The following is a 68,646-nucleotide window of genomic DNA, read 5'->3' as shown; positions in this document are numbered from 1 at the left end:
TATATCTTTGCAAGCGATCTTAGATCAACACAAATGTTGTTTAGTAACCAAAAAAATGTCAATTCAGGTTGAATGTTTAAGTTCCCAACTTAATTCCAGCTTGGTAAGCAACGAAGAAATGCAGACATAAAATTGAGGAGACAATACCTTAAAAACCCTCTAAAAGTATTTCCTGTCCCTGACAAGCTAGATAAGCCAATCTGCTGGTAATTTTAATAAAATCCTCCATGTTTAGTATATATGTTTGGATAGGAAATTGTTATGCATGTATGTGCCAAAAGCTCGGCTCTGGGCTCTGGGATTGGCAAATGCCTGACCCCATGCAGCACAAAATATGCTAATACCCCACCCCCGGGAATGACAAGGCATGCAAACATCCCGTAGTTGTCCAGGGAGTGCATGGGCACATCTCAGATGACGGTCGAATAGTATCCCATGATGCACCTCGTTTCATGTTATATTATCACTGCGTACATGACATATCATGATCAGTAATCTTCAGCACGCGCCAAATGAACATCGCAGTGATCGATGTGGATGGTTCCAAACATGTTTCGGTTCAGCAGCTTCTGCTTTTGAGATTATCGAGTTGGCTTAATATTATATTCCCTATGCTTTAAAGGAGAATTTCAGTATTACTTTGACTAAGAAGGGTTTTACATGTGTTTCACTGATCTGTCGAGGAGTACCGCTTGTGTGCTTGGTCGTACTGTAAACACAAAGTATAACACTTGGCAACTGATAAGCTTCGCTAGGTTCACTAGAAGAACCCAGGCCCGAGGAGAACCAAAACCATGACTGATCTAATTACCAAAGGAGGATTTATTACAGCATCGCGCTCACAGGCGCTCAGTTTACAATGGCAGTTACAAATAAAATTTAACCTATTGATGCGACAAACAATTCTCTGAAGCACAATCTACCCGGTACTGACTCAAGCAATCTTCAAGGAAATTTCCTGGCCAAAATACTGATCTGTTCTTTTGAATAAATAAAGTTTCTGATGTTTCTTTTTCAAATTCTGAGCAGGCTTGTACGTTGTGCTGGCTTGCACACTGCGTGGTACCTTTCTTTGGGTTCCTATCACACTGAAACACACCATTATTCACCGCCAGTCGCCACTCCTTCTTTGAATTATATAATTATAGTCAAATTCCTTTTAACAATAACCACTTTGAAAATACAAAGTGATTGCTTTGGCGTAAAGCACTCTCGAAACCGCTCAACAGATTGTAGCCTTCAGCAGACCCATATATTATCACACATGGTGCTGAAATGTGATAAAGATTAGAAATTTCAGCCATCTTTGGTCGATGGAAAAGTCTTCAAAATGTGGGTACTTCTGGGTACTTCTTAGCCTGTACAATATTCAGGACTTCATTTTTCTGGTGTGAGGTGCACGTTCGGAAGATGTCAATATATATATGTTCCTAAAATTCTTGAATATTCATGACCTAGTTATGGGTCACTGAACACCGAGTGATGAGAAGACTAATTGAAACCATGAAAATAAATGTTTCTATGTGGAAACTTCACTCTTAAGGCATTGCAAATCAGAGAAATCATGTCAAATAACAAATTAATGCAATTTTCTTACTTTTACTGGAAATCGAATGAGAAAAAAGCTGACGAGAAAACAACCTTATTTCACGACAGAATCTGCCACGATTGCGATATTGCGTGATATATCTGGAAAAATGCACCATGGGATACTATTCGATCGTCGTCTGGGCACATCTGGAATAGGCCACTTGCACTAAGAGGTCACATGACCAATGAGTTGGAATCTTGCTGATGCCAAAAATTGACGGAGCGAATAAAAATTATCTTACACCCAAAATTTGAGAGGAAACGCATTTAAGGAGGATAATATTTTATGGCACTTTGATTTTTCAACAAAGTAGTATGATTTGTATTAGCCACCACATTGGTGGGCATACTCTTGCCCTCCAACACGGCGGCAAAAACTACTTTTTCTTGTATCTTAATAAACGTTAGATAGTTACCCTCAGATGTGCTGAAAACGTTACCACATCATCTTTTCAACAATTTCCTTGAAGTTTAAGTGCAAAATTTCCGTTCAGAAAGAGGCAATTCAGAGTTTTACAGGGGTTTCATTAATTAAGCAGAAGAAGAATTCTCCGTCTACTAAACGTAATTATCCAGCTATTAAATTTCAATGAAGTTATAATGGCTATTTTTTATTCAGATGAATCAGACATGGACATGGTGGATATGTTATGTAAAAAGAAATTATTCCCAGAAATGCGTAATTTCAGCTCTTAGCCACTTACTTTACATTCCTAAATGAATAACAAATACATAAAAGACCTTATTTAAATGCTAGCAGTTTTCAGCCCATCAAAACAGGGGACATGTAAAATATTAGACGGTTTGCTGAAGTGTGGAGAGTTGACTGTATGCTCAACGCTTTTTTATTTGCATAATTTTGAAAAATAATTAAATGAATAAATACCAATTATGAAACAAAACATGAAACAAAATAAAGTACATGATGAACAAATCACATAAAAAATAGTCGCAAAGTTACGACAAGAAAATTAGTTTAAGCAATAAGAATCAACCGTACCTTAGCTTTATGAATAAAAAGAAAGATTTGTTTGTGAACTGCTGTGGAAATAAATTTGGTGACGTTTACTGTGTATAAATGACAGAGTATCAAATTACTATGAAACAAAGGCAAATTTTGAGATTTTTCCATTTTAATGATGACTTCTAAAACGTGTAGAGTATGCAGTGTTTTTTGACTTTTTTGTTTGGCAGCTACAAGAAATAAAATTTGCTATCAGACAAAAAATTTCCAGGCTTGTTTTCAAGCTCTTTCTGGGAAAGTTCTTCGCTCTTTCAAAATATTCTCCGGTTACTTTACACTAATCTCCTACAGCAATTCTTAATGAAACCCCTGGTTTTAAAAGTCACATTTTGGTCACGTGACCATGCAGCTACGAACTTACTCATTTTAAGAAAATGGTATTTGAAAAACTAAATCACTATTATTTTGTTTAAGATATGACCCACTAATTATAATCGTTTTTTGAAGGCAAAATCATATAACTTTCATTTTCAAAAAAATGATGTCATTTGACCTCTTAGCTATAGTGCAAATGGTCTATTGACTGATGGATAATGACTGAACCAAGAGACCTTGGCAGACAGTGGAAAATAAAAAATCACTGCCAGAGCTTGTCAGCAAATTCAAAAAAATGTCATTCATTCCTATAACGAATCTCCGGCCGAAAACTAACAAATTTCAAAGTGCAAATAATATTAAAGCTCTAAATGATAAATGTTCCAGCAAAAAGTTTTACTCTGACGTAGAAGACACAGAAATTATGGCAGCTGGATTCAAGGGAAAAACTAATTAATTTTAGCAATACGGAATATTATGAGATTTTTGCATAAGTAAATATTTAATTTCAATGAGCACATACTAGAACCGGATAGAGCGGTTTTCACTTGACTGTCGAAAGTAATTGAGGAATTGGTTTGGTTTTGGTTTTACTACGCCCTTTGGTTGGCTAGTGTATTTACTTTGGTTTTGGTTTTACGACAGTCAAGTGAAAACCGCTCTATAGCAGACATTCCTTAGTGTAAACCAATCTCTCTTGGGAGCCGACTGGCCCGATAAGGGAATTTTGCAGAAAATAACTCGATCACTGCTTAAGGGAGCACAAGAACCCTACCAGAAATCATTTAATTTGCCAGCCTTCACTGGGGTATTTACAAAATGCTTCCAAAGGCTAACATTTATCCGTTATAGCTATGCACTTGGATAAAATGAAATCGAAACTGAGGGCGTTTGTTGCGGCACGATCATCTTTGATAATCGGAATTCTAGATCGAGGTCGGAGTAAAAAAGTTCAATAAAGCAATACTTACATATTTCACTCCTCTCAGAAGTTGCAGGAACAGTTTCACGCTCTTTAAAAGTAGTAATATAGGCTGGAGAGTTATCAAAATTGCGTTGACATCAACCAAGTTTTAGGCGGAAGTGAAAGTGCAATGTGATATGTAAGCTTAATATGTATTGGTATCCACTCCTTTTGTCACGGTGTTTGGGAGCCTGGGTCCAGTTGCATAAATCAAAAAAAAAAACCAGCGTCCCATCAGCTACAAATGCAAGAACCTATTTCCCACCCCTCTGAATCAAGACTCTTAAAGACAGGGTGGATCGAAATTTACTTTGTTTATCAAGTGACTAGCCATTCACACAGACATCCTTTTGATTGCCCTATTTGATCTAAAAAACAGAGAATGAAAAAATTGCAAGTTTTTGACCAAAACCATGGACTAACACTTTAGAAAAAAAGCAAATTTTGCCACTTTTTGCCAACGAGCAAGCCAAGCAAGACGGTCGGCTTGTGACGCGTTGCAGCAGGCAGAAAATTCATTCTCTGTTTTTTACATCAAATAGACCCAAAGAAAGTCTTTCATGACGCTCTAGATAAAAATTAACCTTTCTAGACTATAGAAAATCGAATTAAAAAAGTGGAAAAAAATTGCATTTTTGCTAAGGGATTAGTCCATGGTTTTGGTCAAAAATTCCAAATTTCTATATTCTCTGTTTTTTAGATGAAGTAGGCCGACAAATGCTTTTGATGTAGTTCTAGATAGAAAATTAGCCTTTCTACACTATAAAAACAACGGTTTATGAAAGTCGCAAAATCTGCATTTTTCCAAAGGGTTAGTCCATTAATTTGGTCAAAAATTTGAAGTTTTCTCATTCTTGACTTTTGGGCAATACAGGCCGAGAAAAAGTCTTTGCTGACTTTCTAGATAGAAAATTAGCCTTTCTAGACTTTAAAAACATCAATTTATAAAAATTGGTGAAATTTGCATTTTTCCGAAGGGGTTAATCTATAATTTTCGTAAAAAATACGAAATTTCGCTATTCTTCCTTTTTAGGCCAAATAAGCTGAAAACGTCATTGGAAACGCGTTCTGGAGAGGAAAATAGCCTTTCTATACAATAAAAAAAATCGATTGGTAAAAGTTGCAAATTTGCCTTTTTCGAAAGGGGTTAGTTCACGGTTTTGGTCAAAAATTCAAAGTTCGCATTGTTTTAATCTTGATTTTTGGCAAGAGCCATAATAGTCCTATTATGGCTCTTGCTTTTGGTCAATGTAGGGGGAGAAAAGACATTGTATGACGTTCTAGATAGAAACTAGCTTTTCTAGACTATAAAAACATTGGTTGATAGAAGACGCAGAATCAGCATTTTCCATAGGTGTTAGTCCACGGTTTTGGTCAAAAAATTGAAATTTCTTTGTTCTCTGTTTTATGGATGAAATAGGCCGAGAAATGTCTTTGATGACGCTTTAGGTAGAAAACTAGCCTTCTACTCTATAAAAACAGCTGTTGATAAAAGTCGTAAAATCTGCATGATTTTTGGTCAAACATTTTAAATTTCTTCATTCTTGGTTTTTAGATCAAATAAGCCTATAAAAAAGGCTTCATGACGTTTTAGATGGAAAACTAATTTCAGTGATAACTTTTTCTTTAACGATGGCTATTATCTTCTCTTAATATCCTATCATCAGCTCCTTTTCCCTCTAACATGAAGTCGAGGTCAAATAAAATGGCTATATATACCAGCTTAGCTCTGGAGTTTTTCGTTAAAAAACTGGAACAATTTGAAAGAAACAAGTTTCTTTTGTCTGAAAATGGATCGTTAAACTCGAAAAGCGCTCGGTATAATCCATAAAACAACTTTGAACAAAGATACTGCGACACGCCACAGAACAAGCACGTGCACGGTATTTATCATATCGCCAAGTCTAAGGAAATTTAGTAAAATCCAACTAGTGGTCTATTATCAATGCTGCGTTCTGATTGGTTGAGCTACTACTAGGCTATATGTTATAGCCAAGAGCTCCTATTATGGCTCTTGGTTATAGCCCACTAGAAGCGAAAAGCGCGGGCTTTTTGGCGGCAAAAAAGGATGCACGTCTGGCTTTTACTTAGCTAAAATTTTTTTATTCTCGATATTTTTGACCAACTAGTTGGATTTTACTAAAACAATTATTCCTCTCGCCCTCATGGAACTCTGAGTCAATAGCCCATTCGGCCCTCGGCCTCATGGGCTATTGACTCAGAGGGGCTCGAGGAATAATTGTTGAATATGAGCATGTTGATTTTCTTGTGGAGTGCGTTTCTTAGATTTTTAGTTTCAACGTTTATAGCCTGAAATTCATCCGATTGCTTCGAGTCGTTTTCTCCTCTCAACAAGGACGTTACTGAGGGAGTAATAACGACTCGAAGTAATCGGATGAAATTCAGGCTACAACGTTTAGCCTTGCTTTCAAGTTAAATTCATTTTCACTGTTGTCGGCTTTTAAAAATATAGTTATAACTCAAAAGGCATGCCACAATTTGAAACCACGAACTACCTAGCCAAAAAGAGGGTGCTTTAATCTATCACAGTCCATCGTCAAACCTTTTCTGTCCGCTGGGTTAAGCGAAGCAGCCCTCTATAGCTTCCGGACTATCTAACAACCAATCAGAGCAGAGCTAACCATGGTACGCGGTACCCAGTGTAAGTTAGACTCTAAGTCACATACAGTGTTATGATAAGCGGAAATGATTCACTTCAAAATGAGAATTGTTGCCAAAATACCAAGTTCCATTTTTTATTACTATGTTACAAACAACGGAATATGAGAAAGAATTGACGTAAAGAATACACTATGGATGATGGGCTCTGGGTTATAGGAAATAAATTTCCTTACCTCTTAGATCTTTTGGACTAATCCTGCAAAATCATCTCCTCAAAACTTCGGTTTACTTGCAGGCTTATCCTTGAAAGGCCGCGCTATGGTGATGTTATACGGGACAATTCTCAGCGACGATTTTTAGCGCAATACAGAGTTACAATGCAGGAACAATGTTTTAACGATGTGTTGCGCTAATAATCATCATTTGAAGTCAGTTCTCCCGGGCTAGCATTCCCAGGACTCCTTAGTACGCTCACGCTTTCGCAATCGATTTAGCCGTCTCACTCTTTATATCGGCCCGCCGTCCCGGATAAAATAGAACACCAAAACGTTTTTTTATGGTAACGAACTTACATGTTGACTACAGCATGGAAGACCAAATAGTTTGACCCTTCTTGAATGGTGTCAAAACTCTCTTCCAGATTAAAAAAATTCCAACATTTTCCTCTTCTTTAATTCTATCAACACGAGGGCACGCGGGTTGGAAATATGCTTTATATTCTACACAAATTAATGAGGAACAACACAGGATTCATTTGTTTCTTTTGAGCCAAGGATGGTTAGTGAAACACTTTGTGCCACATGTTTTACTGTAAAAGACAAAACTGACTGGGTAAAGGTCGTTAATTAAGGATAACTTTTCCCTGGCTCCAAATGTCCCTTGTCCGAATAATTAGTTAAAATAAAACGACAAATTAAACCGCGCCTACGGTTTTTAAAGTCCCCTTGGAATTTTTCTTCTACAGGTTGTGCTTTGTTTTAGCAACTTTGCCGCTTATGATCAGTCCAAAAGGTAACATTAATCAAATCCAAAAGGCTCAAACCTCTAATACAAAGCTATATTGAGTTTTCGGCAAAACATCTGACAATTTTGCTCCAGTTGCGGAAGCTGTAACAACTTCTTGCTCATGTTTCTGTTCTGTACTGCCAGCTTCTTATGTAGTTTAAGGGCCGGGTCTTATTGGTTTACCTAGCAAAAAGTGATTTGTTGGCTATCATGTCGACAAAAAAGGAAGGAACAGAATCAACACTTAGTGCACAAGAAAGACCTCATCATCTTTCATTTTTACGGTTTAACTCGCTCCACTGTCTTTTCCCCTGGCTTGTTCCACTGCAGGTTACATGGTCTGTGGCAGCAACTAGCACAGTAACGGGTTGGGAAGTTTCAGTTTGCCATCCAAAATACAGTGCTATGGTTTGAAGTTTCTCAGCAATTTTGTAGTCAATCCTAATGCAAGGAGAAACTGTTTCGACGCCAGTACACTAGCCTTTCAGCGAAATATATCCATCTGTCAACACACAGCCAGCATCATCAATGTTTTCCTCGGCCGCCATGTTGGATTTCTTCGGATTTCTTGGTTCGTCTTCGGTTGAGCCACGATCACCTCTTTTATTCTTTCTGGGAGGCATTTACATTGAAGAAGGTAGATTACATCGTCAGGGAGCCAGATAGTGTATTTTCATAGGAGTAGGTGCCAGAGAGGGGTCATCTTTGGCAATGTTAGGCAGACACGATGAATACACGTCCGACCGCTGCGATTTCCCGCCACCGATTGAAGCGGGCAAGGAACAAGAAGAGCCTAGCCTTCTTGAAATCAAGGCTCTACTGGTCGACATACAAATCCAAATAGCTGCAGTTCTTAGCGAAAATCGAACGCTGAAGAAGGAAATCGAAGAATTAAAAGAATCTGCCAACTTCTACGAGAAGGAGCTTAAAGATTTGAAAGAGTCCTTGCAAAAGACCAAGGACGAATACAAAGAATTAAAACACATGCTAGCCTCAACAAGGAACGAGCTTAAAACAACAAAGGAGAATCTAGGAAAGCAAAAAGAAGAATCCGATCGACTGTGGGAACACCATGATGATTTGGAACAATACACTCGAAAGAACTCGCTGGAAATCCATGGAATTCCAGAAGATGCGTATCCCAGTACGGAGGCCGCGGTCATCAAGGTTGCTGAAGCCCTAAATATCACCATAGAGCCTGAAGAAATAGAGATTTCACACAAGCTGAATCGGGGCAAATCCATTATAGTGAAATTTTGCAATCATAAAGTGAAATCGAAACTTTACAAAGAACGCACCAAACTAAAGGATGTCAAAATCAAAGATCTATTTCCCAGCTACCCTTCAAATGCACAGGAACGACAACGTATTTTTATAAACGAGAACCTCACGGCTTATAGGCGTAGAATCATGAAAGAAGCGAACAAGAGAAGACAAGAGGGTACTCTACTCAGTGTTTGGTCTTTGGATGGTAAGATTTTTGTTAAGACATCACCCTATGGCTCCCCTGTTAGAATTTTTTCCGAAGAGGACTTAGATCAATTATAAACTGAACAGGCAAAATAATCTACGTTAAGTCTGGAGAGGGACGTCTTATCAACCATTCAAATTTCTCGCTGCCAAAGTAATTTAATTTTACTAACTACAAATTTGTCTATGCTCTGTTCTTTGTTTTTGCGCTACTCTTTTTTATTTATTCAAAGTGTCATTTTGTTTAATTTACCTTTTGTGATCATTTGCTTCAGTCTAATATTATATGCACGTTTTAGTCTTCATTATTTGTTTAAAATATCGAGTACCTTTTGCATCAATCATTTTACACCTAATAGAAAGAATGCAAATCCTTTATTGAGGCGCACATGTTTTTTTCCCGTCGAGACAACGTTTATTACAAAAGACTTGAACAAATCGTGACTTTGAAAATAACTTCATTGAATGTCAGGGGACTTAGGGATGACGCTAAAAGAAGAGAAGTATTTAATTGGCTTCGCGCCAAAAGGCCATCAATATGCATGCTCCAAGAAGTACACTGTATAGAAAAAACAAATCACTTGTGGAAAGCAGAATGGGGCTATCAAGCTTACTTCACCTCTTTTGAAAGCAACAAAGCAGGGGTATGTATTCTTTTTAACAATAATTTTAACCTTCAGCTCCAAAGACTTTACACCGACCCTGCAGGGAGATTTATTATCTGTGACTTAAAAGCTAACGAAAAGCTTTTGACCCTCGCTAACATCTATGCTCCCAACGAGGATAAACCTTCATTCTTTCAAAACTTTTACGATCATCTTTTAAATTTTAATTGTGAAGACATAATAATTGGCGGTGACTTCAACCTTGTTCTTAACATCGAAAATGACAAAAAAGGTGGCATTGCCAAAACTCACCAAAATAGCTTGAAGACCGTTCAAGAAATTTCAGAGAACCTAGATCTTCTCGATGTCTGGAGAATTCACAATCCAGATGACAAAAGGTACACTTGGAGACAACGACAACCTAAGGTTTACTGTAGACTTGATTTCTTTTTAATAAGCCAAAGCGTTATTGGGGACGTCACTAACACCGATATAGTGCCAGGATATAAAACAGACCATTCCATGATTACTTTAGATCTGTCTCTTCATGCAAATAGCAGAGGACCCGGCCTTTGGAAATTAAATACCTCTCTTTTAACCGAAACTGCTTATGTTAATCTTATTAAGACAACGATTAAGGAAGTTCAAGACGAATATGAAAATGATGACATGGTAAACTCTGCTCTATTGTGGGACATGATTAAGCTTAAAATACGGGAAAAATCGCTCAAATACGCAATGAATAAAACTAAGAAAACAAAGGGCCGTGAGGCAGAACTAGAGCATGCAATTTCCAAACTAGAATCGAAAATGGAGAACGGAGACTCTAGCGTAACAGAAAATTCTGAACTTGCAGAACAACTGAATGATCTAAAGAGTGAGTTAGAAAGAATTATTGAGACTCGTACGAAAGGTTCCATATTGAGAGCTAAAATTAAATGGCATAATGAAGGAGAAAAAAATACGAAATATTTCCTCAACCTAGAAAAGAGACACTATAAGCAAGGCATTATAAGCCAACTTAAAGTGGACGAAAATAACTTTATTACTTCGGATCAGGAAATATTAGCAGAAGGGGAATCTTTTTTTATGAATCTATATACATCCAACAGAAATATACACAATTTAATTGACACATATGATTTTTTTAAACACGAAAACGACACCGTCCTGAATGACGAACAACGGAACAACTGTGAAGGCCTGCTAACTGAAAGGGAATGCCTTGCAGCCCTGAAAACCATGGAACAGGGAAAAACCCCTGGATCTGATGGGCTACCTTCAGAATTTTATAGAGTATTTTGGACAAACATATCAAACTTATTGATTAATGCTCTTAATTATGCGCACGAAACGAGTCAGCTTTCCATCACACAAAGAAGAGGAGTAATCAAACTCATCCCCAAGAAAGACGCTGAGCCGTATTTCATTAAAAACTGGAGACCGCTTACTCTTCTCAACTGCGACTACAAAATTGCAGCAAAGGCTGTGGCTAACAGGCTGAAAAAGGTTCTTCCCGATCTCATCAGCTGTGATCAAACTGGCTTTATGAAAGGCAGGTTTATTGGCGAGAACATACGATTAATAGACTATGTTATTCGTTTTACCAAAGAAAAAAATATCCCAGGGCTATTATTATTTCTTGATTTCGAAAAGGCGTTCGACACGATTGAATGGCCTTTTATCATAAATTCTCTTCAATACTTCGGTTTCGGCCCAAGTGTTGTAAACTGGGTCAAATGCCTTTACAGCAACATAGAGAGCTGCTTCTTAAACAACGGCTGGACAAGCAATTTCTTTAAAATTGAAAGAGGGGTCAGGCAGGGGTGCCCGTTGTCTCCATATCTATTTGTTCTTTCAGTCGAAGTCTTAGCCAAGGCTTTTAAAAGAAACAGCAATATCAGAGGAATACACGTTAACCAAGAGGAAATTAAAATAAGTCAATACGCAGACGATACAACCTTAATATTGAATGGTTCACAAACGTCGCTCTCAGCTGCTCTCAACACACTTGACGATTTTGGAGAAGCCTCGGGTCTCAAACTCAACAGTAAAAAAACAGAAGCAATTTGGATCGGAACATATAGTGGAAAAACAGAAATTCTTCTTCCAGAAAGAAATTTCAGATGGCAAACAAACAAAGTAAAATCTTTAGGCGTTTGGTTTACGACAGACCCTGAAAACACTGTACTTCTAAATTATAAGGAAAAACTGGAAAAAATTAACAATATTCTAAGCAACTGGAAATACCGTAGATTAACCTTAAGTGGGAAGATCACTGTTCTGAAAAGCTTAGTAGCTTCTCAAATTGTGTACGTCTTGGCACCCTTGTGCACAAACAAAAAAATAATTAGCGAGATTAACAAGCTCTTTTACTTGTTCCTTTGGAACGGAAAGGGCGATAAAATAAAGCGAGATATTATGATTAACAATTACCCAGCAGGTGGCCTCAAAATGATTGACATACTATCTTTCAATAAAGCGCTAAAAACCACTTGGATAAAAAAGTACCTGGATACAGATAATCAGGGTAAATGGAAACTTTTTCTAGATCTTGAACTGAAAAAGTTTGAGTGTACCCTACCGTTCACAAGCAACCTTAATAAGATAGACATAGCTAATATCTTCAAAACGCAAGACAGTTTCTTAAAGGAAATTCTCCTAATCTGGTCAGAAATCAATTTTGAAGAGAGGATAACATCAGAGAGCCAGCTTTCAGAACAAGGCATATGGTACAACTCACTTGTAAGGATTAACGACAGCCCTATTTTCTTTAAAGAATGGTATCGTAAAGGCATCACAAAAGTTAAGCACTTAAGGAACAGAGAAGGAAAATTCCTCACTCCACCAGAACTTTTAAACAAATACGACATCAAGGTCCAACCCTTGGCATACTGTGGAATAATTTCTGCTCTTAAAAAGCTATGCAACACATTCAACCAAGGTGACCACACAAACGAAGGTAATAGTTACGAAAGCTTTTCGACAAAACTAATGAAAGCCCAAAAAGCAAGCAAGTTGGTGTATGACAAATTAATTACAAAGAAAAGTGCCCCCCCTACTACAAGCCAGCAAAAATGGAATCAAGACTGCAACTTAGGTCAAAACGAAATAACGTGGGGTGCGACCTACCAGCTAGCTCATAAAATCACAAAAAGCATAAAACTCAGGGAATTTCAATTTAAATTGCTGCACAGAAGAATACCAACAAACGCTTTCTTAACTAAGATAAGAGTAAAAGAAAACTCCAACTGCTCCTTTTGTAAAAAAGAACCAGAAAAACTCGTACACCTTTTCTGGTCCTGCCCCAAAACGGCGCTCTTCTGGGAGAGCATCATAACGCGATTAAAACTTTGCCAAATTATTCCCGATAGTTACTCTGCAGACATGACTGTTTCACTAGGCCTGAGATCAGACTCTTCTAAACTTCAACGCCAGATCAACTTTTGTTTTCTTATTGCCAGGCACTATATCTGGCTCTGCAAAACAAAAGAAGCTATACCTCTATTGCAAGGATTTCTCAAACACCTAAAGACAATTTACAACATACAAGCACAAGCAGAAGCAAACAATGTTCTGCCCAAACAATGGTCATTCCTACACGACATCACGTAGAAACTATCGTTTCTACCATGGCGCTATTCCCAACGCCCCCTGATATTCTCTATGTCTTTCATCCGTAGCTTATCCTGCCTCAATAACGCCAACTATCCTTAAATAAGTTTCTTCCGATGCAACTGTGTACTTGAAGCATACGAAATGTAATAATGTTTGAAAACAGTAGTATTGTTAGCAATGTAAGCAATAAGTATTGTCAGTATTGTAAGTATGGTATGAATGTTGTAAATAATGTAAGCAGTGTAAGCAGTGTTCAATATTGTAATTATTGGGTTAAGTAAAGCAAATAAAAAAAAAAAAAAAAAAAACACACAGCCAGGCTGAACTGCCCGTCTGTCTTGCTGCATGAAGCTTATGACACTTGACGGTTATTAACTTTACGTTCAACTCTCTTTTCAGTTGCTGTTAGTTCACCTTGCACTCGCTGTTCGCGCTGGAGTTGTCATAGCCTGAGGGTAGGTCCAAAGATATGTCCTCTTCCTGACCAGAGTCATCTCTTGAACTCATAGCCTCATGTGATGTCGGCTCCTCACCACGGCCGCTATGAAGTGCCACATTTTCGACAAAGTGTTCTTTTCTAAACTTAAAAGGTACTCCAGTCTTGCACGAAACAGTTACTTTCCCCAAACCAATAACAACGATTGCTTGTTTCATCTCAACGGTCTTTTCCAATAGGTAATCCCCCTCTTTTAACAGAACAATTTGATTTAATTCCTCACGCTCTGTGATTTCTTGAAGAACAGTGCGCAATTCATCTGAGCTTTTAACAACGTGGATCTGTAGAACTCCATAACGTTGAATGACTGAAGAAATATCCCGACCAGAACTCAAATGATTAAAGACAGCAGCAGCGGCCAAGGCTTCGTGTTTCCTCCCTAACTCTGCTAAACTCGTTGCCTTGGTGTGGTATCCAAGAAACCAAGAAGGATCTGCTCTGATAGAAGACTCTGAATCTTTTAACGCAAGCTCCAATAAGGATTCCCGCTCATTCATGTTCCGGTTTTTCTCTGCTGATTTCAAGTAGGTTGACGCTCTAGCTGTAAGGAGCTGTGGGTCTTCTGAACATATGGCTAATGCCTTGCTGTAGTGAGATAAGGCCTCATCTAGTTGGCCACGATTGAGGCTTTCCTTAGCTTTTTCTTTGAGCATTTTGATTGAATCAACTGAGGATGACAGTTCTATGTTCTCAGTGTAAACAGTTTCATCCAAGCGCAGTGGAACACCTTTAGTGCAGACAATTTGGACTTTTCCCACACCAACCATTACTGCGTTCGCTGGAACTTTCATTGACTCCGTCAACTCATATCTTCCTTCCTTGAGCAAAATCACAAGATTCCTTCTGGCCTCTATCCTGACTGGTTGAAGGAGTTCATCAACTGTAGCAATCACGTTTATACTGTAATGTCCGAAGTGCTCCACGACGGCTGGTATTCCAGAGCATTGGGATGGGAAAAAGTGTCTGGCAACAGCAGCCGCAGCAAGACTTGGACCTCTCTGTCCGAGTTTAGAGAGACAAACAGCTTTCCAGTAGTAGCCTTTCACCCAAGAGGGATCTGCAATTAACGCCACATTCGCGTCTTGACAGGCTAATTGAAGAAATTTCCGTTTTTCCTCTGCAGCAAGGCCATGTTGCTCTGAAAGTTTCACATACGTTGCTGCTCTATTAGTTAGCAGCTTAGCATCATTAGGGCATTCATTAAGTACTTCGTTGTAAAGATTTAGAGCCCTGGAATAACAACCGGATTTGAAGCAATCATTAGCTAAGTTTTTTACGTTTCTGGCTAAAAGTACTTTCCTGTCGCAACGAGCACGTGATGAAAAATGATGGTTGGATGCTTGTTTCGCAAAGTACTGCCACAGTTGTTCTAGGCGTTTGGAAGTCGCTCCCTGATTCCCAAGGAAAAGGTGTACCATTTCCATATAGTAGTTCGCTTCTGCAACATCCGGGTGGTTATCTTCATACATTTTCTTTCGAAGTGATATTAACTTCTCTGCAACACTACGGTAAAAGTGTCCTTCTTGCTTGCTAAGTTTACTTCCTATGTTTAGATGGGCGTTGAAACACGTCATTAAATTCACCAGGACGGTAGTCGCATGTTCATAGCTACTTTCATCGACTTCATGTTTGCTGTCACTTATAACTCTTGCGACAGCTCCGCTTTGGATATCTTTGTACAGGTCAGGCCACCTGTCTACCATAATATTGCAAAGTATATCCTCAGCCCTGTAAGGGTCAAAACATCTTATGACAGTAAGGGCGCTCGTTATTCCCCTGAGGTAATAATCTGACGCTGGGGGTTGTTTCTTTGCAATTTGCAGCATTTCTTCAGCATATATTCGAGCCTCTTGTAGCTTGTCGTCATTATAGAAATGCATAGTTACAAACTGTAAGACACGAAGCAGTTCATGGTGGTCAGAGGGATAGATCTTACGGGCAAGTTCAAGGGCCCTCAGATGACGTTTCAAAACGCATTCGAAGCTACCAGCAGATATGAAATTCTCTGCCCTTCCTATCATGATCTGGAGATTTACAACATTCTCGTCACTCAACGATAAGCCTTCGAGCTCTAACAAAGCTTCATAGTTTTCCTTCCATTTCCCTTCTGATGCGTAGTAGGATGCAATGTGCTCAAGGACATGATACTTAACACCATCCACAATCACAAAACCAGACTTTTCAAACTCAGCCATCTTGTGCACAGTTTCTTGAGCCAATCTCTTTGCTTCATCGTGGCTCTCACGCCCAGGAACATTCCTTTTACTGATAGCTGCGCAGGTCATCATAGTAAGAAGTATATTTGGATCCGGAGAACCTCTCACTTTGCGAACTTTCAAACTGACATCCCATAATTCATGTCGTAGTGTAAAGAAGAATACATCACTATCAATTAAAATGCCAACAAACGTGAACAAATCGATGATACTATCATCGTTGCAAAGAAAAGGAGCAAATTTCTCTTCGTGTGAATCAATTTCATCTTCTATATGATTCTTAAGTTTGCGAAAGTTAAGAAGAAGGGCAATGGCAATTCTTCTCTCTTCATCTTTCAGTTCTGATAGATAACCCGTGGCGGATCTAGATTTTGAAGATTTAGAACAATTTTGCAGCGCAAAATTAAGAAGTCGGGCGGCCGCCACCAATGTCTCTAGCTTCTGCGTTACAGTAAGACTGTCTCTGACCACTTCCTGGATAAGTTTATGGACATGAAATACTCTGTTTTGGCTGCTGACTGAGAAGAGGGAGTAACTTGACAGTACCCTCAGGAGCATTGCAATTTCAATATTGCAACAAGCTTTTTCTTTCAATTCGTCCTGAGCTAATTCAGGCAAACCTGGATTGATGACCGCAAAAGGTACATTCTCTGATTCCAGGAAGGCCGCAATGCGCATCATGCTGGCAGCAGCTGGTGATTGTTCTTTGACATATGCAAAGTTCATCTCCCAAGTGGTATGAACTGATAACCGATGCTGAGCCTCCATACTGAGCGCTGTAGCAGGCTGTTGCTTTAACAGACGCAACTTGACCTCTCGGTACTTTTTTAAGTAATCTGCAAAACTCAACGGAATGGGACTGGCAGTTATGTATGCTGCCGCCTGCTCGAGGGCTAGTGGTAATGCTCCAAGCTCTTTTGTCAGGGCAACCGCCTCTGGTTCAAGGGATTTTCCTTCAAGACCTTTTCTTTTCATTAGAAACAATACGCCTTCCTCCTCACTGAAACATTGCAGTTCTAAATAATCTTCACACGAGTTCTTCAAGAAAGCTTTTGCATCTCTGGCATTTTGTCTGGTTGTGAGTAGTATGTGGCCTCGCTTAGGTGATTTACCATTTCTTTGCCAAGGTCCTTTGCATATCTTTTTAACACCTGTTGGGCACGTTGGGTCTTGTAATTCATCTACATTGTCTACAACAAGAAGCCATGGGAGCTCCTTATTCGACAACCACGTAAGGAAACGGGTCAATGTTTCATCCATATTGGCGCTCTTTGGAGTGAAAATATTCTTAAGAGCAAGAATCTCAGCAACTGATTTATGTATATTATCATCGCTTTCACCGTTGATCCAGAACACGCCTCCCGGGAATCGACTTTTGTTAATCCACGCGAATTCTACAGCCAGTGACGTCTTGCCACAGCCGCCAAGCCCGCATATCGTTTTTGTACAACAGGAAGTTTCTGCACCACTTTGAACACCACTCTCCAGAACAAGATTCTTTTCAAGCCAACTCAGAGCTGTTGTGCGCCCAGTAAACGAAGGTAACCTACTTGGTGCAGTGCAAAATATGTCCTCATCATTGCCCGTCTCTGCTTGAAAACCATTATCTTTCAAGCTATCCACCACTTCCTTTACATCCATGAAATCCTTCTGTAAGCCAGAAATCTTGGTTTCGGTTGTATTCATCTTGATGGTTACCTTTTGCACTGCACTTTTTACACTTGCGAGGTTAGTTTCAAAGTTTAATACTTTGGACTGTATCGTGTTCAGGTTAGAGACAACGTTGTCCATTCTATTTCTTACTACTTCCACGCCATCATGGAGAACATTTAGGTCTTCTTGAAGGTCGTCTCTTTGATTCAGTACAGTGTTGAAATCATCAACACTGCGGAGTACTGTGGATATCTCAGTGGAGAGGTAGGCTTCTGCATCTCTCAACTGAGTTTTCAGCTCCTCCCGTAACTTGCCTAAGTCCTCATTGTTCAGGTCACCTTGTTCTTTCACTTCAGATAAGTCGCTCTGAATATCGACTTTAAGTTTCTCCACTTGTGCTTTTAACGTACCAATGTCGTCTTTGTTCACACTTGCTATTTCTTCTACGTCAGACAAATCTTTGTGGGCTGCCATGTACAATTTCTTAGTCTCAGCATCTACTTGAGCAACTTTCGTCTGAACATCAGTTAAATCATCTTGGCATTTTGTCAGATCTGATGCAAGTGACTGACGTAACAAATGAAGAGCCTCCATTTCAGAATTCCTGACATTGACCAGACCTTGATGGAATAAGTCTTGCAAGTGTTGCGAAGCCTTTTGCGCCTCTTTGTCAGCTTTAAACACTGGGTCACTCAACAAATTATTCAGATGCGAAAATATGGTCGGCACATCGACATCTTGAATCTCTTGCTTTGGAGAATGCGCCCAATGATTCCTACACTCATCTCTCGCTGCACATAGAACTGTTTTATTTACTGGGGGAGTGAGAAAACGACACCATTCCATTAAGTTTAGGAGACCACCAATGTCCGTTGTTTCAGCGTCGACAACATCCATTTTCCTGGTTCCAAGAGTTGGCATGAAGAGTTTAGCGATTTCCCACGCCCCAGCCGGAGATCCCCATTGATTTTTGTCACTGTTGTTCCAGCATATCTTTGGTCGTGGTGCCATGTGATGACGTGACAACTCCACCCTCCATGTAGTACAAAAAGTACATTTGGCAGCAGATGGACAAGTGCATGGTGAAAGTGATTGGAGCGGAGGGCTTGAAATGAGGTTTCGGTACCAGGCTTCCATTTCTTTTTGGATTTTTGGTGAAATTCCATTTTTGGCAATGTTCAGAGCGCATCCAACCAAAACCCAGTTTTTGTGTTCTTTCTTGTCAAGATCTGCCACCCAACCTCCGGTCGCCATTATCTTGTCTTCTAAACAAGGCTGAAAATCTAAGAAGGGCAGTTAACATGTAGAGTTCAGTTGAATCTGAAACTTCTCTCTTTCTGCACTATAAATACACATTTTACGTCTTGCATATAACCAATTTTTAGAAATTCGTGTCCAAATATAAATTTCACACCGTTTCTTCATGTAAAAAATTCAAACAATCCCTCTTAGCATGTACGCTCTTTGTAACTTTGACTACAAAGCTAAGCAGCGGAAGAAAAAGTTCCAGTTTTTTTACAAATTTTCTAAACTGATCTCTATACGATTCCAAAAAGAATAAGTTGAGAGAATTTGATAAAAGATCAAAGCATTTTCCCTTAGGTGATTATTTCATAAATTCTCACAACCTTTTCTCTTGATTGTGTATTGATAATGTAAGGACAAAATTGATGTTTGTCATTTCGAGTCATTTATGGGACTTAAATATTCAACGTTTGTAAACTTCCGTAATATTGATTGTTATTTTAATTTTCCACCTGATAATATTTTGTATCCGTCGCCGTAATTTTTATGCCACCTTCGAATAATTGTAATTGAGGAGGCCTAATTAACATAAGCTTTATAGTTTGCTTTAGGCCTCCTCGGTATTTCTTCCTACATTTTTTTGGGGCATCTTTTTGTGATTGTAATCGTATGGCAAATAAATATTTAATACAAATACCAGGATAAATAGACATTTCTGCAAATAATTTAGTATTTAAACTCAACTTTAAAACTCAATGTTGTACTAGTTAACCAGTATTGAGATTAAATCCAGGTTTATCCTTGGTTAAAACAAAGAAAATAACCTTGGGAAAAGAACAGAGGAAATTTACTAGTTCTCACCCCAAGGTATCAAAATATGCTAAACTCTTAAAAATTCTGAGTAATTTGGTGATTATTAAGCGTGACGCTCTCTAAAGAATTTTGCTTCCAGAGCGTAGTTATTACACCGGATCATGAACAGCACTGTGTGTGCGACATACTTTACAAAGTATGGCCAAAACAGAAAAATGAAAGTCTTGATAACACAACAGCCGGTTATCGAGACCGGAGAATAATGAATGTAAATTTAATATTTCAGCTTTGCCTTCCATTTCCCATCGAATGCTAAATCTTTTGGTTTTGAGGGTAAAACTCTTAGAAATTGAAGTAAACCTTACAATCACTGTTTACTAAACGAGTATGTCTTTTTTTTCTTCACAAAAATCGACGAATTCAGGTGAAAAACATTCATTCGTCTGTGCTATGTCACAGTACGCCCTGGCTCCAAAGAATAAATCAAACGTTTCCGCGAAGCAGTAACACGGCTGCTTTAACTGCTCAGACGGACACACTACCTATTTCGCGACATTTCGATATGTAGTTTAAAGTAGGATTTCTTATCTTAGGTCTTACCTTACTTGATCATAGACTTGTTGCACTTGGTGGAGATAATTCAGACTGAAATGATGGCTTCCCTTGCTGCAAATCTATAACTCTATCGAAATCGAAAGCGGAAATGATAAAGCTGATTTAAGGTACACGCGTTGTTGACCAAGCGTGAGGCCGATATAGATAGCTACTGGCCAAGTTTTATTTGCGTTGTGTTATTGAAATGCAGACAGTACAAAGCGAGCAATACCGAGAGGGAAGATGCAGTCAAAACTCTCTACATAACAACATTGCGTTTCAAAAATCATCTTTCCATAAACAGCAATTAGAGACGAACGATGGACAAACAATGTAATTCCTGTATGTTGCACAGACTACAAGCTTTGTTTTGTAAAACTATTCAGTATATGTGAACTTTGGGTTTCTGTTTTTCTGATATACTGTATTTACTCGATTCAGTGTCAAGTTAACGCCATAGGTAAACACCATAGGTGGAGGCAAAAATAACGCAACCCGGCCTAGATTGAACTCCGCACCCAAACAGAAGAATGCAGCGTTGAAATTTTAAGGTTTTGGAAAGGTGGATGATGGTAAGAGGTAGTAGCACATGGAGGAAGTTTGATATAATTAATGCAGGGGTCAGCTAGTCTTCAAGGGGAAGTCGGCCTTAGTGATTTCAATTTCCGGGCAACAACTTTAGCATGAACAACATTCTTCCATAGAGTAGTTGCATATCTGCAGTCAAATGTCAGGGTAAAAATCTGTCACAGTACAGGAAGGTTTTTAGCGCTTTTTTCTCTTTTCGCAGCTATTTTCTTTGAAAGGAACCTACCCTACGGCTGCTACAAGTTCAAAAGATAACATTCATCAAAATACAAAAACTCAAAAACCTTTAATGTAGCGCTGTACAGTTTTCGGGAAAAAACGACATAGTTCACGGCTAGCTAGGGCCTCCTTGTTCTAGCCAATAATGTTCCTTGTTTTCTGTAACGTAAATGTAAATAATATCTACACATTTCTGAACTGCTTATTCTATTATGAAGGCTCTTCAGTGAGAATCACTTTTATGTTAGCAATGGTCCTTATTATAAGGCATTGCCGCGAGAAACAAGGAAAACGTTTGCGGTGACCTCAACTGGAAAGTTTCCCCAGCCAAATCCTTCTACGTACAAGAGAAAACGTTGCTGCTTCCGATTGTTTGGAAACGATTTTGGAAACCTCGACAACTTTTACCTCCAATTGTCTGGAAACGATTTTGAATCATAACCTCCTGTTAAAATATCTTCAGTGAAATGAGCCACACGTTTCGACTGTCTTTTTTCCCCTCCCCGTTACATCACAGGTCATGTGGTCGGAGGCAACGACTACGTAAGCAGCTTTGATGGAGGTAGGCGATGGGGGAGTTTCAGTTTGTCAAGAAAATTTGCCTCCGATTACAAGGGGAATTATACGTTTCTCTAAGTAATTACATTAGCTAGTTAGCCCAAACACATCTGTGTGGCATTACGTTGACGTACTAAGCACCCCGTTTTTGGCTGTTTACATAGCTAAATTGTTTTTACGACAGGTGACTGTTTTGTGTTCAATTCTCTGTTTTAGTTCAGGAGGTTAGTTCACCTTGCACTCGCTGTCGACTTTGGATGCGTCATACCCTGAGGGCAAGGCCAAAGATATATCTTCTTCCTGACCAAAAGGACTTGTCGAACTCGCAGTCTCTAGTGATTCTGGCTCATCACCACAGTCTCCCTGAAGTTCAACATTCTCGACAAAATGTTCCTTTCTAAAGTGAAAAGGTGCGCCAGTCTTGCACGAAACAATTACTTTCCCTAGACCAACAACAACGATTGCTGGATTGATCTCCACGCTCTTTTCAAATAGGTACTCTCCTTCTTTCATTAAAACAATTTGATTTACTCCTTCAGGCTCCTCTACTTCTTCAAGAAAATTGTGCAATTCATCTGAACTTTCAACAACATGGATCTGCAACGCTCCATAACGTTGAATGACTGATGAAATATCCCGACCAGAGCTCAAGTGGTTAAACACAGCAGCAGAGGCCAAGGCTTCGTGTTTCCTCCCCAACTCTGTCATAATCGTAGCTCTGGTGTAGTAGCCAAGTAACCAAGAAGGGTCAGCTCTGATGGTGGCTTTGGTGTCTTCCACACCAAGCTCTAGCAACGATTCCCGCTCACACGTGTTGCTCTTTTCTTTCGCTGCTTTCAAGTAAGTCGTAGCCCTAGCTGTTAGAAGCTGTTTGTTTTCTGGACACGTGGCCAATACCTTGCTATACAGAGACAAGGCCCGGTAGAACTGTCCAAGATCGAGGCACTTGTTAGCTTTCTCTTTGTTAACTGTGATGAACTCCACGGAGGGCGTTAGTTCAATTTTGTCGATGTAAACAGTTTTATCCAGGAACAGTGGAATGCCTTTGGCGCAGGTGATATCGACTTTACCAAGGCCAACTATCACTGCATTTGATGGAACTTTCAAAGGCTGAGTTAGCACATATTTCCCACTGCGAACGACAATTACGAGACTGTTTTCACATATCTCTACGGCGCGCCCAAGGTCTTCAGAAGTAGCTACTTCTTTTACAATGTAGCATCCGAAATGCTCGACAACAGCAGGTATTTGGGTCCACTGTAGTGGAAACAGGCTTCCAGCTACTGCAGCTGCAGCTAGCGATGGACCTCTTTGCCCAAGTTCAGCAAGGCAAACAGCCTTCCAGTAGTATCCCTTCTTCCAAGAAGGATCTGCAGATATCGCGCTAATAGAGTCTTCGAGAGCATGTTGAAGAATGTTCTGTCGCTCTTTTAAAGGTTGACTCTGTGATTTCCGCTTAGAAAGCTTGACTTGCGCACACGCTTTGTTAGTTAATAACTTGGCATTGTTTGGAGTCAAGTTTAAAGCCTTCTTATAGAACTCGAGTGACCTCAAATAGTCGCCTAAACTGAAAAACGCGTTACCTGCATCTTTGTAATGCTTTGAGCGGTCGCCAATCGAATCCGCGCAAGGTCTGCTTTGACACTGTTCAGTCAATCCCTTGCAGCTTACAAATACTGGTAGCTGGCGACTACTTAGCACATCCTCTTCATCGGTTCCAGAGAGGGTATTTACTGTCATTAAAAAGCAATATGCCTCTTCCATATCTGGGAAGATGGAACCATAATGCTTCATTCGTAGGGAAACAAATATTTCCCCAATTCGTCGGTAAATGGCCAAAGTCTCCGTGGAAACTTTCGCTTTATTATTCTCTTTAAGAGCGACAAAAACGCATTTCATCAAACATTGTAACTGTACATCAATGAAATCTTCGAATCCGTCTTCAAGATAAGGAATACAGTTATTCACATAGCCATCTAATATACAACTGTATATATGGGGACATCTGTACTCTAAAGCCTCTAGCAATGTGTCTTTCATGACTTCGTGGTTTAATTCACATAAATATGACAGAGAGGCGTGCATCCCATATCCCATATCATCTGACCAAGGAGGAAGCGTTGTACAAATGTCTCGCATTTCTTTGGCGTATATTTTACTTTCCTTTACATTGCCGCTGTCGTAAAGTATCATACCGGCATACTGAAGCATCCGCAGCAACTTTGGGTCATCCGAAGAATAAATTTTCTTTGCTAAATCTACGGCTTTCATGGCACGATGGCTGGTGTTTCTTTTCATCCCCTTACTTCCTATAACCGCTATGCGCATTTGTAGCTCTGCAGTATTAGCAGCGCTTATTGGTAAGTTTAAACTCTCAAGCTCTAACAAAGCGTTGTAGCATTTTTCTACCTCTCCTTCAACAAAGAAATAATTAGCCTTACGATAGAGAATTTGAAATTTGACATCGGCTTCTATAACAACACCAGATTTCTCAAACTCAAACAACTTTTGCATAACATTATCCATCAATTTCTTTCCTTCGTTTGCTCCTTCAGTGTTGCATTTCATGATACTTACGTTGGTCATCTCAAAGAGGAGCTCGCTCGGATCACTGTCACCGAAAACCACTCTAAAGAGTTGCAAGAAGAAGTCCGAGAGTTCTGCATTAAACCAATAAAGAGACCCCCATTTCCTAGTTAGATCATGTACAAGTTTGCATAACTCATAGGTGTCGACGTTAAAAAGATCACCGGTGTCATCCTCCTTTGTCTCGTTCATTTCCTCTTTCATATAACTTGTCAACTTGAGAAAGTGAAGCAAAAGAGAGAAAACAATAAGCTGGTCCTCTAAGTCCATTTCGTAGAGGTTGCCTGGCCTTAAATTCTCGAATACAGGAAACTGTAAAAACGCAAAGCGAAGAACGCGAACGCATTCCACCAATGTCTTTACCCTTTCTGATTTCGTAAGGCTATCTCTAACAACTTCTTGGACAAGCTTGTGGACACGGAACAGTTTACATTGGTGGTTTACCGAGAAAAGAGAGTAGCTTGATAGTACTTTCAGGATGTCACCAATATCTGTATAAGAGAATGAACATCCTCTCAGTTCCTCCTGATTGAATTCAGGAGATCCACGGTTGATGACATTGAAAGGAATAAATTCAGATTCAAAAAAAGCAGAAATACGCATAATCTTTGCAGCGGCAGGTGACCTTTCTTTGACATATTCGAAGTTCATCATCCAGGTTGTGTGAGTTGACAACCTATGTTGTGCTTCCAGACTTAGAGCAGTGGCATGTTGCTGTTTTAAAAGACGAAGCTTAACTTCTTCATATGTCTTCAGGTAATCTTTAAAATCAAGTGGAAGAGGGCTGGAAGATATGTACGCTGCGGCTTGTTCGAGGGCTAGTGGCAGGGATCCCAGTTCTTTCGCTAAACAAATAGCATCTGGGTCAAGATCGTTCCCTCCGACACCTGTCCGTTGCATTAGAAATAATGCACCTTCTTCTTCACTGAAGCACTGTAACTTCAAACAATCATCATTTGAAATCTTCAAAAACGTTTTACTCTCTGTTGCATTTGCCCTGGTTGTAACAAGTATGTGACCATGCCTTCTTGGGAGATGCGTTCTTTGCAACATCCCTTTGCATATCTTCTTAACGCCTGCTGGACAGGTTGGATCATTTAAATCATCGGCATTGTCTATCACAAGAAGCCATGGACGTTTCATTTTGGACAACCATGACAGGAATTTGTTCAAGATGTCCTCTATGTTGTCGGTTACTGAGGCGCTGATATTGACAAACGTAAGTATTTCGACCACGGATTTCCCTACATTTTCATTACTTTCACCGTTGACCCAAAACACGCCCCCTGGGAAGTGATGCTTGTAACGCCGAGCAAATTCCATAGCCAGCGACGTTTTTCCGCAGCCTCCAAGGCCGCATATTGTTTTAATACAAGTTGAGGTTCCGGGTTTCTTCTCAGGGTTCAGCAAAACAAGACTTCTTTCAAGCCATTCTAGTTCTGATTTGCGGCCGGTAAACTCTGTTAACCCGATCGGTGCCGTGCAAAGAATGTCATCGTCGTCATCGTCGTTGTCTCCCTTGTGTGGACCAACCTGGACTTTGTGTTTCAATGTTTCAATTTCTTCTTTAACCTCCATGACATCTTCTTGTAACCTTGAGATCGAGCTTTTGTTTGTAGAAACATTCTTGGTTACTTTCTGTACTTCACAATACAAGTTTTTGAGGTTGCTTTCTAACTGGGGCAAGATCAGTCCAACTTCGTTTAGTTCCAGAACAACCTTCTGTATACCATTCGACAATTCATCTAAGTCATCACAAATAACCTCAATTGTGTTTCTAAGATCATCTCTTTGGTCTAGGAACTTGTTGAAGGCAGCAACTTCAATCAATATCGTGGATACATTATCAGACAAGTTTTTTGACTCTTCTGCCATTTGCTGCTTTAGTGTAGTGATCTCAGATTTGTTCGCATTACTTTGTTCTTGGACCTGAGATAAATGTCGAAGTGTATATGCCAGGTCTTCTTGGCACTTTCTCAGACCGGCCTCCAGACATTGCCGCAACAAGTAAAGAGCTTCAACCTCAGACTCTCTGACGTTAATCAGACCTTGACGGGACAAATCTTGCAAATCATTGGACGCTTTTTGGGCTGATAGTTCAGAGTTAAACACTGGGTCACTAAGCAGATTATTGAGATGACTAAATATAGTTGGAACATCGGCATCACAAATTTCTTGTTTAGCAGCATGCGCCCAACGATTTCTGCATTCATCTCTTGCTGAATTCAAAAGAGTTCGACTCACAGGGGGATTGATAAAAGGACACCATTCCAACAAATTCAAAAGACCACCAATGTCGGTTCCATCTGCGTCGATAACATCCTTTGCTCGGCTTCCAAGGGCTGGCATATAAACTTTAGCTATCTCCCATGCCCCAGTCGGAGATCCCCACTGTGTTCGGTCACTGTTGTCCCAGCAAATCTTTGGTCTCCAGGACTTGTGGTGACGTTTCAGTTCCTTTTCCCAGGTGACGCAAGTGGCGCACTTTGGTGCTGAAGGTGCGCATGCGCAAGAGGGAAGTGATTGAAGCGGTGGACTGGAAATAAGGGACTGGTACCAAGTTTCCATCTTGTTTTGAATTGTTGGTACTATTCCTTTTTTGGCAATGTTAAGAGCACAACCAACCATCACCCAGTTTTTGTGTTCTTTCTTATCAAGCTCTGCTACCCAACCGCCAGATGCCATTATGATGCGGATTTCAAGGTAAACTGAGAAACAGTACGTCTTAGAATTCAATGAAAAAGCCGGCGCTACAGTTGAGGCTTTGTGCCTAGTTCTTTGTACCTCGCTAATTACAGATTTCCCCTTTCCAGGCCCCTTGAGGCATTTCCTAACCAAGGATCTGCAACGAAAAGACCAAAAAATCTTAACACATGAATAGTTACCTTAAATGCTATAAGATTCCCTAGAATGACCTAGACTAGCAGCAACGAGAATTTTGTTTAAACGTAAAAACAAGAATTTGCCACTTAAGGGGCAACCGAACGTGACAAGACTATGTTAAGGAAGACACTGTTAAAGATAGAGTGAATAAAAGACTAGCAATTAAAGCGATTAACGGAAGGTGGGGGCACACCGTTTACCAGGTTTGAATTCTTGTACAGTGAAAACCCGCGTATAAGAACCTAGTGGATTAGAAACCTCCGGGCAAACTTTGTTACTGTAATACTAAAAAATACATAGCCAAGCAAGATCAAGCAGGTTCTTAGATGTGGGTTACAGTTAAATTATGAAAAACAATTTAGCCAACTCCAAGGAGATTAACCTTGAGATTGTAAATTTAAGTATAATTACAAGAACATACTGTACCAAACTGCTATTACAAATATGCGCACTAATCCCTACAACAATACCAAGTTTATATAAATTACAGACTGTAATTATTGTCTTAATGGACCTTGGAAAACAAGGCTTGCAAAGTACTGTGGGTACTCTTGCAGTTTAACAGTCTAAAACGTTTGCTGATACTGTATATTTAAGGACCAAACCCAATTTTATTTATTTTTCTGGTAATCAACAATTATCGCCTTTATAGGAATTAAGAACATACTTTGCCTAAATTGCCAATAAGTAACCCAAAATACAAGACCCTATTTTGCGAGACTTCTAAAACAAGTACGTCCTAGGATAAGGAAACCTGGGTCTGTCTTCTTCAGCTTCTGGGTGGGGTAATGGTGGACCATGAGTATGAGGCTGTATTTAGGATAGGCAGACTGAGGTCTCTTCTTTTCACCTCTGGGGTGAAGCGATAAATGACTCTAAGAATGGGGCTGGATTTTGGATAGAGGAGTGCAGGATTTCTCTTCCTCACCTCTAGGGTAGGGTAATAATGGTCCATGAGTATGAGGCTGTATTTAGGATAGGTAGACTAGGGTCGTTCATTTTCTCCTCTGGTAGGGGGGGGGGGGATGCGAATGAATGACTCTAAAAATGAGGCTGGACTAAGGATAGTGGGTGTCCAGGGTCTCTCCTCCTCAGCTCTGGGGTGGGGTAATGAAAGGCCCAGATAATCAGGCTGCATTTAGGATAGGGAGTCCTGAGCCTCTCAGAAGCTGTATGAAGAATAGGGAGTCTGTGGTCTCTCCCCTTTCGCTATGGGGTGGGGTAATGAAAGACCCTGAGAATGAGGCTGTATGAAGAATAGGGAGTCTGTGGTCTCTCCCCTTTCCCTCTGCGGTGGGGTAATGAAAGACCCTGAGAATGAGGCTGTATCAAGAATAGAGAGTCTGGGGTCTCTCCTTTTCCCCTCTGGGGTGGGGTAATGAAAGACCCTGAGAATGAGGCTGTATATAGGATAGGGAGTCTGGGGTCTCTCCCCTTCCCCTCTGCGGTGGGGTAATGAAAGACCCTGAGAATGAGGCTGTATCAAGAATAGAGAGTCTGGGGCCTCTCCTTTTCCCCTCTGGGGTGGGGTAATGAAAGACCCTAAGAATGAGGCTGTATGAAGAATAGAGAGTCTGGGATCTCTCCGCTTCCGCTATGGGGTGGGGTAATGAAAGACCCTGAGAATGAGCCTGTATTTAGGATAGTGATTGTGGGATCTGTCTCCTTCAAATCTGGGATGGAGTACTATAACACCATGAAAATGACGCTGCATTTAGGATAAGGATTCCTGGGTCTGCCTTCTTCCCCTATGGGGAAGGGAAGGGCAATGGTAGACTCTAAGAACGAGGCCAGATTTAGGATAGCGAGTATCCAGTGTCTCTCTTCTTCCCCTCTGGGGTGGGGTAATGAAGGACTCTGACAATCAGGCTGCATTTAGGAGGATAGAGAGTCCTGGGCCTCTCTAATCTTCCCCTGTAAGGTGGGAATGAAAGATTCTGGGAATGAGGCTGAGAAAGGCTACCCCTTTTTTAACCTTTTAAGTCCCAATAGTGACCAACAGCAATTTTCTCCTAACAATGTCCATACATTGTCAAGAGAAGGTTGCGAGAATATAAAAAATGATCACGAAAGAGAAAATGTCTTGAAGTTTTATTAAATTCTCTCAACTAATTCTTAAAGGAAATGTATGGAGATCAGTTTGGAGAATTTGTATGTGAATACTGGGGCTTAAAGGGTTAATGGGCCAGTATTTAATGCTGAAACTTAAATTTTTAATAAATTATAACGAGCAATGAAAGTTGTCAATCAAAGGGATCAGACAGACAGATTAACATAAACAGATAGATTAAGTTCACAAATTCTCAATGTAAATGAAATGAGCCCATTAACATAGTCAACTTGATGACACAATGCTTATTATATACTCAAGCTTTAGGGGAGAACATTAACCACCCCTACTTGACATACTTCACAGTATAAAGAATCAAGGGAAAAGCAGTGTAATATAATTTTTTCTAGCATGCGATTATTCAAATCACAGGAGAAAACGGCATTAACTAATTAACTCATAATGCAGTGGTTAAAACAAAATTATTAATATTGATGGGAACTGGATGCATGGATGCTGACTGGTCAGGTTTTCATTTTTTGATGGAAAGGTATATTGACACTTTTTTCTTTCCTTGCCTCAGTGCTCTTTTTCTGCAGTATTTGAGCATAAAATTTGATCTGATACATAATAAAAAGTTCATGATGTTAAGGTGAGCAAAACCATTTTTAATTTATGTGGTGCCACTTTTACAGAATTATCTTTATTATGTCAATAACAACTTCATTGCTTGTATATTGACTACCTGGATGTAAGACTTTATCATTTTAAGTGAATATTGATGTAACCCAACTAATTACTGTCAGGTATATTTCACCACAATCTATGTACAGCCTGCATCACAGACTGTCTCAATCCCTAAAATAATTATATAGACAGTCTGTGTGATGACTCCAAAAAGCTTTTTCTGATATCCCACAAGTTTCCAGGAATTATTGCATCCATTTTTGATTGCATGCCTAGATTTCTTCTAGGTTTAATTCATGTAATCAGAGCTTTATAGGACCACACAACACTCCACAAATCAGTTTAAAGTCTTTTTGAGAAATGTTTCCCCTGCATGGATGGTAATACAAAGACAATTTGCTTTTTATTTTATAAGGACATAGAAGCAAATTTGCAATCCATCCATCATTGTGCCTTGGCCTTTGTGTTATAGCCGAGCTATAGTGGCTCACGAGCATGATCGGAGCCCCATAGCTAAGAAAATTTGGTAAACTACTGTGTGACACAAAATGTTGGCAGTTTCTAATGTTTGCGATTTTGGCATTTTTTTCAGCAATCCACAAAAATAAGTTTCTGCAAATAAAAAGTACCGCCAAAATTTTTGCCCCAAAAATGTACCCAGAGTAAATATTCTCTAACTTACATTCACCACACAAAAATACAGTACTGAGAAATCATGTCTGTTCAATTAAAACTTCTCTCCTTCATTCAGAAAAAAAGCGGTATACAAGAAATACTGACGCACACCGTAGTATTGTGTATAGTTCCAGAAAATAATGTAATGTTTGGTGAAATCCACACCATTTCAGCGAGAATTCGATCTTGAACATGCCACACCTTCAACCAAAAAATTAAGGGAAAATGAAAAGGAGAATAAAAACTCCACATTCTAAAATGGTTACAATGTATAGTTTGTGCTTCAAGAAGCAAAATTGCCACTCTACTGTTCTTCCATTGATCGACTGACGTAACGTGATGTGCTGCATGCGTTGATGTCTTAAGGGAGACTGGTAATGAGTAATGGCAACTGAATATATGAGCATGCGATAAAATGAGTTGTAGTTGGTTTAATTCCTTTGAAATTACATCCAAAACGCTTTTGGAAGAAAGGAAACCTGGTTAAGGTCAAAAGGAACATTATAAATGATATATTTCAACTTATTTATGTCCTAAAAATGATCTACCAGGTCGGTAAGAAGCAATGTTCGAACTCAGGTCGAAAATGAAATGATATTGACCCCTGGAAAGTGATTTTATTGTCCAACCCCCCTCCTCTCTGGAATTTCCTGGGCCTCTAACTCCCCCCCCCCCCAACCCCCCTGGAATTTCCAATTCCCTCCGCGGTGCATGTAGGGGTCTGGATATTTTCTGGAACCTGCACACATTGTTTGAAAATATATATTCTATTGCACGTACTCAATAAAAACGAAAATATTGTCAATGCTGGTTACTGAGTACTTTCTGAACATCCGAGAAATTTTGGTTGTAACATCAGCGTACGCCATCCATCCATACAGTCTTTAGGGGGAAGGGAAGGTAAGGTGTCCGCTCATTGGGGGGTGGAATATGTTATATTTTCTTGGCAGGAAATCATGCAAGGAATGGCACAGCCATTTTTGTCAAGTTCAAAAACTTGTTTACTTTACAAACTTCTTTTCAAGTATTTCATAGCATAAGGATTTTGTGGCCGTGACGCTCAGTTTCTAGTAAATGGTTTCGAAAAAATTGCAAAATGAAAATATACAGCTGCTATCAAGATTTTTTTGTGTGTACCAAAAGCTCGCAGTGGCCCTGGGGTTGGCACATGCCTGCATGAACTCTGGGCCATGCAAAATTTGCTAATGCTCCACCCCCAGGACTGAAAAGGCATACAAATACCCCACAGTTGCCCAGGGAGTGAATGGGAGCACCTGAAATTGACTGATGCATAGTGACCGAACCAAGAGACCTTGGAAGACAGTGGAAAATAAAAGATTTCACTGCCATAGGTTGTCAGCAAATTCACAAAAAATTATGTAATTTCGTGCATTCCTATTAGGAATATTACAGCTGAAAACTGACAAATTTCAAAGTGCTACATTACAGCTCTAAACAAAAAATTTTCTATCAAAAAAAAATTTCTGACATAGAATTAAGACACGGCATTGATTCAAGGGAAAACAAATTCATTTTAGCACCAGGGAATATTGTGTGATATTTTTGCAACAGTTAATGTTTAATTTCACATAAGAAACGGATACAGATATTCCTCAGAGCAAAACCTGAGAGATTTCAGAACAAGCTTTTGTGGTATCTTGCAAAAAAGACTCCATCAATGCTTAAGGCAGCACAAGAAGAAATATTTTTACTAAATAGTACCTATAAACCATATCAGGGGTCAATAAAACTCTTATATACATTGGTATAATTTTACAGCCGTGTAGCTATTGTTTTTAGATTCTAAAACAATGGCTACACTTGTAAATTACACTTGTAATAGCTTTATTAAACGCTGTGAGTATATGGCCGGTAACCGGTCAAGGTTTTCAAAACACTAACTGGCCGGCAGTCCTGTATTATCAGTAAATTTCACAAAATCGAAAGATTCTAGCTAATATAAACTATCATATGTCGATTAATAAGACAGGTCAAGCGATCCTGAAATGCATTATAGATCTCAAGTCTAGTGTTTGGTTTATGCTGGGCTCAGAAGACGAAACTGTGTTTTGTGACACTTAAAAAACTTTTTTCAGCTCGACTGCCGGTCAAGGTTTTCAAAACACTAAATGGCTGGCAGTCCCATATTCTCGGTAAATTTCACAAATCGAAAAAAGTTCAGCCGTTCCGAACTATCGTAAGTCGTGATCCAGATCAAACCAGCCGGTTTTGTGGGATTTCTATATCATGTTTTTGCTGGTCTCAAGTCTTTGGATGTGTGTTACTATTTTCTGTGCAAAGCATGGCGTGACAGGCGACGTTTGACATCATAACATCTTGACCTTTCATGCGGCCTCTTCGGAAAACCGGCAGGAAAAGTCTTAGCCTGCGTAGCAAGCGTTTCCTGTTGAGTTATAGCGTGAAAGTTAGAGTGGGAGCAGAAAAAAGATGGAAGGGGGAGGGGAGGGGTGAAGAGGAAACGCTTGCCCGCAAACCCCACGATTCTGGGAAATGCCCCTTGATATTTCACGGTTTGGTTCATTTGTAAATTGGCAGCTCGTCAAGATAGATAACGAATAGATTACCAGATTTGAAAAATTTACTTTGTTCCCTAAAACATGCTCCATGCAATTGCAAAACTGTAATAAAAAGAAGCTTTTACTATAAAAGAAGGTTGAAAGTCTAAGCGATTGCTGCGGAATTTCTGGTTCTTCATAGTTGAGTTATATTCTGGTTCTTCATAGTTTTAATGTTATATGGCTTTATCTCATCTGAAACCTTGTAAAACGTCGCAAAGAAATGATTTGTCCGGAACAATTCATTCCGCCAGCTATGAGTTTTGCAGAGCAGCTGCTCTCCATAGGCCAGCCAGTGTCGAAAAGTTCACTGCAATATGTGCCGCTCAATTTCCAATCACTTGTCCATGGGGGCTCTAACTAGTGTTTAGTACTCGATGTTCTGATTTATGTTGATGTTATCTCCAACAAACAGTCCATTTTTTCCAGTCAGATACGCACCCCGTCATTGCCAATAAATTGGCCTTCACTAGTCTCCACTGCTCGATCTCCAATATTATACTTTTGATCGCAGGGACTTAAATCTGATAAACCTTCGCACAAACATGATTCAAATAAATCTCAGACCAAAGGATTTGTAATCTGCGACCACAAATCAGACCAGACCAGATGAGATCTGTGATGCACTTAAACAAAACATACCTGGTTTGATTGATGTATTGATTGCTATTTAATCAACACTACCAGCACCGCACCAATCAAAAGCTGCATTTGCTGGCGAACACAGTTTTTCAAAATCGTGGGGTTTGCGGGCAACCATTTCCTTCGCTCCCCACCCCCTCCCCCCTCATTCCTTTTTTTTTGCTCTCGTCCCAACTTTCTCTACGAACTCGCGCGGAAACGCTTGCTATGCGGGCTAGAAAAGTCTCCACGCGTTAGTTCCCTTCTGGAGCTGAGCTTGTTTCATCATAACGTCGACAAGATAATGTTGAAGTGTATTTCAGCTCCAGAAGGGAACTAACGCGTAGAGACTTTGATCAGGATCACGACTTATGATAGTTCAGAACGGCCGAATTTTTTCGATTTGTGAAATTTACTGAGAATATATATGGGACTGCCGGCCATTTAGTGTTATGAAAACCTTGACCGGCCGTCGAGCTGAAAAAAGTTTCAAGTGTCACAAAACACGGTTTCGTCTCCTGAGCCCAGCGTAAACCAAACACTAGACTTGAGATCTAGAAAGCATTTCAGGATCGCCTGACCTGTCTTAATCGACATATGATAGTTTAGGATTACAGGACTGCCGGCCGTTTAATGTTTTGAAAACCTTGACCGGTTACCGGCCATATAGCCACAGCGTTTATTAAATGGACCCCAGAAATCACTTAATTTTGCCGGCCTTCACTGAGGCATTTAAAAATGCTAAAAAAGGCTAACATTTATGCTTATCACTTGGATTTCCACAAAATGAAACCGAAAGTGCGGGCGTCTGCTACTATGATCATCATCTCACTCGAAATTCTACATGGGTATCGGAGTAGAAATGTTCAATAAAGTAACACTTACTTATTTCACTTCTCTCAGCAGTTGTGGGAACAGTTTGACCCCTTAAAAAGTAGTATTCTTGACTGCAAATTTGTCAAAATTGCTTCCATCACAAGTTTTAGGCGGAAGTGAAAGTGTAACGTGATATGCATATTGGTATCCACTCCTTTTGTCACGGTGTTGGTGAACTGATTATTTTGGGAGCCTGGGGTCCAGTTGCATGAACAAAAACACACCAGCCATTAGAGCAAGAGCCTATTTCCCATTCTATTTCCCATCCCTCTCAATCAAAACTCTTAAAGACAGGATGGATCGAAATTTACTCTGTTTATCAAGTAACTAGCATCAGGTTCCCACACGTAGACGATAAATAGACTGATAGTCTTCATTCTCGACGCATCCTCGGAGACCCAGGGGCAGTCAGTCGGGCCAGGAGAAAAACGCGCGACGAAAGTTTTCAGTCTTTTCAAGAATGGGCGGGAGGGGTCTTCCGCTCGTGCTTGAAAACTTTCGTCGCGCCTTTTCTCCCGGCCCGACTGGGTCTCCGAGGATGGACTCGACGAGACTTAAAGAACGTCTGCGTGGGACGCTTTAGTCTGCTTGCAGTCCGTCTTTTTTCTTAAAATCCGAATAGCTCTTATCTCATCCAGCGCGATTGCAAACCACTAAGTTATTATTACAATAAGGGATGAGACCAGAGGAGAAAAGACAAACTGCTGACTCTTTTTAGTGTCTTTTGTAGTAAACAAACCCTCCGTCAGCCCAGAAACGGAGTAACCGATTGGTCAATTGCACAGCTGTTGGTCCTGTTGACAAAGTATTGACTGGTCTGGGGTGAGATTGCAAGCAATAAAAATAGTCACGCGTCGCAACCAACTGCAAACAATACTGCGAACCAAGCAGTAATCTCAGTAATAAAACTTTTAAGGATATCTTACAGAAGGAAACTGCCGTAAATTTCCTCAAGGGAAACGAATTCAAGGCAATCTTACCGGATTTAAAGAAAGTGTAATTTTTTCAGTTGTTTATGTTCTATTTATAAATCGTTTCAAGTTACTCGGGTTTAATTGATTAATTAAATTACCTTGACAGCTTCGTTGTCCCAAGACAAAAGAAAAGAGTCAGCAGTCTCTTATCAGTTTTCTTCTCGGGCTTACGCCCTCGTTTCTCGCGGCTGCTTAGGTTTCGCGTGCAGTAACTTTGCAAAGAAAAATAAGAGACTGTCGCAGTCTAGGGACGCTTCGAAGTGACTGACAGGAAACGAGATTTAAAAGTAGAGCGGACATTGCTAACAAGTGTTCCTAGAAGCCCATCCGTGCTTCATGCGGGGGAAAGGGGTACTCCCTATAATGGCCTATACCGGGAGGCTCCACCCGAAATGGGTTCCTTTTTCAGCCTTTAATAAAGTGTAAAAGTGTGGGAGTTTACTAGTTTATGTCTAGGCTTAGCCTGCGTAGCGGGCGTCAAAAGCAAGGGTAGGAGGTAGGGAGGAAGGAAAAAAGGGAGGGGGAGTAGGTTAGGGTTAAGGCGGCCTTAACCCTTACCCTTCCCCCTCTTTCTCCCCTTTTTGCGCCTGCCACGCGGGCTAGTAAGGATAAGGAAATGCAACAACTCTGTGTAAGGATCGCTTGGACAAACCGCAGCGAGGGAAAGCCAGATCTTGGTGTGGATCAGTATTAACAATATACAATAACACTTAAAATTGAAAGCACCTTATTGCCTTGCCTTCAATTGTATAAAAACCTGGAATTTTGGTTTGTAAAAAGGCCAAAAAGGGCTTACAGATGCATTTCATGGCTGTGAAATAGTCGAGAAACTTTCTAGTTTTGTGGTTTAATCTCCTTATTTTAAAGACAGTAATTCACAGCAGCTAAAGGGAATTTCTAAATGAGGTATGTGAAAGGGGTACCATTTGTCAACTCAAGCCGGAGCCTCCCCTTATAAAACATCTCAAGTACCCCCCGCCGCGTGCTTTCACAGCTTATACTATAGCAGCATTCCTTTTGGCCCGCGATCAGGCGTTTTTTTTAAAGAGAATAATAATAATAACCAGGAGGCCCTGTAATTACATTATAGAGACATAGGGAAGGCATGATTGTAGAATATACTAACCATTCTAAAGTGAAGCCCACAGGGGCACAAGTAGATACCCTAAAGGCATTCCCGCAACTTTCCGTTTTTAAAGAGAGAGATGGCATAAATATATACTCCGGATAAATATCTTGTTTGAAATTTTCAAAACCAGAAATCCCACCGAAGGTTTAGACTGAGGGTAAAACTCTCCCAGTTGAAGGAAAAAGAAAAAGAAGAGTAACCTTCTTACATATTGAAGTCTTTAAGATAAAAATTACACCCTAAAATGAGTGTAAAAACTCTCCCAGTAGAAGAAAACGTACGAAAAAAAATCTTGGAAAAGATTTTCCCACGGTGAGGTCTTTAGATAATATTTCCACCCAAAAGTGAGGAAAAAAATTTCTCTCAGTACATGTAGAAGAAAAAGAAAAAAATCTTGAACAAGATTTTCCCACGGTGAAGTCTTTAGATAATATTTCCACCCAAAAATGAGGGAAAAATTCTCTTCCGGTTGAAGGCTTGCAGAAAATGTTCGAATGATTCATTTTTGTATTCAGTTTGAGCAGAGCTCTGACCATGGTATGTGTACGCAATGCCGTAAGTCGCCTACAGTACTGTTATTGTTATAACTGTAAATGATTCACTTCAAAATGAGAATTGTTGTCGAAATACTAAGTAGTTTTGTTGATTAACATGCTTAAAACAACGGAACATGAGACTTTTAAGAATACAGCACCGATGATAGCCTCTTGGTCAGTAAAAAATATATTTCCTTACCTTCTACAATGGAGGCCAAAAGAACTTGGGACTGTGTGGAAAACGCTTCTAAGTAATTGTTACATAGTACTCTGCTCCTAATAACAATTTTTTGATCCGCTTTGGTTTCCTCCCGTTCTCCTCCCACTGCCCCCCCTCCCCGCCCCAGCAAATGATTTCACTCATTTTGCTCAAAATTCAACTTTGTTTGGGGTGGGAGGGGAGGGGTCGCTAGTTTTACTAAAATCACTGGAAAGGTCCCAACACTTTTGACATTCATTGTAGATCCAATGGACTAACCCCCGAACCTAATGCTTAACTCTCTACGAATGTAAATAGATAAAACTACAACAATCAAGTCTGGGGTAAACAGGGAAGGGCTCCGAAGTGAACCCTTCCATTTAATAACATTTGCCCAACTGAGACGGTCAAGATACAGCAAATGTACAAAACAGGAATACATGGAAAAACGTGACAACAACAAAAAAAAAAAAAAAAAAGAAAAGAGGGGGGAAGGGAGGGCAGTGAAGTAACGGTCTGTTAAAGCACATGGCGAAAGAACTGCGTAGAGCGCATGACAAAGAAATAAACTAGTGCCAGTCCTCCCCCTCCTTCGGCTAGAGTTAAATACAAATAAATGCAATTATTTTAGACTTAACTCTCTACGAATGTAAATAGATAAAACTACAACAATCAAGTCTGGGGTAAACAGGGAAGGGCTCCGAAGTGAACCCTTCCATTTAATAACATTTGCCCAAGGGAGGCACGACCTAACCCCAGACAAAAGTCTCCATGAGGGAAAAAAAAAAAAAAAAATCTAAACAAACGAAGCGAGACGCTTAACTGCTAGCATTCTGTCTTTAACTGGGATGTGGATATAAGACCTATAAGCATCTGACTGCCAGTCTCCTAAACGCTTAATCAGTTCTGCAGGGATTTGAGCTTGAAAAGCCAGAGTGGCCCCGCCCGAGCGAAAACTATGTCCACTAACTTGAGACGGGTCCAAGTTCGTCTTGGCTGCTACTAGTTTTAGAAGGCAGTCAAACTTTCCATAAGTCAGAGGAGTCAGGCCCCCCTCCGTGGATGCTGGGATGATAAAGGCTGGGCCCGATAAAGGTGCTGGTACCAAGCCAAAGGCATGTCTGAGAGCGGTGTAAGGGCAGAGTGGATGTGGAGCAATGCGAGGTAACGGAACAGTTAAAATGCGCTGACTAAATTGGATGGTCTTCGACCATCGATTGATAATGATGGCCCAGTCATTGAAGAAGAGGATATCTCCTCGACGCAGGTGTTTGGATGGGTCAAACTTTGTTGATCCTTTGCATAGCAAATTCGCCTTACGAAGGAGGCCAAAGAACGCTACGAGGCAAACTGCCCAGAAGGTTGCATGTAAAGGGCTGTCCAAATGTAAATGACTCTTGAAGGCTAATAGGATCTGGGGTGTAATCGGCTTCTTTTGGGACACTGTTAAACCTTTTACATGCTTGATTCCTCGAAGTGTAGATGCCAATTGAAAATTGTTTTTGGTTGGGTCAGACAGACCATGTTCAAGGTGTAGAATGCGAATCGCATTTAAATAGGCTGGGATGGAGGATGCTGAGAGTGACCTTGCTAGAAAAGCTGCATAGCGATTAAGGGTTAATGCTGCTGCTGGGAGAGGTTGGTAGCCGTAGTATACACAAAAGGAGAGGTATGAACGCATTTGACTCATGTAGGTGGACTTGGTAGTAGGTGCATATGATTGACGCCGGAAATTGGTGACTTCACGGTCAAGTTGCTGCTGATCCCTTGGATCTAAGGAGAGCAAGAGACAATGGCGACATGTGAGATTCGAAGTCATTTGATCTAGAGGATTTGGAGAGCCATGCTTGGAACGTTGGCCAGTAGTGCACATCATTAAGGCGTGAAATACTATCTGCTAGAGTGTTGGTTGCTCCTGGAATGTGCTTGACGAACAAACTGAAGTTGTAATACTCCTTAAGCCAAAACAGAGAACGAATCCAGTCCATGATCACCGGGCAACAGGTTGAGCCTTTGTTCAGAAAGGCTGCAGCCACCTGACTGTCTGTTTTGACGACTACTCGATGACCTGACCAGAAAGGTGCCCAACGGTGTGCAGCTAAAACAATGGTAAACGTCTCCTTGTAATTGATATGGAGAGAGCATAGAGATGGGTAGTCCAAGGCCCAGTTGACGTACATCCAGTCTGGTGCCCATAGGCACCCCCCGCCAGACAGGGAGGCATCAGTAAGCACTGCTGTAGGAAGTTCAGGGATGGCTGAGGGGAACAAAGTTTTACAGTTGTGTGCAGGCAGGAGGCGGGTCCACCACATGAGGTCAGCTCTCGCATTTAGGTTAAGATAGACGCGATGGTGCGGACGTTTAACCGAGTTTGCCAAGGTGATAAGCCGTCTGAGAAATGTGCGGCCCCCTCGAACAACACGTGCTGCCCAATTAAGCTTGCCAAGGAGTCGTTGGAGGTGAAGCTTGGTACATTTGCTTTTATAGCTTGTTTCCTTGAGAAGGGATAACAACTCTGACACACGATCGTCTGAGAGGCGGAGTTCACACTGAACAGTGTCGATTTCAACTCCAAGAAAAATCAGGCACTGGGTAGGGTAGACAACTTTGCTCCAGTTGATAGTGAAGCCAAGAGACTCTAGTAAGTTTAACAGGTTGTCAAAAGCTACTTTGCACTGAAGTTGGGTTGGTTCGATGATAAGGAAGTCATCAAGATATGCCAGCACAGTATACCCTCTCCGGGCCATCATACGACAGATCCCTTGTGTGAGGCGGTGAAAAACCATTGGTGAGGCCCTGGCTCCAAATGGTAGACGCTTATCATAGAGGTAGATGGGGTGTTTTGAGTCGTTGAAGCGCCACGACATTCCTGTAACTCGCCAGCTATCGGGGTGTGTTCCAACGCTTCTGTAGGCATGTTTTAAGTCAACTTTTGCCAACCAACAACCAGGTTGACAGAGATTTGCTGCATCATCAACGGTAACATACTTGTAGTGTTCTAAATCCATATATGAGTTAGCATTCATCGTTAAGGGTCGGCTACAATCCATGATCATTCGTAATTCATTGGAGTCCTTTTTTGGTACGGCTCCAAGGGCATTAATGATAATTGGCATGTTGGTCTTGACTGCGATAGCAAAGTGGTCTTCTCGGAGACCTTTGATTAATTGCGCTTCAATTTGATCTTTAGCTCCAGGTCGCAGAGCAGACTTATTGTTTTGTGTAAAAGCATGTGAAACCATTAAATCAGGCGAGAGGAGCTGAAATCCATTTTTAACACCATCCAAGATAAATTCCAAGTCCGGGTCATTGGTTAGCTCTGTTGCCCAGGTCTCAAAAACTAAGTCTGTGGAGACCTGGGCTGCTTGGGGCTGCTGCTTAAATTCTGAAAAGGGCCCTGCATGAATGGGTAAACTTTCCCCACACTCTGCGGGAAGTGGTGTCCTTAAGACGGGATTAGTCCCTGCGTTTAACAATGTGGTCGAGACATCTCCTGCTAGTTCCGTAGTCAAAATACTATTTGGAGGGGGCTCTGCAGTTGAGTGTGGGTTCAGTATTGGGGGTCTTGAGCAGTAGCAGACTGGTGCTGCCATTGGGGGTGGGTTCCCAAGCACTGAGGTTTGATGCAAACATGATCATATTTACATGAAGAGGCAAAGCGGCACCCTTCACGCCGTTGGTAATCATAGCAAACTTGCTTTCCTGTTGCTGGGTTTAGGACTGGGCGGGACGTTTTGCGAGGAGATAGCCGCGGCGGTGTGGGAGTTGGATCTGGTCTGTGGAGTGTTTGGTGGGAGATGAACTGGCTGTCAGTACCCCATTTACAGTTTGTCGAAAACTGCATTCTGCGGTACAAATCATCATATTGCATCACTTTCGGTAAGGGGTAACACTTGGCTAGCTCAGATATCTTTGAACTGTACATAATGTAATGAAGGATGTCTTGGGTGGACGATAGAGACCCATCTGACATGAGAGTATGCATAATACGAAAGTTAGCCGCTGACCATTGTGGGAATGAGATTTTGTCAAGAGGCAGTTTCTTGTCTTGAGCGGTTTTTAATACAATTCTAGCATCACCAGAGGTTCCAAGCACGGTCTCCTTATCCTCCTGTAGTACTAAGGGAAGGCAGCTAATGAAATCAGGGATAAGTAGAGGACGTTTACCTCGCGAAGTAGAGGGCTCTAACAGCGGTTGTGCTGGGTCTTGTTCCTCTGCGGTTAAACCCAGTAAGATGGGGTCTCCTAAGGAATCCATGAGAGATTTAAGCTCGGATTGAACAACTGGGTCTTGCTGGAGACTTTTCAAGGTTGGTTTTGCGACAGAATTACTATCAGGTGTTATTGTTGCGGTCGCCGTGGCCATCTTGGGCGCACTTGGTTGCTTGGACTCTCGCTGTAGCTTCAACAACTCGAGTTTGGTGCGTGTAAGATCCAGTTCAAGCTGTAAATTGCGGTTTCGAAGATCTTCGATCGCTGTTTCGTTTACAGTGGGTTGTTCTGTTTTAAAACTGGTTGGAGTAAGGTCTTTTATCAAAGACTCAACCTGACTCAGTTCGCGTTTGACTGCTTCGCTCATCTGTTGAGGTGTTGCCGATTCTGCCGCCAGGTCATCCGCGACGAAATCTTGTAGTTTTTTCGGAGGTTTTGTGCTCCTGCTGCTCTTTCTAGTCGCCATAGTGTAAACATCGACAACAATGCACCACAAGAAAACGATTCAGGAAAAATAAACGTGAGTTCAGTGAAGTAACGGTCTGTTAAAGCACATGGCGAAAGAACTGCGTAGAGCGCATGACAAAGAAATAAACTAGTGCCAGTCCTCCCCCTCCTTCGGCTAGAGTTAAATACAAATAAATGCAATTATTTTAGACATAAATTATTATAATGTATTTTGTAAGCAGTTTAACCGAAATGAGTATTTTTCGCGTTATGAAGTTAGTTGAGCTGCAATTAAGATCGGCGTCTGAATCAATTCAGCCGGTCTTAATAATCTGGGTCGGCCTCAATTCGAATAAGGTTCGGCTCATGAAAAGTTCGGCGTCTGAACCGGGCCTAAGGAACTACAATTTTAACTACAATTTTACGGCGTTTAAAATAATTCTTCAACCTCGTCTCATGTTTTACTTCAGCACCAATAACCACAAAGTTTTTTTTTTTTTGCAGAATACAAGTTGTATTAGGAAGCCGCAGGTCATCTCGGCGGCCCCTGCACCCTCCCCACTAGATCCGCCTCTGTGACGGTAAGAAGGCTTCATTTTAAATCAGTATTCTCGGGCTAGTATGCTCCGGACTATGCCCACGTCTTCGCGATCGCCCCGCCGTCCCAGCTAGAAATGTAACAACACGACTCTACAGTAACGAACCTAGTGCACATTTATTACAAAATAAAAAACTCAGAAATGTGATCCTTCTTAAATCGTGTCACTCAAAACTCTCTTTTAGATTAAAAAATTCCCAAATATTTCCTCTCTTCTAATTCTAGCAACACGCGGAATAAAAACATATTTTAGCTCCTACACAAATGAAGCACGACACAGAATTGATTTGTTTCTTTTGAGCCAAGGATCGAAATGAACGATTCTCTTCGCCACATGTTTTACTAGAAAGCCCCGTGCAATCTAACGCAGCATTGTTGGCTAACAACTCCCAACATTGTTGGATGTTACTTGTTGCGTCTGTTTCCGCACCCTGTTGCACGTTGTTGCGTGTTCTTGGGAGTTGTTGCTCAAAGTTTGAAACCGCTCAAACGTTTGAGCCAACAACCCCCAACATTTCTTTTGTCCTAACATTGTTGGGAGTTGTTGCATCCGTTTGCACACCACTTGCCAACAAGGATGCAACAACTCCCAACATTGTTAGCTTAGTACGTAGCTTATAAGACAAAACTGACGTTAAGGATGTCTTTACCCTGACTCCAAATGACTCCTGTCCGAATAATTACTCAAAATAAAACCACAAAACCACGCCTATGGTTTTTAAAGTCCCCTAGGTACTTTTTCTTCGACAAGTTGTGCTTTGTTTTCGCATCTTTGCCGCTAAACAGAGCTTTGTCTAGCTTCTTTCTCAGTTCAAAAGTTAACATTAAGCAAATGTCAAAGGCTCAAACCTTTAATACAACGCTGTTCAATTTTCGGCAAAAAAACCTGACAATTTTGTTCTAGTTGCGGAAGCTAACAACTTCTTGCTCTTGCTTCTGTTATATACTTCAAAAATACCGTCGAGAATATTTGGAGGCCTATCGGAATTTTTTTTGTCAGGCGTCAAAATCCTTTGTTTCGTTACAGCTGTCCTTCGTCGGCTCATCTTATTTCGCGAAACCTCACCAATTAAAGTTCCTTTAATTTACGTTTCTGGCTACACGAAAAATTTCACGTGTCTCAGATGCGAACAAGGTTGTAAAAGCGAGAAATTAGGGAACTAAAAGCAATGGCGTTTTTGAGCGACGTACGTCAACCGAAAGTGAGGTCTTTTTCATTTGAAAGCACCTTGACGATACCAAATTTTTAAGTGTCTTTACTACTGTGGAGACGATTTGTCTAAAAAGTTGGGCAAAAACACCGTCCAAAAAATAAAAAAAGACCACCTACGGTTGACGTTCGTCGCTCAAAAACGCTTACGCTCACTAATATATTGGGGCGAACAGGCCCTTAGTGATGATTTATTTTCTCAAAAATAACGATAATCCTCCAACAAATCGCACCCAGAGCTTTCCCCTTAGAAAATGGGAAGGAAAGCCCTGCAGACGAAGTTTGATTATTCTTCTGTGAATTAATCCAGAAAAGAACTTGGGTTGGCCGTAACCCCAGTTGGAAACCAATGCTAGTCAACTTAATCCTCTGACGGTTAAGGGGGCTCAACTTAATCCTCCAACAACATTTTCTCCTACGGAACCAGCCCCTCCTCTCAGTAAACTGAACGTTTCCACTGCTTTTTCTCCCTCCCTGATCCACTGAAGGTTATGTGGTCTGTGGTAGTGACTACAGTAAATTTGATCGGAGGTGGAGGGATAGGGGGGTTTCAGGTTGCTACCCGAATTACACTGGGAAAATATGGTCCGACGGGTGGAAGTGTTTCAGCAATTTCGGTGTAGGGGAAAAGAAACTGTTTCAATGTCTGTAGACTAGCCCGTTAGCGAAATACATCTGTCTGATATCCTACAGCCGTGATGAACTTTCCATCTGCCTCGCGTGCCATGCGTGTTATTATGGCGTGCTATTATGTCGTTGGCGTGCAACTCTCAGTTTTAGTTCCTGTTAGTTCACCTTGCACTCGCTGTTGGCGCTCGAGGTGTCATACCCTAAGGGTAGGTCCAAAGATATAACTTCTTTCTGATCAGAGTCATCTGTTGAACTCGTAATTGTTTGTGATTGTAGCGTCTCACCACAGCCTCTTTGAAGTTCCACATTTTCGACGTAGTGTTCCTTTCTAAAGTGAAAAGGTACTCCAGTCTTGCACGAAACAGTTACTTTCCCTAAACCAACAATAACCATTGCCGGCTTCATCTCCACGGTCGTCTCCAAAAGGTAATCCCCTTCTTTTAACAAAACAATTTGATTTACTTCCTCACGCTTCGTGATTTCTTGAAGAACAGTGCGTAACTCATCGGAGGTTTCAACAACGTGGATCTGTAGCGCTCCATAACGTTGAGTGACTGAGGAAATATCCCGACCAGAGCTCAAGTGGTTAAACACTGCAGCAGAGGCCAAGGCTTCGTGTTTCCTCCCTAATTCTGCCAAACTCATGGCCTTGGTGAAGTAACCTAGTAACCAAGAAGGATCTGCTTTGATAGAAGACTCTGAATCTTTTAAAGCAAGCTCCAATAACGATTCCCTCTCATACAGGTTCTTTTTTCCCTCCGCTGATTTCAAGTAGGTTGAAGCTCTAGCTGTTAGGAGTTGTGCCTCTTCTGGGCATATGGCTAATGCCTTGCTGTACAAAGACAAAGCCTCGTCTAATTGGCCATGGTTAAGACTCTCTTTAGCTTTTTCTTTGAAAACTTTGATTGAATCAGTTGAAGATAACAGTTCTATATTTTCAGTGTAAACGGTTTCATCCAGTTTCAGTGGAACACTTTTGAGGCAGATAATTTGGACTTTTCCGGTGCCAACTATTACTGCGTTCGCTGGAACTTTCAGTGACTTTGGTAACTCGTATCTCCCTTCTTTGAGTAAAATCACAAGATTGTTGCCGTCTGCTCTTTTGGCAGCGTGATAAAGGTCATCGACGGTAGTTATCACATTTGTACTGTAACTTCCAAAGCGCTGCATCACTGCAGGTATATCAGTGCACCGTGATGGAAAGAGATGTTCCGCAACTGCAGCTGTAGCAAGTGATGGCCCTCTTTGTCCAAGCTTCGCAAGACAAACAGGCTTCCAGTAGTAACCCTTAACCCAAGAAGGATCTACAGCTACTGCTTTCTCTGCGTCCCGAAGAGCGTCTTTAATAAGTCTCCTTTGGCTTCCTGTAGCTTCTGTAGCTTCGCATTTACGAGCGTTCTGTTCTGAAAGTTTAACGTACGTCGCCGCTCTGTTAGTTAACAGCTTAGCGTCATTTGGCAATCGCTTTAGCAACTTTTCATAGATATCTAGTGCCTTCGAATAATTTTTTTTCTTAAAAAAATCGTCAGCAATTTCTTTGCCCTTCCTCGCAAGCAAAACATTGACATCAACTTCAGGTCTTGAATAAGATTGGTCGTTTACTGGTCTCTCAAGACATTGTATTAATTGTTCTTGAATGTTAGAGTCTTCTTCCTTAACTCCCAGGATCTTGTGCACCTCGGCAAGCTGGCAACGCGCCTGTATTTCTTCACGGTGGCTCTCTCCATAAACTTTCTTCTTGATTGACACTAACATCCTAGCAATACTACGATAGAAGTTTCCCTTTTGTTTATTATGTCTACTTTTTTTCTGTTTAACACTGGAATTTGAGATGACAAGGAAACAGTTTATCACCCCTTCTAAAACCATGGCTGCGTGGTTATAGCTGCCCTCATTAAATACATGTTCATCGATATTCAAATGGTCGCCAGTCACACCAGATTGAATGCATTTGTACATAACAGGCCATCTGTCCTCCAAGAGACGAAGAAGTGTGTCTTCAGCGCTCTGTGGGTCGAAATAAGATTCGATGTATAAAGCGTCCGTTATTCCCCGGATATAAAAATCAGATGTAGATGGTTGCTTTTTCGCAATTAGCAACATTTCTTTGGCGTATATTCGCGCCTCACGAAGCTTTCCTTCCTGCTGCAAGTGACAACAGATAAACTGTAAAACACGTAACAGCTCATGATGATCAGGACTGTAAATACGTCTGGCAATTTTGAGGGCTTTCTTGTAGCACTCCAAAGCGCACTGAAAGTTGCCTGTCGACATGTAATTTTCTGCCCTTGCTATTAGAGGCAGCAGAATTACCACATTATCGTCACTCAATTGTAAGCCTTCTAGTTCCAACAAAGCTTTATAATTTTCCTCCCACCTACATTCTGATGCGTAAAAAGAAGCCATGTGCCCATGAACTTTAAACTTGGTATCTGGATTTATAACAATCCCACACTTCGCCATTTCGCACAGCTTCTGCACAGTTTCTTGTGCCATCGTCTTCGCCTCTTGGTACTTTTCAAAACACTGACAATTTTTTAAACCAAGACTTGTGGAAACCATTAGCAGAAGAAACTCATTTGGATTAAGATTGCCACTTATTTTCGCGACTTTCAACTGAAAGTCGAGGACCTCAGCTCGCAATCGATTTAAAAAAATATTGGTAGAAATCAAGCCGATTACTAATGAGCACAGGTTACAGCTTTCAGCATTATAGAGCGAGGTCGCTTTTGCTTCTGATGAAGAAAATTCGTCTTCGATGTGATTCTTGAGCTTACGAAAATTCAAGACGAGAACAAAAAGAACATTTCGTTCATCTTCCTTAAAGAGTGACAGATCGGGCCCTATCTTAGTGTATCTTTCTAGTTTGGGGAAGGACGAATATTTGGTCTGTAATGCATGGTGAAGACGTCGCGTGGCTGCAACTAAAGCCTCGACCCTTTGTGATTGCTTAAGACTGTCTCTGACAACTTCTTGAACAAGTTTGTGGACAAAGAAGACATTGTTTTGAGGATCGACTGAGTAAAGGGAATAACTTGACAATACCTTAAGAATGGAAGCAATGTCGATCTTAGAACGCGCACATTCTCTCAATTCGTCTTGATCTAATTCAGGCAGACCAGGATTAATGATGTCAATGGGAACATTCTCAGAATCCAAAAAGGCCGAAATTCGCATCAGCATGGCGGCACCTGGTGACTCTTCCTTTACAAACTCGAAATTCAACTCCCAAGTTGTGTGAACTGACAAGCGATGTTGAGCTTCTATGCTAAGTGCTGTGGCAGGCTGTTGCTTTAAAAGGCGCATCTTCACTGCTTGGTATTTTTCTAGGTATTCAGTAAAGCTCAGTGGGATAGGACTTGTAGTTATGTATGCTGCTGCCTGCTCTAGGGCTAGCGGCAATGCACCTAGCTCTTTTGTCAGACAAATCGCATCTGGGTCAAGGGATTCTCCTTGAAGACCGGTTCTTTTCATGAGGAACAAAGCTCCATCCTCCACGCTAAAGCATGGCAACTTAAAAAAATCATCAGTTGAGTAACTCAGAAAAGCCTTTGCGTCTTTTGCGTTTTGCCTTGTTGTTATCAGTATGTGGCCGTTCTTTAGTGATTTAACAGTTCTTTGCCAAGGTCCCTTGCATATCTTCTTTACACCCGCAGGACACATAGGATCTTGCAATTCGTCCACATTGTCCATCACAAGAAGCCATGGGAGGTCCTTCTTGGACAACCACGTAAGGAATTTGTTCAAGGTGTCATCGACGCTGTCATTTCTTGAGGTTGGAATGTTTCTCAGAGAAAGTATCTCAGCAACTGATTTATTTATATTTTCGTCGCTTTCCCCATTGATCCAGAACAAGCCACCTGGGAAGCGATTTTTGTGGCTCCACGCGAACTCTACAGCCAAAGATGGCTTGCCACAGCCACCAAGACCGCATATTGTTTTAGTACAACAGGAAGTCCCAGGGTTGGCCTCAACGCTCTCCGAAAGGAGGTTCTTTTCCAGCCAATCAAGAGCTGACCTGCGGCCTGTGAACAGTGGTAACCTTCTTGGAGCAGTGCACAACGCGTCATCATCTCTGTCATTCGTTTCTTTTGTGGCTTGCCCTTTTTCCAAGACTACCACTTTCTCTTGCAAAATAGACACCTCTGTAGATGTTTCCATTGCTACTTTCTGCACTTCTGTTACTTTGTCTTTCAAACTTGCTAGGGAGGTTTCAGTGTTGGCAACTTTGGACTGTGTTACATTCAGTTTTGTTTTGACAACTTCTAAGTCATCTTGGATAGCTTCGGAGACTTTTTGCAGGTCATCTCTTTCATTCAGAAATCTGTTGAAATCATCGACAGCTTTCAGAATGGTGGATAAGTCACCAGAATAATGTGCCATCACGTCTTTTAACTCATCCAGCTGGTGTGCCAACTTGATTATCTCTTCTCTGTTTAGATCCCCTTTTTCTTTCACGTGAGATAAATCGCTCTGCATAACCATCTTGATCTTTTTCATCTCTGCATCTACTTTCAAAATGTTACTCTGAACATCAGACACATCATCTTGGCATTTTGTCAGATCAGTTACAAGTGAATGGCGAAGCAAGTGAAGAGCCTCTACTTCAGACTCCCTGACGTTTACCAGACCCTTATGAAACAAATCTTGCAAGTCTTTGGACGATTGCTGGGCGTATTTGTCAGAACTGAACACAGCGTCATTGAGCAGATTATTAAGATGACCAAACATGGTTTTAAGATCTGCATCTTGAATTTCCTGTTTCGGAGCGTGCGCCCAACGATTCCTACACTCATCTCTTGCCAAAGTCAAAACTGTTCGACTAGTAGGAGGATTAATAAAAGGACACCATTCAAGCAAATTAAGAAGACCACCAATGTCCGTAGTTTCGGCATCGACCACATCTTTTTTACGACCTCCAAGAGTTGGCAAAAACACTTTAGCTATTTCCCATGCACCAGTCGGAGATCCCCACTGTGTTCGGTCACTGTTGTCCCAGCAAATCTTCGGTCGCCCGGATGTGTGGTGACGTTTCAGTTCCTTTTCGCAGGTGACACAAGTGGCGCATTTTGGTGCTGAAGGTGCGCAAGCGCACGATGGAAGGGACTGAAGCGGAGGACTGGAAATAAGGGTCTGGTACCAAGTTTCCATTTTGTTTTGAATTTTTGATGTAATTCCCTTTTTGGCAATATTCAGGGAACAACCAACCATCACCCAGTTTTTGTGTTCTTTCTTATCAAGCTGTGCTACCCAACGGCCAGATGCCATTATGATACTGATTTCGAGGTAAACTGAGAAACTGTACGTCTTAGAACTAAATAAAAAAGCCGGCGCTACAGTTGAGGCTATGTGCCTAGTTCTTTGTACCTTGGTAATTACAGATATGTCCCTTTCCAGGCCGTTTGCGACATTCCCTAACCAGGGATCTGCAGCGAAAAGACCAAAAATTCATAAATTTATAATTCTAACAACCTTTTCTCTTGATTGTGTTTTGATAATGTAAGGAGAAAATTGATGTTTGTCATTTCGAGTCATTTTTGGGACTCAAATATTCAACATTTGTAAACTTCCGTAATATTGATTGCTATTTTTAATTTTCCATCTGATATTATTTTGTATCCGTCGCCATAATTTTTATGCCATCTTCGAAAAATTGTAATTGAGGAGGCCTGATTAAAATAAGGTTTATAGTTTCCTTTAGGCTTCCTCGCCATGTTTTCTTACATTTTTTTGGCATTTTTTTTGTGATTGTAATCGTGTAGAAAAAATTAAAAATTGTAAATAAAATTGCTTTTTTACCCACGAAGCACTTAAGAGTTCATATGAACTCGTTTAAACGTGTCCGTGCGTTCCACATCTAATTGGAATTTGGAAGTGTGTAAATACAAATACAAGGGTTAATAGACATTTGTGCAAATAATTTAGTATTAAACTCAACTTTTAAACTCAATGTTGTACTAGTTCACCAGTATTGAGACTAAATCCAGGTTTATCCTTGGTTAAAACAAAGAAAATAACCTTGGAAAAAGAACAGAGGAAATTTACTAATTCTCACCCTAAGGTATCAAAATATGCTAAACTCTTGAAAACTCTGAATAATTTCGTGATTATTAAGCATGACTCTCTCTAATGAATTTTGCTTCCAGAGCGTAGTTATTACACCGGATCATGAACAGCACTGTGTGTGCGACATACTTCACAAAGTATGGCCAAAACAGAAAAATGAAAGTCTTGATAACACAACAGCTGTTTACCGAGACCGGAGAAAAGTGAAATCTTAATAGATTAACAGATGCAAATTCAATATTTCAGCTTTGCCTTCCATTTCCCATCGAATGTTAAATCTTTTGGTTTTCAGGGTAAAACTCTTAGAAATTGTAGTAAACCTTACAATCACTGTTTACTAAATGATTCCGGTTTTTTTTTTCTTCACAAAATTCGACGAATTCAGGTGAAAAACATTCATTCGTCTGTGCTATGTCACATGCAGTGCGCCCTGGATCCCAAGAATAAATCAAACGTTTCCGCGAAGCAGTAATGCGGCTGCTTTAACTGCTCAGACGGACACACTACCTATTTCGCGACATTTCGATATGTAGTTTAAAGTAGGATTTCTTATCTTAAGTCTTACCTTACTTGATCATAGACTTGTTGCACTTGGTGGAGATAATTCAGACTGAAATGATGGCTTCCCTTGCAGAAAATCTATAACTCTATCGAAATCGAAAGCGGAAATGATAAAGCTGATTTAAGGTACACGCGTTGTTGACCAAGCGAGAGGCCGATATGGATAGCTACTGGCCAAGTTTTATTTGCGTTTTGTTATTGAAATGCAGACGGTACAGAGCGAACAATACCGAGAGGGAAGATGCAGTCAAACTCTCTACATAACAACATTGCGCTTCAAAAATCATCTTTCCATAAACAGCAATTAGAGACGAACGATGGACAAACAATGTAATCCCCGTATGTTGCACAGGTTACAAGCTTTGTTTTGTAAAACTATTCAGTATATGTAAACTTCGGGTTTCTTGATCTGTTGTATTGATATACCCGTATTTACTCGGTTCAGTGTCAAGTTAACGCCATAGGTAAACACCATAGGTGGAGGCAAAAATAACGCAACCCGGTCTAGATTGAACTCCCCACCCAAACAGAAGAATGCAGCGTTGAAATTTTAAGGTTTTGGATAGGTGGAGGATGGTAACACATGGAGGAGGTTTGATATAATCATAGTTATTAGAGGAGACTGGTTATGAAAAGCGGCAAACATCAATGATAAAAACAACAGTGCTGCAGTTTATGTTGGAAGCACCCTGGAAGTGCACAATCCTTTGTTTTCTGTTGGCAAATTGTTACGGAATAAATTAATGCAACGTTTTTATTGGTCAATACAATCAAAATGATAGGAATTCTTTTGAACGTTGTGCACTTTCAGGTCCACAAAAACATATAACAAAGGAGTCTGACGGGTTTCATAACCATGCACTCAATTAACTATGATATAATAAATGCATGGGTCAGCTAGTCTTCAAGGGGAAGTCGGCCTGAGTGGTTTCAATTTCCGGGCAACAACTTTAGAACGAAAAACATTCTTCCATGGAGTAGTTGCATGTCTGCAGTCAAATGTCAGGGTAAGAATTTGTCACAGTACAGGAAGGTTTTTAAAAACGAAACTCGGGTCATTATTTCTACACTGACACATTGCGCTTTTTTCTCTTTTCGCAGCTGTTTTCTTTGAAAGGAGGCTACCCTACGGCTTCTACAAGTTCAAAAGATAACATTCATCAAAAGTCAAAAAATCAAAAACGTTTAATATAGCGCTGTGCAGTTTTCGGGAAAAAACGTAATTGTTCACGGCTAGCTAGGGCCTCCTTGTTCTAGCCAATAATGTTCCTTGTTTTCTGTAATGTAAATGTAAATAATATCTACACATTTCTGAACTGCTTACTCTATTATGAAGGCTATTCAGTGAGAATCACTTTTATGTTAGTAATGCTCCTTATTATTAGGCATTGCCGCCAGAATCAAGGAAAACGTTTGGCGGTGACCTCAGCCGGAAAGTGTTCCAAGCCAAATCCTTCTACGTACAAGAAGAGGCGTTGTAAATACAGCCTCAACAACGTTTGTCTCCGATTGTTTGGAAACGATTTTGGAAACACCGACAACTTTTAGCTCGGATTGTTTGGAAACGATTCTTAATCATAACCTCTTGTTAAAATCTTCTCAGTAAAATGAGCCAGATGATTCGGCGACTGTCTTTTTCCCCTCCTCGTTACATCACAGGTCACGTGGGTGGAGGCAACGACTAACTAAGCAGGTTTGATGGAGACAGGGGATGGAGGAGTTTCAGTTTGTCACACAAAAAACATTTCGAAGGATGGAAGCGTCAGAAAAATTAGCCTTCGATTACAAGGGGAATTATACGTTTCTCTTAGTAAATACTTAGCTAGTTAGCCGAAATAGATCTGTGTGGCGTTACGTTGGCCTACTAAGCAGCCCCTTTTTTGGCTGTTTACCTGGCTAAATTGTTTTTACGACACGTAACTGTTTTGCGTTCAATTCTCTGTTTTAGTTCAGGGGGTTAGTTCACCTTGCACTCGCTGTCGACTTTTGAGGCGTCATACCCCGAGGGCAAGGCCAAAGATATATATTCATCCTGACCAAAAAGACTTGTCGAACTCGCAGTCTCTAGTGATTCTGGCTCATCACCACAGTCTCCCTGAAGTTCAACATTCTCGACAAAATGTTCCTTTCTAAAGTGAAAAGGTGCGCCAGTCTTGCACGAAACAATTACTTTCCCTAGACCAACAACAACGATCACTGGATTGATCTCAACGCTCTTTTCAAATAGGTACTCTCCTTCTTTCATTAAAATTATTTGATTTACTCCTTCAGGCTCCTCTATTTCTTCAAGAAAATTGCGCAGTTCATCTGAATTTTCAGCAACATGAATCTGCAACGCTCCATAACGTTGAATGACTGATGAAATATCCCGACCAGAGCTCAAGTGGTTAAACACAGCAGCAGAGGCCAAGGCTTCGTATTTCCTCCCCAACTCTGTCATAATCGTAGCTCTGGTAGAGTAGCCAAGTAACCAAGAAGGGTCAGCTCTGATGGTGGATTTGGTGTCTTCCAGACCAAGCTCTAGCAAAGATTCCCGCTCACACGTGTTGCTCTTTTCTTTCGCTGCTTTCAAGTAAGTCGAAGCCCTTGCTGTAAGAAGCTGTGTGTTTTCTGGACATGAGGCTAATACCTTGCTATACAAAGACAACGCCTGGTGTAACTGTCCACGATCGAGGCACTTTTTAGCATCCTCTTTGTTCATTCTGATGAACTCCGCGGAGGGTATTAGTTCAATGTTGTCGATGTAAACAGTTTTATCCAGGAACAGTGGAACGCCTTTGACACAGGTGATTTCGACCTTACCAAGGCCAACTATCACTGCGTTTGATGGAACCTTTAAAGGCTGAGTTAGCACATATTTCCCACTGCGAACCACAATTACGAGACTGTTTTCACTTATCTCTACGGCGCGCCCGAGATCTTCAGAAGTAGCTACGTCTTTTACAATGTAGCATCCAAAATGCTCGACAACAGCAGGTATTTGGGTCCATTGTAGTGGAAACAGGCATTCAGCAACTGCAGCTGCAGCAAGTGATGCACCTCTTTGCCCAAGTTCAGCAAGACAAACAGCTTTCCAGTAGTATCCCTTCACCCAAGAAGGATCTGCAGATATCGCGCTAATAGAGTCTTGGAGAGCGCGTTGAAGAATGTTCTGTTGCTCTTTTAAATGTTGACTCTGTGCTTTCTGTTTAGAAAGCTTGACTTGCGCAACGACTCTGTTTGTTAATAACTTTGCATCTCCTTGATTCAGGTTTAAGGCTTTGTTATAGAATTCGAGAGACCTCGAATAGTCACCTAAACTGAAAAAAATGTTACCTACATCTTTGTAACGCCTCGAACGGTCCACATTTGAATCTTCACAAGGTCCGCTTTGGCACTGTTCAGAAAATCCCTGGCGGTAAACAACAAATACCGGTCCCTGACCATAAACAATTGCATCATTTTCATCAGTTCCTAGGAGCAATTTCACTGTCGTTAAAAAGCAATGTGCCTCTAGCATATCTGGGAAGTTAGAGCCATAATAAATCATTCGAAGGGACACAAATATTTCACCGATTCGTACGTACATGGTCAACTTTTCTGCAGAAAAGTTTGGTTCATTCTCCTCGCTGAAAGCTTTCCTAAAGCACCTCATTATGCTGAGCAGAAAAATAGCGACGAGTTCTTCGCTTCCGTCATCTACATAAGGAACGCTGTTATTAACATAACCATCTTTGACACAACTGTATATATGGGGCCATCTATTCTCTAACTGCTCTAGTAAAAATGTTTCCATGGCTACGTGGTTTAATTGAGACAGAAAACTACAATGGTTCCTCATTCCTATCATTATCTCATCAGACGAAGAAGGCAGCTTCACATAAATATCACGCATTTCTTTGGCACATATTTTAGCTTCCTTAAATTTGCCGTTGCTAAAGAGCGTGAAGTTGGCCAACTCAAGTAACTGTAGCAACTTTGGGTCATCCCAGGGGAAACGTCTTGCAATCTCTAAACTTTTCATTAGGCGTTTAAACGCTGATTCAAAGCTATTACCTTTATGGTATTCTAACGTCGCGATTGTCATTTGAAGATCTGCAGTATTAGCTTCGCTTATTGGCAAGTCCAAACTTTCAAGCTCCAACAAAGCATTGTAGTATCTTTCCACCTCACCTGCATGAATGAAGAAGAATTTCGCTTTTTGAAAGAGAACACGGAATTTGACATCGGCTTCTACAACCACACCAGATTTTTCAAATTCACACATTTTTTCTACAGCATTATCAATCAAATTTTTTCCTTCGTCTATTCCTGTAGTAGTGAACTTGTTCGTTCTGTTGATACTTGTGTTGACCATCTCAAAGAGAAGCCCGTTTGGATCACTATCACCGTACACCACTTTAAAAAGTTTCAAGTAAAAGTCTGACAGTTCAATATTGAGCCAATAAAGTGAGTTCCTGGTTTTAGTGAGGCAGTACACAAATTTGCAAAGCTCAAGTGTGTCGAGTCTAAAAAGTTCACCGTTGGTATTCTCTCTTGGCACTCTCTTGGCATTTATTTCCTCTTCCATGTAACTCGTCAGTTTGAGAAAATTTAGCAAAAGAGAGAAAACAATACGTTGGTCTCCTACGTTCAGTTCGTAGAGGTTGCCTAATTTAAAATTCTCGAACACAGGAAATTGCAAAAATGCAAAACGAAGAACGCGAACGCATCCCAGCAATGTCTTTATCCTTTCTGATTCCGTAAGGGTTTCTCTTACTACTTCTTGAACAAGCTTGTGGACACGGAACAGTTTATATTGATGGTCAACAGTGAAAAGAGAGTAGCTTGATAGTATTTTCAGGATGTCACCAATATCTGTATAAGAGAATGAACATCCTCTCAGTTCCTCCTGATTGAATTCAGGAGATCCAGGATTGATAACATTGAAAGGAATACATTCAGACTCAAAAAATGCTGAAATGCGCATAATCTTTGCAGCGGCAGGTGACCTTTCTTTGACATATTCGAAGTTCATCAGCCAGGTTGTGTGAATCGACAACCTATGTTGTGCTTCCAGACTTAGAGCTGTGGCATATTGCTGCTTTAAAAGACGAAGCTTAACTTCTTTATATCTGTTCAGGTAATCTTTAAAATTAAGTGGAAGAGGGCTGGAAGATATGTACGCTGCGGCTTGTTCGAGGGCTAGTGGCAGGAATCCCAGTTCTTTCGCTAAACAAATAGCATCAGGGTCAAGATCGTTTCCTCCGAGACCTGTCCGTTGCATTAGAAATAATGCACCTTCTTCTTCACTGAAGCACTGTAACTTCAAACAATCATCATTTGAAATCTTCAAAAACGTTTTACTCTCTGTTGCATTTGCCCTGGTTGTAACAAGTATGTGACCATGCCTTCTTGGGAGATGCGTTCTTTGCAACATCCCTTTGCATATCTTCTTAACGCCTGCTGGACAGGTTGGATCATTTAAATCATCGGCATTGTCTATCACAAGAAGCCATGGACGTTTCATTTTGGACAACCATGACAGGAATTTGTTCAAGATGTCCTCTATGTTGTCGGTTACTGAGGCGCTGATATTGACAAACGTAAGTATTTCGACCACGGATTTCCCTACATTTTCATTACTTTCACCGTTGACCCAAAACACGCCCCCTGGGAAGCGATGCTTGTAACGCCAAGCAAATTCTATAGCCAGCGACGTTTTTCCACATCCTCCAAGGCCGCATATTGTTTTAATACAAGATGATTTTCTGGGTTTCTTCTCAGGGTTCAGCAAAACAAGATTTCTTTCAAGCCATTCTAGTTCTGATTTGCGGCCGGTAAACTCTGTTAACCCGATCGGTGCCGTGCAAAGAATGTCATCGTCGTCATCGTCGTTGTCTCCCTTGTGTGGACCAACCTGGACTTTGTGTTTCAATGTTTCTATTTCTTCTTTAACCTCCATGACATCTTCTTGTAATCTTGAGATCGTGCTTTTGTTTGTATAGACATTCTTGGCTACTTTCTGTACTTCACAATACAAGTTTTTGAGGTTGCTTTCTAACTGGGGCAAGATCAGTCCAACTTCGTTTAGTTCCAGAACAACCTTCTGTATACCATTTGACAATTCATCTAAGTCATCACAAATAACCTCAATTGTGTTTCTGAGATCATCTCTTTGGTTTAGGAACTTGTTGAAGGCAGCAACGTCAAGCAATATCGTGGATACATATTCAGACAAGTTTCTTGACTCTTCTTCCATTTGCTGCTTTAGTGTAGTGATGTCAGATTTGTTCGCATTACTTTGTTCTTGGACCTGAGATAAATGTCGAAGTGTATATGCCAAGTCTTCTTGGCACTTTCTCAGATCGGCCTCCAGACATTGCCGCAACAAGTAAAGAGCTTCAACCTCAGACTCTCTGACGTTAATCAGACCTTGACGGGACAAATCTTGTAAATCATTAGACGCTTTTCGGGCTGATGGTTCAGAGTTAAACACTGGGTCACTAAGCAGATTATTGAGATGACTCAATATAGTTGGAACATCGGCATCACAAATTTCTTGTTTTGCAGCATGCGCCCAACGATTTCTGCATTCATCTCTTGCTGAATTCAAAAGAGTTCGACTCAGAGGGGGATTGATAAAAGTACACCATTCTAACAAATTCAAAAGACCACCGATGTCGGTTCCATCTGCGTCGATGACATCCGTTGCTCGGCTTCCAAGAGTTGGCATATATACTTTAGCTATCTCCCATGCCCCAGTCGGAGATCCCCATTGTGTTCGGTCACTGTTGTCCCAGCAAATCTTTGGTCTCCCGGACTTGTGGTGACGTTTCAGTTCCTTTTCCCAGGTGACGCAAGTGGCGCACTTTGGTGCTGAATGTGCGCAAGCGCAAGATGGAAGTGACTGAAGCGGAGGACTGGAAATAAGGGACTGGTACCAAGTTTCCATCTTGTTTTGAATTGTTGGTACTATTCCTTTTTTGGCAATGTTAAGAGCACAACCAACCATCACCCAGTTTTTGTGTTCTTTCTTATCAAGCTCTGCCACCCAACCGCCAGATGCCATTATGATACTGATTTCACGATAATCGAAGAAAAAGTACGTCTTAGACCCAAATCGAAAGGATGGAATGGCGCTTTAAGCTATGCGCCTAGTTCTCGTTACCTTGCTAATTAGAGATATGTCCTTTTTCAGGCCTTTTGTGGTATTTCTTAACTAAGGATCTGCGAGGGAAAGACCAAAAATCTCAGTTACCTTAAATGCCCTAACGTTCCCTAAAATAGCAGCAACAGGGATTTTATTACAAACTTAAAAATAAATATTTGCCACAGGCTTATTTAGGGGCAAACGAACAGACATGAGATACCAACGAGGTTGGCCCTTAAAAAGACAAAAAAATAATAACAAGATGTCCTGCTTGGCAGGGGCAAAAGGGAGAAGGGGAGGGGGAGAAAAGCGCGATAAGATGTTAAAGAGGACATTGTTAAAAGAACTCACAGTTAAAACGATTTACGGGAGGTGGGGCAGACAGTTTTCCAGATGTCAATTCTAGTGACATCGAAATTAGGTAAAAATTTTAAGAATATAAGACTTTTAAAATTGTTTTTTATAAAAATTCAAAAGTAGGGGTAAAATATAAATTAAAATTGATAAGCAATATGCCTTAGTACTCATGTCAGTAAGATATAGCAAATAAACACAAAAATTAAAATTAGGCACACCTTAAAGCGACTTAAAAGGATAAAGATTAAAAGGGCATTTTATGGATCTTTTCATTATAAGTAGGAGAAGGGAGCTGATTTATGCGAGGTCAACACATGAGTACAAATGCTGTTATCTTTCCATGTCAAATGCAAAAAAGCACTGCCTAGGGAAAATAACTGCCATTCTATGGGTGCTTATTGCCCAGCACTGATGGCAGCTTCCCACAGCTTTCATACACACGATGGCTCGCGCAAGGAGTCACATCCTTATTTGGAATCTGTTAGTAACCAGAAAAGGTGATACAAATGACTGAAAAGATAGTTCCCTTGGTCCGTGTTAAAAGTGAGTTTATGGAATAAAACTGTCACTCCCTACAACTAGCTACTCAGTATCATGCACTGTTTGATTAAGGTATTTAAACCTTTAGACCCTAAAATCAAAAGTTAAATTCTCACTTTCTGTCTCTATATGTTTCCTATAGCAGCAGTAGAGAGAAGCTGTTAAAGTATCAATTGAATTCATCTTATGTAATCATGTCCTTAATTCGCATAACCACGCTGTTTTATACAGCATAAATATTACAAAGAGAAAACAAATGCTGATCATTCATAGGGATTAAAAGGGTTAAGAAATAACCAATGTTGGTTGACAAGCATTGTTTGGCTAGTTCATTTCAATTTGTAAGGCTTGATTTTCTTGAGAGCTTCTGCTATAGCCCAATTATTATGACATTGGCAATTATTTGTTACTTAGGTTGACAGTTTTTGACACAGGCAAAATACACCCTTAATGGCAGTTATCACAAACTCCTCTGTAGGGCATCTCCACCTTGCCTTTGGGGTGAGCTGATCAAATATCCTGAGAATTTCGCTGCCTTTAGGATGGAGGGTCCTAGGTCTCTCTTTTCCCCGTATGAAATGGGGTGATGAAAGACCCCGAGAATAAGGTTGCATGTAGGATAGGGATTCCTAGGTTTCTCTTCTTCCCCTCAGGAGTAGGGTAATGAAAAAGAGGCTGTTTTCAGGATGGGGAATCCGGGATCTGTTTTCGTTCGTTTCTGGGTATGGTAATGATTGTCCATGAGTATGAGGCTGTATTTAGGATAGGCAGACTGGTCTCTACTTTTACCCTCTAGGGTAGTAGACTGTGAGCAGTCTCTTATTTTCTTCAAAGTCACTGGAGTAGGACATGCGAGCTGCAAGAAACGAGGTGTTTTATTAGCGTCTACGCGCTCACTCCACCTGAGAAATCGGCGAATCTAAGAGAAAAGGCCTGTAGCAGAAGGGTACTAACTGACTCTAACATGAGGCTGGATTTAGGATAGGGGGTGTCCAGAGTTTTTTTTTTTTTTCACCTCTGGGGTAGGGTAATGAAAGACCTAGATAATCAGGCTGCATTTAGGATAGGGAGTCCTGGGTCCTGGTAATAAAAGGATAGGGAGTCTGAGGTCTCTCAATTTCCCCTCTTGGGTGGGTTAACGAAAGACCGTGAGAATGATGATTTAGGATAGGGATTAAGAGATCTCTCCTCTTCAACTCTGGGTGGGGTAGTATAACACCATGAGAGTGATGCTGCATTTAGGATAAGGATGCCTGAGTCTTCCTTCTTCCCCTATGGGGTGGGATAATGATAGACTCTCAGAACAACGCTGGATCTAGGATAGGGAGTATCCAGGGTCTCTCTTCTTCCCTTCTGGGGTGGGATAATGAAGGAGCCTTACAATCAGGCTGCATTTAGGAGGATAGAGAGTCCTGGGCCTCTCTAATCTTCTCCTCTAAGGTGGGAACGAAAGATTCTGTGGAATGAGGCTGAGAGGTTGGCCTTTTTTAACTCTTTAAGCCCCAATATCAACATTCCAATTCTCTAAACTGATCTCTATACATTTCCTTAAAGAAGTAGTTGAGAGAATTTGATAAAAGATCAAAGCATTTTCTCTTAAGTGATCATTTCATTTATTTTCATAACCTTATCTCTTGACAAGGTATGGATATTGTTGGGAGAAAAGTGATGTTGATTTCGGTACCAGGCTTCCATTTCTTTTTGGATTTTGGGTGAAATTCCATTTTTGGCAATGTTCAGAGCGCATCAAACCAAAACCCAGTTTTTGTGTTCTTTCTTGTCAAGATCTGCCACCCAACCTCCGGTCGCCATTATCTTGCCTTCTAATCAAGGCTGAAAATCTAAGAAGGGCAGTTAATATATAGAGTTCAGTTAAATCTGAGACTTCTCTGTTTCTGCACCATAAATAGATACTTTACTTCTTTCATATAACCAATTTTTAAAAATTCGTTTCCAAATATAAATTTCACGCCGTTTCTTCATGTCAAAAATCCAAAGAATCCCCCTTAGCATGTACGCTCTTTGTAGCTTTGACTTTAAAGCTAAGCAGCAGAAGAAAAATTCTAGTTTTTAACCCTTAAAGCAGCAATATCCACACACAAATTCTCCAACCTGATCTCTATAAATATCCATAGACAATAAGTTGAGAGAATTTGTTTGAAGATCAAATCATTTTCTCTTAGTTTATTATTTCATAAATTCTAACAACCTTTTCTCTTGATTGTGTATAGATACTGTAAGGAGAAAATTGATGTTTGTCACTTTTGGGACTTAAAGGGTTAATAGACATTTGTACAAATAATTTAGTATTTAAACTCAACTTTAAAACTCAATGTTGTACTAGTTAACCAGTATTGAGATTAAATCCTGTTTTATCCTTGGTTAAAACAAAGAAAATAACCTTGGGTAAAGAACAGAGGAAATTTACTAGTTCTCACCCTAAGGTATCAAAATATGCTAAACTCTTGAAAACTCTGAATAATTTCGTGATTATTGAGCGTGACTCTCTCTAATGAATTTTGCTTCCAGAGCGTAGTTATTACACCGGATCATGAACAGCATCGTGTGTGCGACATACTTCACAAAGTATGGCCAAAACAGAAAAATGAAATTCTTGATAACACAACAGTTGTTTACCGAGAGCAAAGAAAAGTGAAATCTTAATCGATTAACAAATGCAAATTTCATATTTCAGCTTTGCCTTCCATTTCCCATCGAATGTTAAATCTTTTGGTTTTTAGGGTAAAACTCTTAGAAATTGTAGTAAACCTTAAAATCACTGTTAAATAATCGATTCTGTTTTTTTTTCTTCACAAAAATCGACGAATTCAGGTGAAAAACATTCATTCGTCTGTGCTATGTCACAGTACGCCCTGGCTCCAAAGAATAAATCAAACGTTTCCGCGAAGCAGTAACAGGGCTGCTTTAACTGCTCAGACGGACACACTACCTATTTCGCGACATTTCGATATGTAGTTTAAAGTAGGATTTCTTATCTTAGGTCTTACCTTACTTGATCATAGACTTGTTGCACTTGGTGGAGATAAATCAGACTGAAATGGTGGCTTCCCTTGCAGCAAATCTATAACTCTATTGAAATCGAAAGCGGAAATGATAAAGCTGATTTAAGGTACACGCGTTGTTGACCAAGCGTGAGGCCGATATGGATAGCTACTGGCCAAGTTTTATTTGCGTTTTGTTATTGAAATGCAGACGGTACAGAGCGAGCGATACCGAGAGAGAAGATGCAGTCAAAACTCTTTACATAAAAACATTGCGCTTCAAAAATCATCTTTCCATGAACAGCAATTAGAGACGAGCGATGGACAAACAATGTAATCCCTGTATGTTGCACAGGTTACAAGCTTTGTTTTGTAAAACTATTCAGTATATGCAAACTTCGGGTTTCTTGATCTGTTGTATTGATATACCCATATTTACTCGATTCAGTGTCAAGTTAACGCCATAGGTAAACACCGTAGGTGGAGGCAAAAATAACGCAACTCGGTCTAGATTGAACTCCGCACCCAAACAGAAGAATGCAGCGTTGAAATTTTAAGGTTTTGGATAGGTGGGGGATGGTAAGAGGTAGTAGCACATGGAGGAGGTTTGATATAATAAATGCAGGGGTCAGCTAGTCTTCAAGGGGAAGTCGGCCTGAGTGATTTCAATTTCCGGGCAACACCTTTAGAACGAAAAACATCCTTCCATAGAGTAGTTGCATGTCGGCAGTCAAATCTGTCACAGTACTGGGTGGTTTTTAGCGCTTTTTTCTCTTTTCGCAGCTGTTTTCTTTGAAAGGAGCCTACCCTACGGCTTCTACAAGTTCTGAAAAGATAACATTCATCCAAAGTCAAAAACTCAAAAACCTTTAATATAGCGCTGTACAGTTTTCAGGAAAAAACGACATTGTTCATGGCTAGCTAGGGCCTCCTTGTTCTAGTCAATAATGTTCATTGTTTTCTGTAATGTAAATATAAATAATATCTACACATTTCTGAACTGCTTATTCTATTATGAAGGTTTTTCAGTGAGAATTCACTTTTATGTTGGCAATGGTCCCTATTGTAAGGTATAACGGGTATTATAAGGGTGGGGAGGCTTCTTAAAGATTTCTCTTAGCCGTTGCTGGTTTTGTATAAAGTGCCATTCCCCCACAATTTCTCTCACTTTTCGGGCCCTGGTGATAAATCATACATTGTGTTCTTCCCAGAAGAACTGGGGAAAATATCGTTAAAAATAAGCGGGCGGGGGGGGGGGGGGGTTGGTGGGGGCGGGGGTCAAAGAGGGGCATTACACGACTCCTGCCCTTACTCGTACTGGAAGTTGTATGACCTTCAGAACTTCGTTATATAAGCTAACTAATAGGTCCTTAAGAGATTTTCCCTTGAGATAAGGGTGGGTAGGCTTCTTAAAGATTTCTCTTAGCCGTTGCTGGTTTTGCATAAGGTGCCACTTCTCCATCAGCACTCTCTACAGGCTAGGTAAAGCCGGGTGGTATTGTGTAACAAAAGGTAGAAGTTTTTTTACGTGCGGATTTGTTTCTCTGTTGTAGGGTTGTTTTCCCGTCGGCAAATTTTCTCTCAGAGAGGTACTTTCTTAAAATAGTGGCAAGGTAGCCCCTTTCTAACAGGCGAAAATTAAAATGAAATATGAGAGAAATTGTGGGGAGCACTGAGGAATATTTTAGTGGATCAAGGGAACTTGGAGCACAATTTCTGGGAACATGGGAACTCAGTAAACGTGAACACTTTAATTTATTTTTGAGAAACGAGGGAACAACCGTAAATTTTTATAGGGAACAAGGAAACACCCCCCCCCCCCCCCCCCCCCCCGCTGGAGGCCCTCAGGAGTAATTCGTCACCTATAATATTATGCTCTATTCAGTGAGAATCACTTTTCTGTTAGCAATGGTCCTTATTATAAGGCATTGCGCAAGAATCAAGGAAAACGTTTAGCGGTGACCTCAGCTGGAAAGTGTTCCCAGCCAAATCCTTCTACGTACAAGAAGAAGCGTTATAAATACCACCTCAACAACGTTTGCCTTCGATTGTTTGGAAACGATTTTGAATCATAACCTCTTGTTAAAATCTTTCCAGTAAAATGAGCCACATGTTTCGACTGTCTTTGTTCCCCTCCCCGTTACATCACAGGTCATGTGGTCGGAGGCAACGACTCTGAGCTAAGCAGGTTTGATGCAGTTAGGGGATGGGGGAGTTTTAGTTTGTCACCCAAAATACACTGCGACGGATGGAAGCCTCAAGAAATTTTGCCTTTAATTACAAGGGGAATTATACGTTTCTCTAACTAAATACATTAGCTTGTCAGCCGAAATACATCTGTGTGGCATTACGTTGGCGTACTAAGCAGCCCGTTTTTGGTTGTTTACCTGGCTACATTGTTTTTATGACACGTAACTGTTTTGCGTTAAATTCTCTGTTTTAGTTCAGGGGGTTAGTTCACCTTTCACTCGCTGTCGACTTTGGAGGCGTCATACCGTCAGGGCACGGCCAAAGATATATCTTCTTCCTGACCAAAAAGACTTGTTGAACTCGTAGTCTTTACTAGTTTAAGGCCTGGGTCTAATAGGTTTACCTTTGGAGAATGCTTTATTGGCAATAAGTTCGGCACAGATTACGGTGCTCAATCAAACTCATCGTCCGTATAAATATGGTGTTAATGAGTCACGTGATATGTCACGTGACCATTTTGCTAAAAATCTTAAATTGGTGGCGGGTTTAAGAAAAGAAATCGAGCGACAACATTTTTTCTCATTCACATAAATTATCTCTTACACTGTGGAATGACTGTCCATCGCACTTCAATATAAAATTATGAAGGAAAACATCATTTTCAATACCCTGATTTACCCTTGAATTATTAAAAACTTTAATTTTAGACTTCATGCACACTCATTCCAAGCGTAGAAAGTTAGGTATGTTTATCTTCTATGAGAAAAGCCAATTTATCCAAACAAAAGGCGCAAGAAGACCTCAAGATTTACTTTCGGGGAAAATTTCATATCGTTCTAGGTCTTCCAGCGAGAGATTTTTTCATTCAATCGTGTGCTCCGAACAAACTTTTGACCCAGGCCTTAAACCCGCTGCGTAGTGATTCTGGCTCATCACCACAACCTCCCTGAAGTTCCACATTCTCAACAAAATGTTCCTTCCTAAAGTTAAAAGGTTCGCCAGTCTTGCACGAAACAATTACTTTACCTAGACCAACAATAACGATTGCTGGATTGATCTCAACGCTGTTTTCAAATATGTACTCTCCTTCTTTCATTAAAACAATTTGATTTACTCCTTCAGGCTCCGCTATTTCTTCAACAACAGTGCTCAATTCATCTGGGCTTTCAATAACATGGATTTGTAGCGCTCCATAGCGTTGAATGACTGACGAAATATCCCGACCAGAGCTCAAGTGGTTAAACACAGCAGCAGAGGCTAAAGCTTCGTGTTTCCTCCCTAATTCTGTCATAATCGCAGCTCTGGTGGAGTAGCCAAGTAACCAAGAAGGGTCAGCTCTGATAGTGTATTTGGTGTCTTCCAGACCAAGCTGTAGTAAAGATTCTCGCTCACACTTGTTGCTCTTTTCTTTCGCTGCTTTTAAGTAAGTCGAAGCCCTAGCTGTAAGAAGCTGTGTGTTTTCTGGACATGTGGCCAATATCCTACTATACAGGGACAACGCCTTGTCTGACTGTCCTCGATCGAGGCACTTTTTAGCTTCCTCTTTGTTCATTCTGATGAACTCCGCGGAGGGTGTGAGTTCAATGTTGTCAATGAAAACGGTTTTATCCAGGAAAAGTGGAACGCCTTTGGCGCAAGTGATTTCGACCTTACCAAGGCCAACTATCACTGCATTTGATGGAACCTTCAAAGGCTGAGTTAAATCATATTTCCTACTGCGAAGGACAATTACGAGACTATTTTCACGTATCTCTACGGCGCGCCCGAGATCTTCAGAAGTAGCTACTTCTTTTACAATGTAGCATCCAAAATGCTCGACAACAGCAGGTATTTGGGCCCATTGTAGTGGAAACAGGCATTCAGCAACTGCAGTTGCAGCAAGTGATGCACCTCTCTGCCCAAGTTCAGCGAGACAAACAGCCTTCCAGTAGTATCCCTGTACCCAAGAAGGATCTGCAGATATCGCGTTAATAGAATCTTGGAGAGCACGTTGAAAAATGTTCTGTTGCTCTTTTAAAGGTTGACTCTGTGCTTTCTGTTTAGAAAGCTTGACTTGTGCGACGACTCTGTATGTTAATAACTTTGCATCTCCTTGATTCAGGTTTAAGGCTTTGTTATAAAATTCGAGTGACCTCGAATAGTCACCTAAACTGAAAAAACCATTACCTACATCTCTGTAACGACTCGATTGCTTCACATTTGAATCTGCACAGGGTTCACTTTGACACTGTTCAGAAAATCCCTGGCGATTAACAACAAATACCGGTACCTGAGGACAAAAAAATGCATCCTTTACATCAGTTCCCAGGAGCAACTTCACTGATGTTAAAAAGGAATATGCCTCTAGCATATCTGGAAAGTTAGAGCCATAATAATTCAAACGAAGGGAGACAAATATTTCACCGATTCGTAGGTACATGGCCAACTTTTCTGCAGAAAAGTTCGGTTCACTCTGCTTGCTTAAAGCTATGCTTAAGCTCCTTATTATGCTGAGCAAAACAATAGCGACGATTTCTTCGCTTCCGTCATCTACATAAGGAATGCAGTTATTAACATAGCCATCTTTAACACAACTGTATATATGGGGCCATCCGTTTTCTAAAAGCCCTAGTAAATATGTTTCCATGTATACGTGGTTTGATTGACACATGAAACTGAATGAGTTCCTTAGCCCATTCACCATATCATCAGACGAAGGAGGTAGCTTCATATAAAAATCTCGCATTTCTTTGGCAAACATTTTAGCTTCCTTAAATTTGCCGGTGCTGGAGAGTATGGTGGTGGCAAACTCAAGTAAGTGCAGCAACTGTGGGTCACCCCCAGGGTAAACTCTTCTTGCAATCTCTAAAGATTTCATTACCCTTTTAAAAGCCAGTTCGGCTTTATTGCCTTTGTTATGTTCAAACATCGCTATTTTCATTTGAAGTTCTGCAGTATGAGCTTCCCTCATTGGCAAGTCTAAACTTTCAAGCTCCAACAAACCATTGTAGCATTTTTCCCACTCTCCTTGAAAAATGAACGATTGAGCTTTATGAAAGAGAACATAGAATTTGACATCCGCGTGTATAACCACTCCGACTTTTTCAAACTCAAACATTTTTTGCACGGCATTGTCAATCACATTCTTTGCTTCGTAATTTCCATCAGCAGTCAAGCTTTTTACTTCGATGATACTTGCGTTGACCATCTCAACGAGAAGCAAGTTCGGATCACTGTCACCGTACACCACTTTGAAAAGTTTCAAGTAAAAGTTTGACAGTTCAGAAGTAAGCCAACGAAGTGAATTTCTGTTTTTAGTGAGGTCGTATACAAATTGGCAAAGCTCAAAGGTGTCGACTCCAAAGAGTTCACCTTTGTTATTCTCTCTCGGCGCATTTATTTCCTCTTCCATATAACTCGTCAACTTCAGAAAATTTAGCAAAAGAGAGGAAACAATAAGTTGGTCTCCTACGTCCAATTCGTAGAGGTTGCCTAACTTAAAATTCTCGAATGCAGGAAATTGTAAAAACGCAAAACGAAGCACACGTACGCATTCCACCAATGTCTTTATCCTTTCTGATTCCGTAAGGCTTTCTCTGACTACTTCTTGAACAAGTTTGTGGACACGGAACATTTTACATTGGTGGTTTACCGAGAAAAGAGAGTAGCTTGATAGTATCTTCAGGATGTCACCAATATCTGAATAAGAAAACGAACTTTCTCTCAGTTCCTCTTGATTGAATTCAGGAGATCCAGGATTGATAACATTGAAAGGAATAAATTCAGACTCAAAAAATGCTGAAATGCGCATAATCTTTGCAGCGGCAGGTGACCTTTCTTTGACATACTCGAAGTTCATCAGCCAGGTTGTGTGAATCGACAACCTATGTTGTGCTTCCAGATTTAAAGCTGTGGCATGTTGCTGCTTTAGAAGATGAAGCTTAACTGCTTTATAACTGTTCAGGTAATCCTTAAAATTAAGTGAAAGAGGGCTGGAAGATATGTACGCTGCGGCTTGTTCGAGGGCTAGTGGCAGGGATCCCAGTTCTTTCGTTAAACAAATAGCATCTGGGTCAAGATCCTTCCCTCCGAGACCTGTCCGTTGCATTAGAAATAATGCACCTTCTTCTTCACTGAAGCACTGTAACTTTAAACAATCATCATTTGAAATCTTCAAAAACGTTTTACTCTCTATTGCATTTGCCCTGGTAGTAAAAAGTATGTGACCATGCTTTCTTGGGAGGTGCGTTCTTTGCAACATCCCTTTGCATATCTTCTTCACGCCTGCTGGACAGGTTGGATCATGTAATTCATCGGCATTGTCTACCACAAGAAGCCATGGACGTTTCATTTTGG

At 40.6% G+C, this 68,646-nt stretch overlaps 5 protein-coding genes and 1 pseudogene across 5 annotated transcripts; all 6 read right to left on the bottom strand.

The window, feature by feature from the left end:
* Positions 1 to 13,571: 13,571 nt before the first annotated feature.
* On the bottom strand, positions 13,572 to 20,327 carry LOC140943209 (uncharacterized). The gene is made up of 2 exons (XM_073392282.1): positions 20,237 to 20,327; positions 13,572 to 18,861 (listed from the first exon to the last, which is right to left on the bottom strand). The coding sequence occupies exon 2, from the start codon at positions 18,830 to 18,832 to the stop codon at positions 13,619 to 13,621; it is 5,214 nt and encodes a 1,737-aa protein (XP_073248383.1). The 5' UTR covers positions 18,833 to 18,861; positions 20,237 to 20,327; the 3' UTR covers positions 13,572 to 13,618.
* A 758-nt stretch (positions 20,328 to 21,085) lies between these two features.
* LOC140936319 (uncharacterized) lies at positions 21,086 to 26,866 on the bottom strand. The gene has a single exon (XM_073385810.1). It carries the CDS (start codon positions 26,864 to 26,866, stop codon positions 21,821 to 21,823), a length of 5,046 nt encoding a protein of 1,681 aa, XP_073241911.1. The 3' UTR covers positions 21,086 to 21,820.
* An 11,317-nt stretch (positions 26,867 to 38,183) lies between these two features.
* On the bottom strand, positions 38,184 to 39,077 carry LOC140936231 (uncharacterized). The gene has a single exon (XM_073385698.1). The coding sequence runs from the start codon at positions 39,075 to 39,077 to the stop codon at positions 38,184 to 38,186; it is 894 nt and encodes a 297-aa protein (XP_073241799.1).
* Positions 39,078 to 44,640: 5,563 nt separating this feature from the next.
* Positions 44,641 to 49,752, bottom strand: LOC140936073 (uncharacterized). The gene has a single exon (XM_073385649.1). The coding sequence runs from the start codon at positions 49,750 to 49,752 to the stop codon at positions 44,641 to 44,643; it is 5,112 nt and encodes a 1,703-aa protein (XP_073241750.1).
* Positions 49,753 to 52,093: 2,341 nt separating this feature from the next.
* Positions 52,094 to 58,286, bottom strand: LOC140935970 (uncharacterized). The gene has a single exon (XM_073385584.1). The coding sequence runs from the start codon at positions 58,139 to 58,141 to the stop codon at positions 53,069 to 53,071; it is 5,073 nt and encodes a 1,690-aa protein (XP_073241685.1). The 5' UTR covers positions 58,142 to 58,286; the 3' UTR covers positions 52,094 to 53,068.
* A 5,932-nt stretch (positions 58,287 to 64,218) lies between these two features.
* The window catches only part of LOC140935869 (uncharacterized), a 6,070-nt pseudogene continuing 1,642 nt past the window's right edge, over positions 64,219 to 68,646 (bottom strand).

The sequence above is a fragment of the Porites lutea genome, chromosome 1, assembly GCF_958299795.1.
Source record: "Porites lutea chromosome 1, jaPorLute2.1, whole genome shotgun sequence".
In the NCBI taxonomy this organism is placed as follows: domain Eukaryota; kingdom Metazoa; phylum Cnidaria; class Anthozoa; order Scleractinia; family Poritidae; genus Porites; species Porites lutea.
Note: the sequence above shows the minus strand (reverse complement) of the source record. Positions and strands in the feature narration are given on the sequence as shown.

What these genes read in the sequence shown, in the direction of transcription:
- LOC140943209 (XM_073392282.1), bottom strand. Translation starts at nt 18,832, where the DNA reads ATGGCGACCGGAGGTTGGGTGGCAGATCTTGACAAGAAAGAACACAAA.
- LOC140936319 (XM_073385810.1), bottom strand. Translation starts at nt 26,866, where the DNA reads ATGGCATCTGGCGGTTGGGTAGCAGAGCTTGATAAGAAAGAACACAAA.
- LOC140936231 (XM_073385698.1), bottom strand. Translation starts at nt 39,077, where the DNA reads ATGAGTCAAATGCGTTCATACCTCTCCTTTTGTGTATACTACGGCTAC.
- LOC140936073 (XM_073385649.1), bottom strand. Translation starts at nt 49,752, where the DNA reads ATGGCATCTGGCCGTTGGGTAGCACAGCTTGATAAGAAAGAACACAAA.
- LOC140935970 (XM_073385584.1), bottom strand. Translation starts at nt 58,141, where the DNA reads ATGGCATCTGGCGGTTGGGTGGCAGAGCTTGATAAGAAAGAACACAAA.